Below are 57,509 nucleotides of genomic sequence, written 5' to 3'. Positions count from 1 at the left end.
CCAATCATCTAGTCGTTAAGAATCATTATAAATTTCTTTTTTCTTGAAGTAATAATTTGTTTTGCTTTTTTTGGTAACTTTTTAAAAAATAAAAATAAAAATGTTCTCAAATATACAATTTGTTTTCGGGCAGATCAACTGTTAAATAAGCCAATTTGATATTTATTTACGTTATTTATTTATACTCTATTATTTATATTAGTATTGATACTACACACAACCTTTTGTAATTTTTTTTATTCTTAACTAGTTTTGAAAATTTTCTAGAAAGTTATTTAAAAGTTGTAGAAACTATTTCTTTGCAACATGTCTTTTTATTCTAAAGGTCTAAATTTTTAGTTACTCAATTTTTGGAAAGTCCTAAACTTTAAGATTTGTAACTTGATTATTTTTCTTATTATACATATATCTCTTATATTACAACCACTAGTTTTAATAAATTAAAGCACAACCTTTCAACTAAAATAAATATTTTTTTATTTAAATTTTAGATTTGTAGATAGTAAAAAAATACATAATTCGTTTTGATACTATATTAAATAAAATAATAAGATACTATAGAATACAATAAAATTTTAGCTTCTAAATAATAGTAATAAATTATACTTACTAAAAAATTATTTAGATAAACCATAATTATTTAATTAATAAATCTTAAATGCCTTATTTTATAATACTAAACATAGTTTTTGTAATAAAATAAATTAGAAAATTTTATTATTAATTATAAAGAATATATATATATATATATATATATAATTTTTTAGCTTTAAATAATTTATTAGAAGAACGTATTACTCAAAGCATAAAAATAAAATAAATCCAAAGTTACAAAAAATACATATTTACTTGTGTTTTGTAATTTAATTGGTTAATTCAATTTAAGTTAAAAATATAAAAAAAAAGTATGTAAATGAGTTGAAGAGTGTTCATTTATTACTTATGTATAAAATTATCCCTGCATTTTTTGAATTTTTTTAAGAGAATCAATGCCAACATCTTGTAATTATACAAATATAACTAATTTTACATTTAAAATTAAAGCACAATATTTATTTTAAGACATACAAAATGTATTTTATCTAGAATTTGAGGCATTAATTAAGATTTGAGGAAAGATTTAAGGTAATAAATTTGACGTCCAAGATCTTTAATTGAAATTCTCATATCACATATACAAAACTTTTAGAGAGTTTTTTGTTCTTTCTATGTCATCTAGAATAATCAATTATTTTTACAGATCTGTTTCTATTGTAACATGAAAATCTCCTTATATTATAAGTGTGACCAAATAAGATATCTTCAAACTATAGTAGATAATTCAAATTTATTTATAGAATATTTCTAAAATAACTAAAAAAAATTTAAAAATATTATGATATACTTTGGTTTTTTTATATTTTATTTATTTACCATAGACACATTGTGTTTTGCCAACCACTTCTTTTGTTACAAAAATATACTTAAATATCAACCAATATATGTAAAACAAGAAATCACATTTAAATATTATATTTTTATATTAAATATAATATTGAATGTAAAATTTAAATAGCAATTATTTTTTAATATTTTACCAATAAAAATTTTCTAAAATAATAATTAAAAATATTATATATATGTATATATATGAGAATTTATTTAACGATATTCTAAAAAAATGAATTCATAAAAAATCCATTTCAAATAAACTTTTTTATACTATTGGGATGATAATAACAAAAAGAAATTAAAGAATATATTTAAGTATATTATTAATTATAAAATCCAAATACATATGCTGTATCTTTAAAAATAAGTAATTATAGAATCTTTTATTTTAAATCATATTTTTTAAAGAATATCAAATTAATTCAAGTAAATCTCAAATCAATCCAAATTTGATCTTACTATCATGTACTACATCATATAGTCGTCACTAATTTAAAGAAAGATCATCCTTGGATCATAATAAATTAGCCTTCAATGTCTACTAAATAGATTTTTGAAGTCATTCTTATATTAAAACATTCAAGTAATTCTATTCAATTATTGTAATAAGTTGAATACCTACAAAGTCATTAGTTGCTTATCAACATTTGTAAATGATAAAAAGAACTCTAGAAAAACAAAATTAAGAGATTGGTGAGAAATAATGATCTTTTTTAGATTTGTGAAGAATGTATGATATAATATAGGTATTATGGACATATACATTTGCTCCAATTAGGTAGAAGTAAGTAAACATAGATTAATTTCATAAAGTCTTCTAGAAAAGCTTCCTAGAAGTTTTATAGACACGGTTTTGACTTTAGATGTGTTAGTAGGTTAGAAACTTGGCCAACAAGTTAACCACGTATTGGTAGCTTGTGAAATAAGTTAACTCTGTGTAGTAGCTTGTGAAACAAACTAACTTTATGGAGCATACATTGATAACGTGCCTTATAAGTTAAGACATAAGGCTAGCAAAGTCAGCATATATTAGAGGTTTTTTAGAATATTGCTATGTAGCTCCTAGTTAGAGAGTATACATAGAGGTAAGAGTAAAGCCTTCTTCACTATTGTCAATATCTTTTTAATCATTAGTCTTGTTTCAAGACTTTTTAATCTTCTTGTTTTTCATAATAACTATTTTAGTTCAATATTATATCATCTTTGAGTGACTTTCTAGTACCTTTCAATGATACAAGAGTGTGTTGAGGATTTTCTTTCTTTGAGATTCATGTCCTTGACAATTTGACAAAAGTACTAACATATTTTTTCTATCTTATTTTAGAAGTGAATGGATTATCCCACTTCTATTGTTGTATTTTGAAGGTTGAAGACTATCCACCTTTAAATAAAAAATCTTATTTTCTAACATTGATCTTTTTCTTAAAGAACATGGATTACTTCTCTTTGTGGAAGTTTTTATTAGAGGTTGCATATTACCCTCTTCTAATTTAACTTTTTGGATTTTTTTGAGTTGTCTATGGAAGGAAAAATTATGGATGCTACTCTTAGCGGAAGTAAGAATAGATTTGCAACTATTGCAAATCTTCATAAGCTTATTAATTCTCTAAGAGTGGAAATCTCACATATTTTCAACATAAATAATGAAAGTACTATGCCTATAGAAGAAATTCAAAGTCTGTTATAAGAAGTTGTGCAATTGAAGCAAGCAAGTAGATCGACCTCATAATCAAATTTAGAGGATTTTGTTTCTACAAATATGATGGAAACAAGAATTAATATGCCTAAGAAGTTTAATAGAATAAGATCAAAATTTTGAGGATTTTTGCAACAAGTCAAGCTTTATCTAAAGTTGAATCCTTTCTAATATTTTAATGGATTTACTCAAGTTAGATTTATAAGTGCACTTCTATCAGGAAGTACTCTCTCTTAGTTTGTATCTTTAATAGAAAAAGATTTGTAATTTATTTATGATTTGAATTCATTTCTATAAGTATTTATAGCCACATTTGGAGAAAGTAATGAAGAAAGAGTTGTATATACTAAGCTCTTATTTTTACAATAAGAATCACAATGAGCCACCATATATGTTGCTAAATTCTGAAACCTTACTTAAAATTGTAGACTAGAATGACAAAGCCCTTATTAATTAATCTTGATATGGATTGAAAGATAATGTCAAAGACTTATTACTAACAATGCCAAAGACTTATTATTGACAATTTCAAAGACAAAATCTTTGGAACAATTTATTGCTTAAGCCATTGCATGAAAGAATTAATTATTTGAAAGATATCAAGAATAGAGATATGGCTGGAGAGGAACAAATCAAATAATGACGATAGCTATTAAGTATTTAGAAACTTATTTATCAAAGTCAAAAGCAATACAAATTGATATGGTATGTTTTAAATCCTTCACAGAGCAGGAAAAGAATTGACAGCATCAAGAGCTTATACTTATATTGTAGAGAACCTAAACATTTTACTCAATATTATCCAAAGAAACAATACAATTACAAAATGAGAAGCTCGATTGCCAAAAAAGACAATGTGTCAAAAAATGAGTTGTTCTAGCTACAATAGGGACCGTATGGCTGGAATTATATGCAACATCTAGTAAAGGTCCTATTTTTACCTAAGATCTCTCATCTTGTTTTACAATAGAAGTTTGTTTAAGATCAAAAAATCACAAAGTCTTAGTTTTATTAGATTTGGGAGCCTTAGCCTGTTTTATAGATGAAGACTTTGCCAAAAAATAAAATTTATTTTTAATTAAGAAAATTGAATCTGTACATGTAGAAGTAATATATAGATATTAATTTTCTTTTAGAAATGTTATATATGAAACTATTCCTATAGAAGTAATAATTAATATTTAGAATAGTTTAGTAATATTTGATATGATTAAAATACTTTCTAATTTAATTATTTTATGATTATCATGGTTAAAAAGATATAATCTTCAAATAGACTGGATTGGTTGCAATCTTGATTTTTTCCATAGTTTAGCCCAAGGTCTTGCTAGTCAAGTAGAAATCCATAAGTCTAATACATCCAAATTCTTATTGGTAGGTGTGAAAGCTTTCATGCATGCTACAAATGAAGGGCCATCTTTTGCTATATATGCCATGTCCATTGTTGATGGTGAGAAGAAATCAAGTGGTATTCATAGCCAATATCAAGATTTCTACAACGCTTTTTAAAAAAAGAATGCAAATATTCTTCTGGAGCATTGTCCTTATGATTGTTCCATCAATCTTCAAAAAGGACTCAACCACTATTTGGACCAATCTATATCCTATCACAAAATGAGTTAATTGCATTCAAAGAGTATATTAATAAAAACTTGGCTAAAAACTTTATACGCCATTTTGAATCTCTAACTAGAGCTCTTATCTTATTTTTGAAGAAAAAAGACAGATCTCTGTAGATGTGTGTGGACTATTATGGACTTAAAAAGATGACCACCAAAAATAGATATCTTCTAGTTTTTATTTCAAGATTTTTTGATCAATTAAATTAAACAAAGATATATACAAAAATAAATCTACGAGGAGCATATAATTAAGTCTGCATCAAAGAAGGAGATGAATGGAAGACTACTTTTCAAACTAAGTATAGATATTTTGAATATAATATCATATCTTTTAGATTCACAAACACACAAGCTGTTTTTTAACATCCCTAATGAATGATGTCTTTTGTCAGTTTCTTGATGATTTTGTCATCTGTTATTTAGACGGCATTCTAATTTATTTTAAGAACAAAGAATAACATGAAATTCAGGTTCGTCATGTGTTACAAAAACCAAGAGATGTAAGATTATATACAAAGATGGAAAAGTGTATATGCCTCAATATTCAAGTTGATTTTTTTATATACATCATTTCCAATAAAGGTCTTATGATGGATTCAAAGAAGGTCCAAACTATCATAGATTGGAAGATCTCAAGAACAATAAGAGATGTGCAGTGTTTTTTCGACTTTGCCAATTGTTATCAAATCTTTATTAAGAATTTTTTTCAAATTATAGCTCCACTTACATGTTTGACTTGTAAAGACAAACATGAGAGGAATAAAGAAGCTAAAGCATTGTTTGTTGCTTTGAAGAAGAAATTTACTTCTATACCAACTTTGTATCATGTCCACTTTTCTAAGGCATTCTTTATGATAATAGATGCATCAAACTTTGCCTTTGGTGTAGTATTGTCACAAATGGGAACAGATGACAAATTCCATTTAGTAGCTTTTTATTCCAAGAAATTTTCAATAGCCAAGATTAACTATAAAATCCATGACAAAAAACTTCTTGCAATTGTAGATTCATTTCAAGAATGACATCATTATCTTGAAGATGCTTCAAATCTAGTCTAAATATACACAGATCACAAGAACCTCAAGTATTTCATGTTAGCACATGTTTTCAATCATTGCCAAGTTTGTTGGAGCATGTCATTATCAAGATTTCATTTCAAGATCACATATCGACTTGGAAAATAATAAGGTTTATCATATGCTCTTTCTAGACACGCTTGTCTTATACCAAAAAAAAGAGACGTATCTTTTGATCAACAAAGAACAATCCTCTTGAAGCTAGAGTATTTTCATCTTCAAGCAATGAAATCAACATTGACTGTTGATTTGACCTTTATCAAATAAATTCAATCAAATATGTCCTTTGATCCTCTTGTTCATGATATCAAGAATCTTTCTTCTAAGTCTCATAATATTTCAAAGTTTGAATTTAAGAACAACCTACTCTATTTTGAAGGATGCTTATATGTTCCAGAGAGAGAAGCACGTTTACGTATTCTTCAAGTATGTCACAACTTTCTAATAGGAAGACATTTTGGATATAATAAGACTTTACATTTATCCCAATAGTCACTTATATGATTAGATAGAACTAGGTAAATATAGATTAATTTCATAAAGTCTTCTAAAGAAAATTTCTAGAAGTTTTATAGATGGGATTTTGACTTTAGATGTGTTTGTAGGTTAGAAAGTTAACCAATAAGTTAACTTCATGTAGTTTTTTATATATTTATACTTAAATATAATATATAATAAAAAGTAGTATGAAAAATATAATAATATATATATATATATATATATATATATATATATATAATAATATATATATCTATATTACTATGAGACAACTAACATATAATTACAGTTGTTTCAAAAGTAATATCAAATTATAAATATTTTCTTATTTGAAAACTTTATTTTCTTATTTAGAATTTAGTACATTTTTTTATAATAATATTATTTTATTATAATCTAAATTATATTTTATATTAATGTCTTAGATGGTAATATTTCATATAACTAAAGAGATACATACATAATTACATCAAGTATATTTTTGAAATGATCTAACAAGATTCAATAGCTAAGTTCCAATAAGATCCATTTATCCAAGAATTATAGATTATTTATTCAAATTTTGAATAATTTTAGCACACTTAAAAAAAATTAATATTTATAGTACAACATCTAATATGTATTGTTCCATAAAATTCTAGTTTGAATACTTGAATTATCAAAAAGCTAGAAAAAAAAATATCTTGAAGTGTAGTATTTTTTAAATGAACTTGATAGGTTATTTTATTTTAAATACTACTTGAATTTTTAGAATATGTATTTTTAATCTTTTAAAGACCACTTCATATATATATATATATATATGAAAGAAAAATTAATGCATTGATTAAAAAAATTACTACAAAATCTTTATGAGTCTTTAAAATTCATTTTAAATCACTTTTTTTTCTTGTTATCATACTATTTTTTCAATAACCTGAGCAAAAAATTTAAAATAATAGTAAATTCTAAAAATACTTTTTTATTTTTAGAATATTTTATGAGTATATTTTTATATTTTATTATGAATTAATATAATCTATTAAATATTTAAATAATAATAATAATAATGATAAAAATTTAAAATTTAATTTTTGATTCAATAATATTAAAAATATTTCAAAAGACATTTTTAGATAAATTCTTTATACTATAATGAGAATAAAATATGAATATATATATATATATATATACATATGAGAATGTGTAAATAGATCCATGTTTTACTAAATCAACCATACATGATGAAGAATATGGTAATCATGATGAATATGGTTGGTTTTTGTTGGTTTTGGATCCAATAGTGGAGAAATGAATCTAGAAGTAATTTTTTTATTTTATGAAGGTTAGGGAGGGTGGGTCAATTTAGTAAAAGCCTAGGTCTATTCAGCATTCCCATATGTGTATGTATGGATATATATATATATATATATATATGTTAAAAAAAATTGAACCTCATGTATACTTAGGTCCATTATTGATTAGAGAAACCAAGTAGAAAACACAATTTGGACCTAATTCAAAAAAGGATGAACGATGGACGACGCATAGACGAGCAACGAATGAACACCCCGTAAACGGATGAAGAAAGGAAGATGAAAGTAGACAGACGCGAGAGACGGATGAATGAACCACGGCTAACGCGGTCATGAGGTGAAACCGAGGATTCGGGGGGTGGGGGGAAACACAGACCCATAACCCCACTTGCTCGCAGACAGTGGGAGTGGGGGAAGGTGGGATCCCGTTTGGCTTTTGTTGCTTTGGTTGGCTCGTCGTCCTCCTCCTCCTCCTCCACATTCAGATCTGTTGTATGCCCATCGCCCTCCTCTTCTTCATCTCCCTTGCCTCGCAGGGCCTCTTCTCTTCGCTTCTTCTGGTTCTCCATATCTCCAACTGAAAGGTAGAGAGAGAGAGAGAGAGAGAGAGAGAGAGAGCATTGAGCCGTTTTATTACACACCCTGTGGTGCCGTTGCTGTTTCGGATTCCTCACACTAACGTGCTTCGCACATGAGAGAGCAACTGGTAAAGAGCTGCACCATGTGTTAGACTAGGTGGGAAATAGTGAAGCATGAGAAAATGGGGTATTTCGATCGTTTGTGATTATGCCCTGAGGATGGATGTTCGGTCACTCTCTCCCTTTTTGACTGATGCGTGTATCGAGGTCTGCGGTTACCGATCTGGGTTGTGCTGTGGGTTGATGATAGAATAGGTTTTTGAACAGTGGGTGGTGGTTGTAAATTAGAATGTGTAGCTCCGGAACATGTTTATTCCTTCGGAGGATGTTAGGTCTTACTTTAGGTTTGTGTTTGTGGTGCCTGAGCTATGCAGGAAACGGGGAAGCGTTTTCGTAGTTCAGAATTGCTTCGTAGTGTGTTCAGGGTGTGTGGTTTCGGGTTTGTGTATGAGATTCTTCAGGGTGGTGCGAAAACGTTAATTTGTGCATGTTCTGTGGCTGATGATAATTAACAACAGTAGATTTGTTAGGAGTACCTCATGATTTGCATTCTTGGTGGCATGTGAACAAGTGGAGGCGAGGAAGTTGATATTTTTTTGTTTGACCTGCAGTGATCAGGAATTTTGGGTTCCATAGCGGGCTTGTCTAATCTTCTAGGCCTAGATCATGGCGTCTTCCGTCATGGCTCTCCTGCCGATCTGCACGCTCTTGCTGCTTGCCCTTTCCTACCCCGCCGCGGCTTTCTACCTGCCTGGCGTCGCTCCCCAGGACTTCGAGGAGGTTTGATCTTTTAACGTTTCATCCTTCTGTTATAAACTTTCTTACATTGGGTATTTTGAAATCGTATGTCTATAAGCTCTCTACACCACGAACTGTAAATTCATGTTCTTAAGTTCGCTTCCCACCCATTTTAGTACTTCAGTATTTCCTTTGAAGACTGATATTATTTGGAGGGTAGAATATTTGTATCTGACTCTGAATCAACTGTTCAGAGATCGTGTAGAGTGCTAAACTACCGCACATATTATGCATGCTATCATCAGCTGATTCTCCCGGAAGTTAGATTTGGGTGCTAGCTTCTGTAAACGAATGGCATCGTGTTATTTTTCTCTCTTGTTTTCTTTTTTCTTTTTTCTTTCTCTTGAGAAGATGGAGGCATGAGTTCTTTAGGCGGGTTGCATGCGATTTGTAAACATTTGCCAGTTAGATTGTCTTCTTTGAGGTGTATCGATTTTAGTTATTTCCTGTTACTTTGGTTACTGATCTCATGCATCACATGTATGTGTAACTTGCAGAATGATCCTGTTACAGTAAAAGTGAACAAGCTTACATCGACCAAGACGCAGCTGCCATACAATTATTATTCGCTCGATTATTGCAAACCTCCTAAGATTAAGGACTTCGCTGAAAATTTGGGAGAGGTGCTTAGAGGCGATCGTATCGAGAATTCGCCGTATCAGGTGTGTTAAAAGTATCACTTTCAGTGTAACTGGAAATTCTTTTATGTCCATTTTAATATATGTCGTGTAGTTGAATAAAATTATTTTATACTTGTTTAGTATTGGCACTAATGGTTGGAATTTTGGGGTAGTTTGAAATGAGAAATGATCAGCTGTGCAAGATTCTCTGCAAGAAAACGTTCTCTGCGGAAGCGCTCAACAACTTCAAGGATAAAATTGAAAACGAATACCGTGCCAACATGTGGGTGATCTAAAGATTTCGCAGGAACTCAGTATATGAAGGGTTAAAGTCTTATAATACATTGTTATATTTGTATGTTCGAATTTTTTTATTTATTATTATTTTTCTCCCATCTTATTTTGAAATATTTATTCGTCTTTACAACCCGGATCGCACGACGCCAGTTTGCGTTACCTGGTGTAGTTCACATATTGTTTTTTGAATCATTTCATCTTTAAATCAGCCTGGAAAAGACTAGGATTTTGTTTTTGAAAATAAAATGAATCAATTGTAACAGTATGTCTGTCAAATATCAGGATTTTAGACAACCTGCCTGTAGCTGAACCGAAGCAAAAGCATGACAATGGGCAAGCTATTAAGCTGTACGATAAGGGATTTCTTGTTGGGTTTAAATATCAGGTGTGTTACAGCTCTTGTTCTCTAGTGTACTTTATTTAAAGTTCGGAATATCTAAGATCTAAGATTCATTTTTCCATAAGATTGGGATATAAAATGCGCATGGTAATTATTTTCTTCAGGATAGCAAAAAGTTCTACATCAACAATCATCTTGCCTTTACTGTGCTGTTTCATCCTATCGGTGATGGCAATGCCCGTATTGTGGGCTTTGAAGTGAAAGCATACAGGTGTGTATACTCTCATGGTATTCATGTAATGTGGATGGTATCAAAATTAGGTTGGGATATGATGCGCGGTGTATGCTTTGCACTGCTACTATTTTTTGGTTTTCAGTTTCAGGTTCTGCAGAGAACATTCCATTGGTGTAATGTGGGAGATTAAATGTGGTCTAATTTGGGAGATCTAACGTAGTCTTATTTGTAGATGTTTGGCAGCTTTCTGGTATATATATTCGAATTGACCTGAGAACTTAATTCATTATTTATCAACAATCTTTAAACGAAATAGTATATCTTACTGACATTCACTTTTTAATTTTCTCCCGTTTGTGTTAGCGTAAAGCACAAATATGATCGTTGGGAGGATCAGAAGACGAAATTGTCTACCTGCAACCCCAACACCAGGACTTATGTGACATATGGTCAGGACCCCCAGGAGTTAGTTGAAGGCCATGAAGTGGTTTTCACTTATGATGTGTCGTTTCAGGTGGGTGATTACTTCAGTACTTCCTTTTGCTATTACACAACTTCGACAATCACTTGAATTGTTATTTGCCTCTCGTTTCGGGATTTAAGTCGTTTGAAGATTTTTTGTAGAATGTCAGCTACTAGTCAAGTGTATCAAGATCATTCTAGCTTCTCCAACCCAAGCACTTGGCTTGCTTTGTGCTGTGCAGGAAAGTGACATCAAGTGGGCATCTCGCTGGGATACATATTTGTTGATGACAGATGATCAAATTCATTGGTTCTCCATTGTTAACTCCCTCATGATTGTCCTATTCCTCTCCGGTATGGTGGCGATGATCATGATGCGTACTCTCCATCGTGATATCTCCAAATACAACCAACTCGATGAAGAGGATCTTCAGGAAGAAACTGGATGGAAACTTGTGCATGGAGATGTATTCAGACCACCAAATTATGCTGGTCTCCTCTGTGTGTACGTAGGCACAGGGGTGCAATTTCTTGGAATGGCCGTGGTCACTATGATTTTTGCACTTTTTGGTTTCCTTTCCCCCGCTAATCGCGGTGGATTGATGACTGCCATGTTGCTATTATGGGTATTCATGGGGCTGTTCGCTGGGTATGCCTCATCACGATTGTACAAGACGTTTAAGGGCACCGACTGGAAGGCTAACACTCTAAGAACAGCACTAATTTTTCCTGGAAGCATTTTTGTCATTTTTTTCATCCTCAACGCGCTTATCTGGGGCCAGAAGTCATCAGGGGCTATACCTTTTGGAACAATGTTCGTTCTTATGTTCCTCTGGTTCGGTATTTCTGTCCCCCTTATCTTCGTTGGTAGCTATTTTGGCTTCAAGAAGCCAGCTGTCGATGACCCTGTGAGGACAAACAAAATTCCTCGACAAATTCCTGAGCAGGCTTGGTATATGGCACCCATATTCTCCATCCTCATTGGTGGAATTCTTCCCTTCGGAGCCGTCTTCATTGAGCTCTTCTTCATCTTGACATCAATTTGGCTCAACCAGTTCTACTACATTTTCGGGTTCTTGTTCATTGTCTTCTTGATACTCATCGTCACTTGCGCGGAGATCACCATTGTACTTTGCTACTTCCAGCTGTGCAGTGAGGACTACCATTGGTGGTGGAGGGCTTATCTCACTTCAGGCTCCTCGGCTATTTACCTGTTCCTGTATGCCACTTTTTACTTCTTCACAAAGCTCGATATCACGAAGGCCGTTTCTGGCGCTCTTTACTTCGGATACATGGTGATTATTGCCTACTCTTTCTTCGTCCTCACAGGAACAATGGGGTTCTATGCTTGCTACTGGTTTGTGCGGATGATTTATGCATCAGTGAAGATCGATTAAGCTTCAGATTCCCATCTGAGTTATCGTCAAGCGGAGAGTACCTAGAAGAGCGCCTGTAGACCAAGACTAGGCAATATTTCTTAAATTTTTGGTCACAGGAGTGCACATCTTGTCAACTTAACACTGGTCTTAGCAGATTTCCTCGGCCATTACCAATCTTGCTTTCTCCATAGCCTGTGGCGACATGGATGGCTGAGTGTGGACTGACAGAGAGTGGGCATTAGGGCTCAGATTAGCAGAGCAGCACTGAAATAAGTAGCAACCATATTCTTAGTCCACATTGACATGGAGGTTGTCCTTGTCTTTTGACAAATGCTTCACCCCTTCAAAATGTCGATCCCTAAGGTCTGATTAGTTTTTCAAGATTTTTTCAAATTTAATGATAGATTTAAAAATCCTCCTTCCCTCTCCCTCCAGCATGCATCTCACTTTCTTTGGTCAAGGCCAGCAATTGCTAAATACTTTTCATGCGTTTGTACTGATACACGGCAAAGTTCTAGTAAATTTTCATCAGAATCTGATGAGATGATAAGAAGGATATTCTTTCACACCATGATCAAAACGGGGTAATTCAATTGGATGACATGAAATCAATAGGCTACGACTAAGGCTGCAACTTTTCTGTGCAACATTAACCTGAGAAAGTCTAATCAATTATTTCAGTTTGGACGGTGTCTCTAAGCCTGGATACATCAATTCAAGATTCTGACAAACCAAAAGTTGTATTATTTGACAACGTCATGAGAATGATTCTGACACAACGTGTCGGCACACTCATGGAATGAGGTAGTTTTTGCTTACAAGCGGACAAGCAATGTTCGATATCAGAACCATAATGCAATCTCTATTGCCAAAAAAATTCAGAGGATGTGAAACGGGAAGTCTTTCCAGAAGGCCATCCTTCCCGCAACAATCCACTTGCCGACTTGCTTTCCGAAACCCACGTGCTTTGCACCATCCTTTTTCTGCGGTAGGTTGTGCAACGATTGTTACCTCTATCATTAAAGCTAAGCAGCTATGATGTTGTCACCTGAACCTCGGCAAAAGCTGAGGCTCAATCCGGTAGGAACATGGGCAAGGCTGTCTACCGAAATGGGTGAATATAATGGTGTAGCTGCAGTTATGGGAGTTTGACTCATATAGTTGAAGCAGAAGAGTATGCAAGCTCAGTTTTTGACCGTATCCAGAGACTGGATAGCCATGAGCGAAGTTCAGCAAATGCAATCAGAAATTGCATAGGAGACTGCACTCCTTGTATCCGGCATATGCCCTGGTGATACTCGGGCCCTCCCGGACAGTGAAGTGGTGGTTGGCGATTGCACTGGATATACCCTGGTGATACTCATACTTGTGAGGCTCCTCGGTTTAGCCGGATATCAATATCAAAATCAGAACTAGCAAACAATTAGAGACAGGAAAGATGGACATTTAAATTTACATACATGACCAATTATTATTATTCAGTGTTAGTATATTTTTAAATATATCATAAATTAAGAACTTAAAAGTATTGTTAGTTAGAAATCCTCTTTTTATGTATAAATATGTAAATATGGGAGGCCATTTGAAATAATTACTGCACTTAGTGGAAATTAATCTAATATTAGTAATTTATTCATCTTCCTCGGCTTCTGTAAATCACCGAAAAGGGACACTCTAATTTCTAAGATAGGCAAAATGGAAGCGAACGAGGGATATGCTACAAGAGGGGGGGAGGGGGGAAGACGGGCCCGGTGAAGACCAACACAGGCGGACGAGCTCACGCTTCTAAACCCCAAACCCGGGCGGGGCAAGCGCTCTACCCGCGCCGCTTCGTCTTGCTCCGTCTCCCGTCCCTCCCAGTCTAGCCCTGTCCGAAGCTTTGATGTCCGTAGCCATAGCCATCCACAGAACTCTCTAGCACATTGCCGCTCGCTTACATCGTCTTTCGCGTACTCGATTCCTCCTTCCGCATCTAGATCATTACTTTTCTTTTTCTCCAAAGTGCAGCAGCTTTTATCTTGCACTTTTAGCGGCGGGAGAGAACTTGTTTTGGAGGCGGGAGGCATTGTTTTTTTCGTTTTTTTCTGGAGTGATTTGCATTTCGTCCTGGTTTAGATCACGGAATTGTGAAAGAGATGAGATATAGCTAGCCTCCGAAACGTGAGATTTGAAGAGGAGTTGTAGTTCTGTAAGAGTGAAGCTCTGAAGTTATTGGACTGCATCAGAGTGTAGATGGAGGAAATGGAGGATTGAGATTCGAGGCTGTGAAGCACATCTCAGACTGTTCTTTTGTTCATATTCGACGAACTGGCAATGCTGGTGGTAGCGTGCATGCCTTGGTCGTAGAAGTTGGACGCTAGTTCTTTCTGGACGGGCGTGTGCAGGGGTTTAGTGCTGGCGGCGTCTCTCCTGTAGACGGAGGGTTGGACTTGGGATCATATTAGCGAGATGCTTCATTCTTCATCTAGTCGTCGTTGCTGAAACCCGCACCGCTGAGGAGGTTCGTTTGTTGGAAACTTCAGATTAGATGACTTAAAAATGTTTCTTAAGCCGCATTGCCTCATTTGACTTGACTTAGAGTTAAATCATTTGGAATTGGACTAGCTTGCACAGTAACTCTTCTAGTACAGCCGAAGACTTTTGGTAGGCCTCAGGACGAAGTTTGTGTCATATTTATTTGCTGCATAAAGTAGGGCTCTGGCTCCTACTTTGGGCATGTGAGCCAAATGTCAAGAATGCGAGGCTCCTGTGTTTACGATCCGAAGCTGGACTCTTCTTGCTCCGGTCTTTACCCATTAATTTAATCGGTCGTTCTTTGCTCTTAGTTTGAAAGCAGTTTTTGCTTCAACACCGTGCTCCGCCTATCTGTACTCTATGTGTATGCTAGTATGCAGTTCATGTTAAGCGCTAACCATCTATCGTGACTGTAGGGGGATGATGGATGGTACTATTAGGCTGAAACTTCCATCATTGGAGTTCTAGCTTTTTGTTCTGAAGACAACATGGTCTCAATTTGGGAGACCGAAAGGCCTCCATCGGTGCAAGACTACTATTTAGTGTGCTACTTCGCTCTTGCTTTTCCTGTAGCTCGATTTTTACTGGATTGCTTCCTCTATCAGGTACTGGTTGCATTTTGCTTACATATTATGTTTTTCGAAATGAAATGTCGATCTGAGACTGTCGGGATGATTCATAGGTAGTTCCTTCAGTTTCAGTATGTTTTCACTGAATTATCCTGTGGATGCACATTCTTTAGTTCAAGCTGCTTGTCATCGAAGTTGAAAGCCAGCACATTAGGCACCTTTAGGAATATTTATGCTTCTTTGCCGAAGTTTCGTGCTATAGTGGCTTGTTGCACAGAGTAAGTTGGTGAACGTTGCTATTAATGCCATTATATTAATTTTGGTAGTCTAGAAGGCCCTAGGACTTGTGAATCTTGACGTGATTTTGGATTTCAGAAACTCGCAAGATGGTGTATTTTTCCGCATGGAGTAAAAGGCTTGAAGAATGGTGCGAGGGAAGCTGGAGAGAAGAAGATCCCCAAATTTACTGAGTCCGCTTGGAAACTTACATACTACCTCGCTACGGAAGTGTTTGTTATCTTCATTACCTACAAAGAGGCATGGTTCGGCAACACCTCTGCGTTTTGGCACGGATGGCCGTATCAAACTGTGAAGTACGTCGCATTTTAGCTGTGTGCTTCACCATTTCATCAACATGTGCATGTACTTTGATTTTCAAATACGTGTATCCGGATTGTTTTCACTCATGACTAGTGACAATTTCTCTTTAGTGAATAATGGTCTTTGCTGCATTACCTGTCATCCACCGTTCTGTCTATGGCTCTTGCTGAAATTTTCACAACCCTCATTGAGGTAGCCAGCAAGTTCAAGTACTCCAGTTCATGCTTTTAAAATAAAAGCATTCTTTCTTAGACGAACATTGCTAACACGTGAATATATGGATATAGTATTTCTATTTATCGTAAATTCTATCAGAATAATGTAGAATCTCAAAGTTTGACAGGATGGATACATTGTCTTGGGCGCAGGTTTCAGCTGACGTTGTTCTACACCTTTCAATGTGGCTTCTACATATATAGTGTGGCGGCATTGTTATTCTGGGAAACTCGAAGGAAGGATTTTGATGTTATGATGACTCATCATATTGTGACAATTGGACTCATCGCTTATTCTTATATCACCGGGTATTCACTTCCAAGCAAATTCTTGCATTGGATGTTTTGTTTTGTTTAAAGATTTATCCCCTCTTTTCTGTGACCTAATAGATTCTCATTGAATTGACTGTCATTTCAGATCAATCATGCCCTTTTTACATCCTGAGAATTCTACGGAGATGTAGAGAGAGGGATGAAATGGAACTTGTAATCATGTCCTTGGTTAACTATACGGTTCAACGTTTAGTACGTTAAGTTCTCCACTGAATTCTCGTGAGTTGCAGGTCCTTTCGTGCAGGTTCCATTGTGCTTGCCCTTCATGATGTAAGTGATGTTTTCATGGAAGCTGCGAAGCTCTGCAAATACAGTGGTAGCGAGGTGGGGGCCAGCGTCTCCTTTGGCCTATTTGTACTATCGTGGGTGCTTTTGCGGCTGATCTACTTTCCTTTCTGGATTATCTGGAGCACCAGGTTCGTTGCTGTTTGTCATTACCATGAAAACTTCACATAGCAGATCGTCCCCTTAGATAATCCCTCTATAATGAAACCGTTGAATCCTCGCTCAACCTATATTTGGATGCCGAGTATGACATAAATTCAAGTCTTATTCTAATTTTGAATGGGGGGTTTGCATGGTTGGCAGCTACGAGGTCATTAATTATGTGGATCTCTCTCAGTTCTATGTATCGTTTCAATACTACGTTTTCAATATGCTGCTCATCACACTGTTGGTGATACACTGTTACTGGTGGGTGCTGATATTGAGAATGGTTATTAAGCAATTACGAAATTCCGGAAAAGTTGGAGAGGACGTTCGCTCAGGTCCTTCTCACATCCACATTATGTTTCTACTGTCGAAGCAACTGTAAATGCCTTTCTGTCTTTCAGCTCAATTAGCTCTATATACTGTTAGCATACTCATCTATAGAGCCTGTAAGGCCGTATGCACATCTTTCTCTTTCTCTTTCCTCTCCTGGATATTTGCCTTCATTGCGTACATACTGACGTTGGAGTTCTTTCGTGTTTTGCAGACTCTGAAGATGGGTAGGAGCACTTGCTGTGGAGGTTTTTGGAATGTTCCTGAGCCAATAGATGACATAGCACAACATATCTTGCAAAAGCATATGATTTCTTCACTTACAGTAGATTGTTTGGTAAACACGATATGCGGTTCAGCATTTTGTGGTGTTTCATCAGACTTGTATGGTTATCAACTTAGGGTGCAATCCACTTGTAGGTTTGAGTTGTGTGGTGGCATATCGTCACTGCTGTAAGGTCTAATGACTCAGTATGATATGATTGGTCACTGTGCGAGCTCAAGCAATGTTTGAGTCCAACCTTGTGACCAGTTTTAAACTGAGTTATATGAGTTTCGAATTGGCTGGGTCCATGTGTCCTGGCTTACGTCACCATTGAGTTTTAGACGCTTTTGTAGATCGCAACAGAATCTCAGTTTGTATAGAGGTTATGCAGGTTTTGCGCTCATAGGTCTGGCCACATGCCTCAAGCTATATTGACCTTGCTTCTCAGGAGTTATGAAATCTTTGAACATGAGTGGTACGTGCTACGCTGGAGTAACTGGATAACTGGAGCATAGCACGTACTCATGACAATGTCCAACGTCGTGATTCTAGCGTCAGTAGTGTGCGAATTTCTCGCTTTACTATCTCTCTGATAAGTATTCATTGGTGTGGCCTATGGTTTTCACGTTTCATTCCTCCTGATAGTTTCACTCATTGATTCATCAAAAATTTAGATAGCACTTAAAAGATCCATGCTGTTGATTTGTCAAGCCGCATCAGATGCCAGAACACGCTTCCTGTTAGTAGTAAGGAAGTGCTTCACATGATGATATGACGTGTGAACTCTCTCATGATAGTTGCAGGTCGCTCCTCTGCCAGTTACATGGTGGATTACCTGTTTGGTCTCTCACATCTTATAATCTTTTTCCCCCCTGCGTCTTCTTCAGCAGTCACAGTCCCGTGATGCTCTGAATTTAATTTCCTTCTCTCTTTATGTTGATGAAGTATTTCGAACAGTGCCAGGTTCTAAATGTTTATCTGCCAAGAGGGTGCACTAAATGACCAGAATAGGTCAAACAAAGTAGGTGCATTAATATTCATATTTGATACTTGGAATGTTGCAGTGCTGGAACAACGTATAAATCCCACAGTCCCAAAGGGTATGTGCTTTGCACAAACTGTTTTTATATAAAGGATAGTAAAGAGTTGGGTTTCAGTTTGGAAGCTGAATAATTACCATATTACAGTCCAGTACTTTTGTGGTATCGAATGTGAAGAGGTTGTTGAAGGGTAGATGTTATCAATCAACTATCTAATCAAACTTGCTATTGATAGATTAGAAATTGTTTTAGTTGTTTCCTAAACGCTGATACACAAATCAAATTGTACTTCGAATCTTGAATTACATTACATTACATATTGTAATTTCAATGTATACAAATAATACGTTTTACAGAAATTCACAGTTTTGATATATGTGTGTGTGAAAAAAGAAAACATATATATATATATATATATATATATATATTTGTAAATAAAAAAGAAAAAAAATTACACCCAACAGTCAAAATTAAGTTTTGCTCCATGTGTAGTCCAAAATTTTGTGCAACATTATCTTTGTCATATATTACTGTGAATAATTATTGGTGTTGAACTTATAGTTAGTTGTTGTGATCCTTACTTACACTTTCACAAAAATTACTTGGCACCAATTCTTAGCACCAACCTTACACATATCTCACACTTGTAGAAGTATCATATATTTCTAGACTTTGTTCAAACCTCAACCAAGACATCTGCTTTCTAAGTCAACCAATTAACTTTGTTAAGATTGTAGACAAAACTTTGCCATAGAAATTCTCCATTGCAAGGAGTTATATATTTTTTGATGTGGCACTAAGTACCTTGTTTTATAGCTTCTGTAGAAGTACACTTCTTTTTTAATTACTCCATATACTTAGGAAAAGAAAACAGTATGATGTTTATAATGTCCTATTCAATTGTCAAAATATTCAATAAATGATGGAAGATGTTTACTATGTATGTAAGTTTCAAAAAAATGACATTGTATTTAAATTTTTCTTCCTCTATCAAAAAGTAAATTTATGTATTTTTTTCTTTCATAATATGCACTGAAATGTAGGATCCTCATAGACTTAATAATATTGAAACAACGTCTTAATATTGATGATTATTTTAACGTTATGTCACTGTAAAAGGTACTAGTATATCATGATATTTTGAAATTAAAATATAATCCTTAATTTTTTTTTTCTGTTAAGTGTAATTTTTAATTGAATAAGTTTTTTTCAATTCTGCACATTTTTCATGGTCAATTGCATAATCATAAAGCTAGTACTCATGCATTTTATTTTTACATATTTTTAAAATTTTCTCCATTTTTCAAAAAAAATCCCTATTCATTTTTAATTTTTTTTGAGTTGTTTCAAAAGTTCATATAGTAGAGGTACAAAAACATGTGTGGCATACACTGCAGAAATTGAATCCTTCACATTTGCGCTATTTGTAAGTGTTCTTGCTCTGCTAAACAAAAACACTTTCAAGTTTTGATGTCTCAATGAATTTTCTAGAAATACTAAAAATCACAAAACCTCCAATTTATGTGTGGAATATGATTTTGGAATACAACAAATGAGTGCACGCAAAAAGTTTTCCGATTGGATTTTCGTTATCTTTCGAAAACTTTCGTCCATAAATTCGACGATTCGTTAACGAAATCCGAACTTTCGTCGAAACGGGCACCAGTGACCACGGAGTGAGCTCGCCAGCCCGCCAAAATTTGCATTGCGAGGACTCGTTGCAGTGTAGAATTTGCAGTGTAGAATTTGCAGTGAAGTAGGAAACTTTTTCGCGCAGAATCTGTTTCGGTGACATGGGTTTCGTGTATTGATGTTCGATCTTGGAGTTAGTCTACAAGCTGCAGACGAGAACAATGCCCAGGTTGGATTCCCCGGGGTTGTTTTCCCTAACCCCAAAAATTCTTGCCGATTTTGCAGCCGAAGGCATCCTGTCAGGTAATGTGCCATCTTCTTATGTCGTTTTCGTGTTCGGAAAGATTTTTTTGCAGGCGCTTACAACGAAAGATGGGGATACAACTTTGAGAATTGAAAGTTTACAAAAAAATGGAAAACTGAAAAATCTTACGGATGTGATTGTTCGCTACGTTCTTTTTTATTCGTCCCGGGATCTGTCACGATTGTGTTCATGGGGTGTTCAGTTTTTTCTGATTCTGTTTTTTTGGTCAATCCTTGAGACGGCTCCGTAAGAATTTAAACGCTCTTGGTTCATTAGAGGTGATAAACTCGTGTTTGCTATGAAGGATGTCATGTAATGCATAAGTAACAAGTGAGAATTCTCTTTTGAATTTTTGCTCGTGTAGTTGAAGATTTTCTTCTGGCGCACAACCCAAATTTGGACGAATCTAGAACTGAAGCTCGGAAGCAGGTGAGTCTTGCCGGAATGTAACTATCCCTGCGGCTATGAATTGATTGATACTTATGACCTCTTCACATACGTCAGAAGAATTGTCCTCCCGATAAAACGTTTTCGGTGCTTATATAAGATATATTTCTCTTACGTGAGTAGCCCATTGCTCCAATCCTTGATCCTTGATTCAATTGCCTTCAAGTGATGTACTTAAATTAAAGTTGAACATAGTTTTTAGCTCCTTGTAATCTTTCTGTTGCTTCTTGCAGGCAGTGGTAGATATTTTGGGGTATATCGACCGGCAGTCATGCGGTTTTCGAACGAGTGCAAGAATGCTTCAGGAAATAGAGGCTCGTGGAGAACGATATCTTCCCACCGGTTGCGAGAGGTGCAGTAAGCACCATCACCTTAAATGGATCACATGCATCCGCCAGTTTCTTCGGAATCAACTTAGCTTTCTTTTAGGGTGTAATACTTTGGGGTGTACCTGATGTTTTAAAGGGTTGTGAATGTTAAAAACTGAGGCAGCAAACATATAGTGTTGGAAACATCTACATGTGCAGGCTTATTTTTGACAAGTGAGTTGTTCATAGCAATTCACCTTTTTCTAGCATAGAACAATAGTAAGTTTTACTAGTGGTGCGGTTACATGGTTAGCTGTTAAAGCACTTCTTGTTTTGTTCTTCTGCATAGTAACTCTGTCACGGAATCATGCAGCCTAGATAAGCTCCTTGAGGGAGGTCTTCGAGAGGGGACTGTGACTGAACTGGTGGGCGGCTCGTCTTCAGGCAAAACGCAGGTGAGGGTCGAAAATGCACAAGTTCGCAATCCTTCGTCTTTATAATCAACTTCACTCGTATATTGAGGTGGGTTTTGAATGACTTTCATTTGTCCAGGTATGCATGCAAGTGGCAGCGAGTGTTGCATATCGGTGCCGAGCAATGGTCGGCTTTGTAGATACATGTCATTCTTTCTCAGCAACCCGTCTTTCTCATATGTTGGGCGGCCTTGTAGGAGGTCGAGATGCCGTTCAAGTACGTTTTACACTCATCCATGCTATAACTCAATCTTTTGTACGAATTACGTGCTCAGTTTATCTCAAATTACACATGCCTCTCTGGTCGAGGTGCTCACAGTGCCAGAGGCTTGAGTAGGGTACTGAGTTTTGAATTGGGTCATTTGGTTAGCGGCGGGTTGGAGCTGCTGATGAAATAGGAGACGCTATGAAAAGCATCATGCACTACAGTATTTTCGATATCTTCCCCATGCTTTCTTTTCTAAATCAGCTCCACACCACCCTGAGCGTCCAAGTTCAGGTATATACTCACAAAGATGCTATGAAAAGAATATGACGAACTTGGTATTCACTGCTTGACCTCTATGAACATGAAAGAAAGGAACTAAGAGAGCCATGACTGTCATGTATGTTTATATCCATTACTATAGCTTATCATTTGACTTGTTGCCCGCGCTAGCATTCCTTAAATAGCTGCAAGAGATAGAACCTACTTAACAGCAATGGAAGAATTTTGAGCTCAAGCATGGTTATTCTTGGTGGAATTACTTTGTAAAATAAAGCTATCAAATCACTTGTAAATCCGAAGTCATAGGCTTAATCAAGTGTTTTGGTTTAGCTGGTGCATCGCAGAGTCAGAATTTGGAATCTGGAGGTGAATAATTTATACTTACAACCGCTATGCATGTAGAGTATGGAAGAAAAGGTTATGCGTCTTTTGATCGTAGACTGTGCATCATCTGTTATCTCACCAATCCTCGGTGGGATTCCAGGCACGTTATCAAACCCCATGCTAGTTCCTTTGACTATATATATATATATATATGTGTGTGTGTGTGTGTATGTGTAAAATTCAACAGAAAAATAACCAAAATATTTGTTATGTGTTATTCCTAAAAACACTTGTGCACTTTTTCTCACCAGGCTTTCGCCAGTACGAAGACCATACTGTCATGTTCACTTCAGTCTCCAAGTTTTTGGCAGGTCCTTAGTTTACACCTTAAGCAAGCTGAATATTCACCAGAATTGTTGCCCTTTTCAATTTTCTCTCTGTACAGGGCACGCACTCATGGTGAGTATGGGGATTATTTTGAAGAAGCTTGCACTTGAGAACCATCTTGCTGTTCTTGTGAGTCTCTGCCTCCGTTTCTTGTTGTTTTATTTATCACCATCTTTATTCCTCCCAACCAGTCCTGTCTATGCTTTAGCACCGTTCGTTCTGGAACATATATGCTGATGTAATCTAAATACATCATTGTGAATGAATTTCAAAACTAAGTCTGTTCCTGTGGTCTTTTCATTCATTCATGACGAGGTGTGAAAGCAAGAGATTAGGTTCTTGATATATGGAAATTCGTAGTTTATTTTATTTATTTTATATTTTTAACATGAACAAGAGTGAAGGGGAAAATGTCCAGTTTTTTCCCGAATTATTAGTAGTTTGTGTAATCTTAACTTATATTTATAGCATGCTACTAGATCACAAATCATACAGTTGGTGGAGAAGGAGGCCATCCTAAGCCTGCTCTTGGAGAGACTTGGAAAGCCATGCCTAGTGTTCGCTTGCTTCTCGCACGAGACTTCAGCAGCAATCTTTGTCATGCTACCGTTATGAAACATACATCTATGGTACGGCACTGAACATCTGGTAATGCAGTCAACACGCTGTCAATGTACTTTCACAACTCTCTGCAAAGTAGAGATGGGTTCAAACTCCACACGACAGGCTCACAGTTTGGTTCTGTGCAGGCTTGTAACAGGCATGCAGCTTTTCAAATTACCAGAACAGGGTTGAGGCCCGTCTTTTGAACCAGTAGTTGATGTTTGCATCGACGTAGGTATTGACATGGAGTCAGGTTTTTCTGGATTCCTCAAGTTCTCATGAATAGAGGAGGTGAAAATCTCAACCATTTACTATTTCCCTGTCAATGGTCGTATCAATGAACTGGAGTTGTGGGCGGTTCTCAACTACAAATGGATCGTCTCAGAAGGAGCCCCTGAGGATCAAGTCTAATGCAAGCGCACTGTCGATTTTACCTTATATTGCATGGCAGGTGGTCTCGAATTGATTGCTTGTCTTGCATGAAATTATTGAAACCACCCTTGATTCTTTTCAAATATTTCTGTAGGAACATATTTCAATCAAATTCCATAGCAGAACACTTTAGTAAATTACAAGATTGTCCGAAAAGTCAATGTGCTTATCATACGTACGGGAGGGGATGCACTGGACTGTGCATGTGCCCTCTGAATTGTGCTTTCTAAGGTTTCCATTCTCTTTTTTACGAAGTTGGTCGTTTATTCCATCCCATTATGTTTATTCCACGCATTCACCACACTAGACCTCGGAATGCCTCTCTCCTTGGTAATTTTCTTTCCCGCCCATTTCTTTCTATATTAACTTGGTCGTTAAATTCATAATTAAAGCTCTTAATACACCAATTTGATTAAGCGATCCAACAATTGTTGAGTTGGGGCCAGTTTCCTTTTACACTGACGCCATTTTAATACAGTTTATTCGAATCTTCACCTCTACAACCTCTTACATATTCAATCATAAAGCTACTCTGTTTGTTTGTTTGATTGTCTGTTTGTCTTGTTTGTTTGTTTGTTTTCAATTTTTGTCCTACACATATATACACACACATTTACACACACATATGTATATATATGTGTACAACCATTCAATCCTCCTATCAGAGTTTTTGATGACTTTTTTCTTCCATATCTCCCTCTGGCTGGTGGAACATCAGATATGTAGTTCTCTTTGAGGTAGTCTAACACTAGCTTCTAATGGACTCTCTGAGAACTGCATTATTTCTCAAGGCTTGTTCTACTTTGGATATATGGAATATATGTGTGAAATATAGAGGAAAAGTGTTGTTTTCAAAAGACCTGACCTATCTACTTCCAAAGCTATTCTGACTTCTTCATTGATCTCCTTGTTACATTGGTGCTTCATAATAGCATGCAATACTGTATTAAGAAATGGCATAAAGAATAGAATTTTCTCATGCTAAACTGGTCCTTCATAGTATTTAATTTTTTTGTTGAATCTGTTTCATCCAGAAAAATACTTTCAAAATGGTTCTACTTTATGATATTTTTGATGTAATATGACAACTCCAAAATAGGTTGTGGATGTAACAACACATATATTTCTCTCAATTAAGCATGTTCTATGTTAATTAAATTTAGCTTTTGATGGAAGGAAAAACATTTCTAGAACTGAGTTTCCTTCAAGAAATGGTCACGATCACCGTTCCGCTGCACAGATGCCCAAAATTCACCAGATTCGTTAAAGATGTAAGTGAATTTGGATGTACAAAATCTACGTCAAACACTAAAGTATACAAGCCGTGCCGAACACCCAATACATTATGGAGGATGAACGCCATGAGGGCAAGAATACTATTGCCCTCCAAAAAGCATAGTGCTAAATAAGAAAATAAATAAATCTCCCATGACGACCATAGGATTTCGAAGATGTTGAAAAGTGTCACTGAAAATACATCTTTAATGTAGCTGTCAAAGTACAACTCAATCATTGATGCAGAAACTCAATGAGTCAAATCTAGTGAAAGATTTTCCAAAACTGGGTGAAACCTTCTGAAAACCTAGGTTTCTGAAAATTCTCATTTGAAGAAAATATTGGTTTGTAATATACATAATGGAAGGGATGCTGTTTCTGGCTTTCAGTTGAGCCTTCAAAATATCTAATTACCGCCATTCCGTTCGACTGGAGAGAATTTAACTCACCAGTTAACTAAGCAAACTGGATCACAGAAAAATGATAAAGATCACTGCTTTAGTGACTACAAACGTCTGGGATCATTGCCCCCGCTGTAGTAAGGTGTTCTCTTAGGCATGTTTTTACTATTTTGGTTAGCACAAACTTGAGGCTGGCGCACTATGTAAATTTGATCACCCACGACCTCGTCATAGTGGTCTTGGTTTCGATGCCACGTCCATAGCAAGTGTGTGCTATTTTTCACCTGTGCAGAGAATAGAGGCATGAGATCAACTGCCTGGAACGTGGCTTTCAAATCATATTTTCCAAAACCTTTATGAACCCCCTTTAAATGATTAACCCAAAATTGCTGGAAATCTGCACTTGCTGCTACAACCCCCATGACACTAATTGTTTTTAAAACAAAGATTCCTCTTGAAGGAATACTGTCAGGATAAGCATCTAATATTTGGGTAGCCCAACACACAAGCAACAAGAACCACTAAGGAGATTTAAGATGCAAGAACTGAAGGATTCAATGCTTACCTCTATGATTCCGTGTCCAAAGCTGCTATCACGGAAAGCACTCCAGGCAGGTTGCTTGTCCCAGCAGAACTTGCCGTTGGTAAAGTTGAAGCCACAATAACCACTTAAATTTGCAAAATTCTTGTCTAGAGATTTCATTGGATCAGGACATCCATCCTCGTCATCTGCATGCAATAGAGCCAACCTCTCAGCGTTGCCACCATCTCCAACTGAGATGTACAGTGGGCCACATGGGTCATACTTGTAATCGTATACACGGTTGATTCGTTCGTAAGCATGCACCTGCAGCATGACAGGAAACATAAGATTATCATTGATTGACTTTGGTAGTCATGAACTGTAATAGAAATATGAAAGAAATACCTCAGGTTGTATTTAATTTTTCAGTGGGAGACACTAAAATGATGTAGTGCGGAGTTAGAAAAGTTTCAGTTGTGCGCACATGACCGTGAAGCATGACATCCACCCCATGTATGTACAACAAATCTTCCATAGATTGTCGCATACATTCAGCCTCTCGATAGTGTGATCTGTAGCTATTATACCACGGAGGGTGGGTTGTTGCAATAACCCATGGTGTAACACTCCGATCCACCTTCATTAGATCTTCCCCTAGCCACCGATATTGCTCACCTAGTATTTTGCACATAGCATTGATGACATTTAATACTCGAGAATGAACAAAGTATCCAAACATAATATCCCCACTCCAGGAAAAAAGACATGAAAGTGCACGAAGATCTTCAAATTAGTCGAACTCAGAAACGCAGCCTCACACTTTCTCATTCTGAATTCCAAAAGTATGATTCCAGGAAATGAAGGAACACTCACTGCTTCTGTTGTAATCAACATAGGCTCCGAGCATGACGAAATGGATGCCACCTGCATCAAAAGAGTAGTACATACTGGTACCCGATTTACTCTCTTCTTGAGGAACCGCAAACCTCGCTTTGTAGGACACAAAGCTTTCGTTGTTGATTTGTAATTCATACTCATGGTTACCTTCTATGACCATGAAAGGAACAGCCGAAGTTACGGGCTCAATCATTCTGCTCAAATACAAAAAAAAAGTTACAAATCAGCATTTATAATTGAACTTTCTCTGAAGTAGATACAACTTAGAAACCAAAAGAATATGATACAATGGATACCATCATGTCAGATTTTTACATGCAAAAAACACATGCGCACCTCTGCCACATATCCCAACGAGGTTGATAAGTCTCATGTATGGGAGTGATTTTCCCAAAGGTTTGGCCGTAGTCATTAGTGCCTGTTCCGTTGGTGATGTACAAGTTTGCATATGACAGGTCTCCAATCAGGAGAACAAGATCAGGATTGTTTGCCCGCATATGATCAACAGTTGACGTGGAGTTGTACGTTAGACCGAGGTCTCCAATTATGGCAATTCGAGTTGGGTAACTAGAAGGTCCTGGTGCTGGCAGAGTCTTAAATGAATGTTCACCACTCATGGCAGACAACGTTGGATCACCACATTTGTAGTAGTATGTCGTTTCAGGTTTCAATCCTGTTGCACAAACATCCAGACACTTAGGCCAGACTGACTGAACTCCTGTTCTGATTCTCTTTATAGATCGTTTTCAAAATGCCTCCTAACTCATACTTTGTCAAGGGAACTTCATACCAATCCTGTGAAAGGAGAGAGGCTGAAATTACCAGTAATGCGGACATGATGAATGATGCCGGAAGTATAATTGAGTAGACCTCCAAATGGGTATATTTGGCTGTATACTTCAGACGTTCCAGTCGCGGACTGGGTGTAACGTCCAGATCTAGTACCAAACTCTACAACACTCTTCACAGTGGTCGGGTCCAGTGGCGACACTTTCGGGCCCATCTGCCAATCCCCTGCAACATCAATCACCGGAATCAACATAAGCAAGATCTCACTGTGCACAAAGAGTGTATTCTTGTGCTTCCAAAGCAAGCTTCGAACTTCCAAACCTTCAAAAATAGTTTGGGTACTTGGAATTCTCAACAAAGCAAAGAATAGCACACTCAGACAAAATAAACTAGCAATAAATCCTTAATTCTGATCCAAGTATGTGACCCCAAGCTGAGACGACAGAAGATTCTTGCTTGTTACACTGCTGTACGCAACGAATCAATCCCCTGCGGCAACTACTCTCAGTTTCTCTCCATATGCCGTAACAAGTCATCCCTTTCTAATCAATAATCCGACCAAAATAAGGTCAAAAACAAAGTGCGCCCAATCTTATTGTCATACAACCCAATCGCCCTAAGACTCAAGAGCAGTGTCGCAGAGTTGATGCCACGGAGTAATGAAAATATACGCGGCTGAGTCATTCCACCTCCGAAAAATCCACCCACAACGAAATAACTCGCTCCGAAATTCAGTCCAGGCATTTAACATGACCGCCATTACTTCCAGAATCTCCAATGAACATGACAAAGCGCAATTACACGACACACATAACGATCGAACAAAATACCAGCACAGTATATCTGCACGGAGAGGGAGGTGCAGGGACAATGGTTATACCAGAGATCCAAGAGACCCACATAGCATCGGGTGTAGACAAAGCCAGAGTGATCTGCTCAGGGTAAATGGCGGGCACGCGCTTGACAACCCGTGGATCGTACATGGGCAAATCATCGCTTCCAGACCGCAAACTGGGATCAAATTTCTTCGTCTGGGGCTTGAACGGCCCTTCTAATGTGGTTGGAATGCATTTCCGCTCAACAGCGGACGCCCCAAGGCTGACGACCAAAAGCACCCACATTGGTGCCAATGCAACCGTCTCCCATCTCATGAACCTCATTGCAGACGACTCTCCTTCCAAAACATTCACATGCTCTTCTTCCAATGCCTTCCGCCTCCACGACCCTGCTTAGCAACTAACAGTGTGCCTCTCCAATACTGCTTTGTCTATTTCAAACCATCAGAGCAAAAGTTACAAAATACAGCAGCACAGCACAGCACGTTCCTGCACAACTACAACCCGTGAAGAGTTTCCCAACTGCAGACCCACAGGCACGGCCTCAGTTCTGCCAACTCCAGAGTCCTAAACACGAGAACTCTTCCTTAATATCCAACACTAAAAATTCGCTGACGCTCATCACCAGAGAATCCAAAAATCGACCGTTGTCATGGTCATCCTCCCGCGAGCTGACAATCACCAAACAACAACAACAACAACAACGGAGTGAGCGAGCAAGAGAGAGAGAAAGAGAGTATCGTGCAGGCATCTATGCCGCACGCAGGACTGAAAAGATTTCCACCTCGGTCACGCTGCTGATGCTGCAGCAACAAATCCAGCCCCACTAACCTCCCCAAAACGGATATGCTAAAGGCATAATCCGGCCCCTGTTCCTGATTCCACGTTACCCCCAACTGCTGGAGAAATTGTTCCTTCAAAACCCATAACCCGATCAACCGCATGGCGCAGCTTTCATCGAGTTGCGATTGCGGTTTCATGCTCTTTCCTCGTCGATGAGACGGCACCGCTCCCTCCCCGCCGTTGTTGCCGTCACAGATGCCGCCGCCGCCGCCAGGTCGAGATTGGCCCCGCGGTGCCACAAGTCCACGTCTGCATGCCGCTTTGACTTGTTTGCTTGTTTAGTTTGGTGGTTTGCTTGTAAGTCGGGATCTGTTCTGTGCTGGGTTCATTAGTTAGTGTGGCCTCGTGTTTTAATGCTCGCAATCTTCCTTTTTCTGCTGCGAGGGTTTTCTATCACTGGGATGATGAAACCGTTGAGTTTGAATGCCTGTGAATGTCAGAAACCTCTTCTTCTTTTTCATTGTTATTTATATATTATTTTTTCTTGAATACAAATGATTATTGTTTTGATGGTTCAGGGATATGGTGCAAAGACACAGAGAAGTGATCAAATCAATATTTAGGATTGACAACATGCATATATATATATATATATATACATACATACATACTAGCAGAAATTTGTGCTGTGAGGCAAAAAAAACAAATATGTATGTTAATTTTTTCATGATGTAAAAATATATGTTAATTTTCACATATGTGGCCCTTTCTCTTTACATGTTGGCCAATCAGAAGACATTTTTATTCTGACCAATGAGAAGACTTCTTTGTCTTAGCCAATGAAAAGGCTTTACTTTTTATATTTGTATAAATAATTCTGATTCATTTATTTATTTTAATGAAATTTAATAAAAGTTGTCAAGATTGGGTAATAGGGATTGATTTTTGACTACTGGTTTTGCACAATATCATTGATGCATATGATTTTACACGGGTCTGGCTGCAAATTTGTGAACACATTTGAAAGTTGTAAGTATAGATATTTGTTGTAACTTTTGCTAATGTTGTGTGTAAAATATAGAGATTTTTCCTTGTCAATAAATTTGCACATATTATACATATCACTTGATTCCATTGACCATTATACAAAGAAATGTGAGACTCCAAACTTCAATTACTACCAAATAATTTATTTGTAGTTAGATGTGAATCATCACTTTTGTAAAACTTTCAATGACAATAGTACCACATCTTAACAATTTAATTCATGTGGTAGTATTATCACCCCAACATTTAATGTCAGTAATGATTATATAAGTAAACATGATGATTTTGAAGTCAACCATGATGTTGAAACAATGCAATAAAAACATGTATTCATTTTGCATTATTTATTGCTAATTGTGTCAATAAATACATCCATGTGAGCATGTGCATCCTTGGTTGTAAAGCCCCAATGCTATATCTCCACCTCTTTATAATATCTTTTCGTACGTGTAACAATGAAGAAGGAAGAAAATTCTTCTTACATTACTTTTATTAATAGCGTCTTTGTATAATACTCTAATATTTAGTATTATAAGTTTAAACATTTTTGAGGATGTAAGTCATGTTTTCTATTTTTTTATCTTTAAAATAAAATAAAAAATAAAAAAAATGTACTTATTCATTTCCAAATGCATAGATACTTAGTTTAATTTGATTGCGAATAAACATATAAAAAAAATTATCCAAATACCAATCATATTATCCAATCTCAACAACTCTATTGCATTCTAATATTTTTTAATTAGAAAATAGTAAAATATATATATATATATATATATATATATATTTGATTGAAAATAAAAATTATAATATTTTTTTGTATTCTAGCCATATAGTGTTTTATTTATGTGATTTAAATCCGATAAAATAAAAACGTAATTATTTTGTATTTGCAATTTCAATATATTTTATGTATTTATACATACTTATCTTAATTTTTTAATATTTAAAAGCAGCGTTTAAAATTACAACATGAGCTAAGAAATATAATATTTTAGAATCATGAAACTTCTTGTATTCAATTTTTTTTCGAAATCTTCTTGATATCTTTTTTTTTACATTTCTTAACGTTGATAAATTCTCAATACATTTCTAATTATGATTATAAAAATCATATCATGTTTTACTCACACTCAAAGTTTGGTAAAGAAATCATTCCACTTGTTTGTGTGTGTGTGTATGTGTATATATATATATATACAAAAATATAATCTGAAATTACTATTTATTTTTTCATATTAGACATTTATAGTCTACGGTTTTTGTATTTTTTTCATTAAAGTAGTACAACTCTTAAGATTATAACTTGGATAATTTATTATTTAAAACTTGAGATATATTTAATTCTATTAATAATTTATTTACGTAACTAAACAAATATTACAGTAGAAGTAAATTTGGTTGTTATACTGATAATTGTTTTTTGGAAACAACTATATACATTGAAGCTCAAAATTTGTAAGAAAGATTAACATAGGTGTATAGTAATTTAAAGTTGATTAAGAAAAGTTGCTAAAAGCTGAGCAGCCATGGAATTTGTTTTTAATCTTAGCTTATAGACTTTCTAAAATAAAACAATATATGTCTATTAATGTATTATTAATAAGTGAGTTCCAAGATACATAGCAAAAGAATTATGTTTAGCTATTTTATTTAATTATATATATATATATATATATATACACACACACACACTCATATATCCAAAAAACAAATACCCACTCAACATCTTCACATTACTAACAACTGTTAAAGAATAATGTACAACCACATCTTGTTATCAACACATTGAACAGAGAAATATGCTGAACCAATACTAAAGTACTGCTCACAAATTTCCAGCTATGTTTTCAAATAATAAGATTAATTTACTTTCATGTGTGAAATATCATGCAAAGAAAAAAGAAGTAAAATTGAACAAGATATAGATAGCAATGCCTAACACAATAGTACAAAATTTTAAACTCATTGTTACAAAATGAATTTTACGTGTCATTTTAAAATAATAGGGTGTTTTATTTTGGTGTGCATCCATCCAACAAGTTATTTTAATCAATTGTGAATGTTACAAAATCACATGCCATGAGGCAAAGAAGACTTTGATGTGCATTATAAATCTAAACAAATATGTCAATACTTGTCAAACAAGAGAGCACCTCATGGACATGGTGGTGTGTAAGGAATGACTTCCTTTAGAAGATTCACAAAAATGCAGCCAAAGAGGGAGTTGCTTCACCTCCACACACAAAACTTGGTCATATTCTACTGCATATCCTATGCTCACATGTTTGTACATTGTATTATATATATATATATATATATATATATAATAAAATAAAAAAAAAACTACTTTTGTGCAAAGCCACTTGTGTAAGTATGTGTGCATGATTCACTCATTTATAAAACTAATGGATGGGATATTCTTCCATTCAGAAAGCTATTTGGCTTTGACCCTCATGGTATGAATTCAACCCAATTGTAAAGGATGTTCTCTTAAGAAAAATGTTTGCTTTTTAGGATGTTGCTCAACGTTAAACATGGTGCATTGTTTAAGAAAACATTAAGTTTTTATCTTATATATTTAAAAATGTGAACATGTATACATGTATGTATATAAAAAGAAAGTCATGTGATCATTGGATTAGAGCTTAGCCAGTAGAACACATTTTTAATCCTGCTGATCAATTAGCAGGGATGGCATGCTAAATCTACAGAATTGATGTTGTTGGTTCATCTAAACAAAGCATGTATTCATTGGATTCAATAATTAAATACTCATGGTTGTACCACACAAGACTAAGTCAATCTTCTTATTTGCTACTTTTTTATATTTTTAGGTAAGGTTCAAAAGTATGCTGCAAGAATAGAGCTCAAACAACAAACTTGGTGCAGTCTTCGCTCACATCCTTTGTTGTACTTTCATTGTTTTAGCACCTACAGTGTCTTATGTTATATAATAAATAAAATCTCAAATAAGTTTCTTGTACTTCCAATATAAGACAACAAAAGAATTATCCTCTGCCCTAGATTTCGCATGTTAACTTCATGGTTTTGCACATCTGTAAGAATAGCTGCTTTTCCTTGATGTACATCTGCACGTAATCTATCTTGATTCATACTCAAACATCTCAACTGATTTTGCTCTGATGCTGCCCAAGCATCCACAATAAATTCTTGTAATAACTTTCCACCCTGTAACACAGTTGAGTACTCGTTATTTTCACAAACATTTGATAATTGTGTTCTCTGTTTAAATAGAATTCTTATTTTCCAAATTCTGTGCACTACATTACATTTAGCAGATTCTATTGTTGTTAAAATGATTGTCATCATTTAATTCATCATATCAAATCATTGAGTGTTGTAAAGTATCAATATACATTATTTGCTTAAGTGCATGCATATTTTAACTATTTTTGCAAGCTATCAATAGTTTCAAAAATAAATAAATATTCAGTCAATTTTATAACTACAACTTCTGAAGATATAATGGATTTTTTTTTTTTTTTTTTTTTTTTTGTTTTTTTTTTTTTATGTTTTATGTTTTGTTTTGTTTTGTTTTTTATTTATTTTCATGAGTACCTATTTCATGTAAATCTCAAATCAAAATACAAGTATTTAATGTAATTTAGATGTATTAGATTGATGTATCTTATAAGCATAATTATAATTTTAAAATAATTTTATAAAAATTTATATTCTATTAATAAAATTCAGACATTCAAAAAAAATTGAATTAAAAAATTAAAATAAAATTAAACAAAATGATTGAAAGAAAATTTCAAATTTTTAATTTATTTTATTTGACTTCTAAATGACTTTTATAAAATAAATGTATAGGTGAGTGCATGCTCATAACCATAAACTCATTTGTGCACATTATGAAAGTTATTAAAAATGAAGAAGATACAAGTTTATGATTTTCAATTTGCAAATTGACTGTTTGTACAATTCAACACATAAATTTAAATAAATGTTAAGAAGTTTATATTTTTAATTTGGTTATTTTATGAGTAATTTTTTGTTTAATATTATTAATTAAAAAAATAACTTCAAGAGAAATATTTTAAATTAAAATGAAGTATGATATTTTAATCATCAAATTCACAATAGGCTTTTCTAAGAGTAGCAACATGTAAAATAGTTATATATAGTATTAATTACTATAATTATTTTAATATCCCATAAATTAAATAATTTTTTTAATATGTACATTTTTTTCTTAAATAAATAATTATGATAATTTAAATTGTTAAAGAATACATATACACATGATTTGGATTTTCGATAAAAAAAGTTTCAATAAGCATGTAAATTATTGATAATGGATTGAAATCAAGTAGCAAAGACATTGGAGATATAACTTTATTTTGTTGAATATAAAATTTAATTTAGGTGGTTAAATCTAAGTTATTTATTCTAAATTTTTGAGATATTTGGTTACAACCAAGCATTTTTTTCAAACACAAGAGTGGACATACAAGGAGAAGCTAAATTTTCATGAGCGGTATGTTCTTCCAAGCAGGAAAGTGTGGAATTAATTATCAACATAATTAATTAATTAACTTTAATTATCAGCATATGGAACCTCCCTGGGGACAGAAATATTGTTGAGATTTAAATCTACATGAACATAATTTCCAAATGATAATCTGCATGCTGCTAAATAAAGTTAATGCTGTTATTTCAAGCACTGGTGTGCAGATGATCATCAAATACCAGTGCAGAATCTATTTTGCTTGGGTCAAATTATATTCTGCAACTATCAATTTTTGTAATTGTGCTTCACATATTTGTGTGAACAATGACTAAATATGTGTATGTGTGTGTTGAACATAGTTATAGATTAAAAATAGGATTAAAGTTCTATGTGATTGTCATAGCATTTGTTTTACAGTGATTGAGTTTTTTTTCTTTATTATTATTACTTCATACTACGTTTTTGAAGTGTAGAGCATACTGAAATGTATGCTCTACACAATAGAGTATCAAAATATAGAGCACACACAACGAGTGTCTTTTAATCTCACTGATTAAAATGAATTGGTTTAATTCCATGTGAAGGAGGTTCATAAATTGTGTCAAAGTTTTGTACAAAAAAAAATCACTGAAATTAATATATAACTTATTGAAAATAGATGGTTGATTTTGAACAACTTGAGTATCAAATGTATCATACACATAAAATAAAAATAATATTTAATTATAGGAATTTAGAATTAAAATACTAGAAACAATTAATGAAATTACAGAGTTTTTTAAAATAATTGATAATTAAGATGTTTTTTTTAAATAATAATAATAATAATAATAATAATAACATAAAAATTAACGGAATCAAAATCAAATACTCTATTGTACAAATAATGCATTAATACATGTGATTTGAATTGCCAATCTTAAAGTTGGTTCTATTTAGAGATGTGACTCATTTTTTTTAAAGCAATTTGTGCATCTATTCATATTGGATAAAGCAATATATATACATATATATATATATATATATATATTTGTATAGCACCAACTCACATATTGAAATCTTTTTTTAGAGTACTAGATGTGCTAAGAAAGACAGTTCTTATAGACTCCCTTGATTCCTCTTTAAAACATTTCTTCAAATTAAACTTTTACACCTTTTTCTGTGACCAACAACATGGATTTCCACTAGATTTCAAAGAGCTCAATTTCAAAGTTTAGTAGAATGGATGGTTTGGCAGAACTTTGAAGTGAAGAGACTAAATGATGAGAGGAAAGCAGCGCTAGTTGTAGTGTTCTTTATTTGGACTTCTCATGCATTTTTCTTTGCTATAAAATGGAACTTCCATCTGACAGGATTATGTCGCTACTGTAATCAAATGTAAAACAGATGCATTTTTATGATTTTTAATTTATAATTAGAAATTATATGTAATGTCATTAAGAATACCTTACAAATTAAATTAATTATTTATGTAGGGTGGACAATCACATGTACATGCATGTGACAATTGATTTATGATATAGTTGTTGAAACTACACAAATTGACAGAATCTATATGTCAATTCTTATGTATTCACAATCTTTTCAATTGTAGAATTCATAATGAATTTATTCATGAAACTTTTGAAGCTATTTTTTGTTTTTTATTTTTTGAATTAGTTGTGGTTTTCAAATATGCACCTGATTTTTTGATGTCACAAAACTAAATTGTTTGCAATGTTCTTTGTGTTATTTAAAATGCTCAATCCTTGATTTTACAGAGATCTATTCAAATACTTAGCTGTATTTCTAGACAAACGTGCAAACAGTATCAGTTGGTTCTTTAACACAATATCAACATTATGTTTACTATTATATCTTATTTAGTTTTAACTCTTAGAAAAACATTGTATAAAATAAATACAACTCTAAGTCCACAAATTTTTATTTTAGTTTAAAGTCTTTCATGGTGTGCTAAAAATGGTATATATATGTCTTCTTCTAATCAATTGTGAATTTTGAAAAAAAAAAAAAAACAAAAAAACAAAAAAAACATCACAAAATTTGAAAGTTTTGCACAGAAAATTCTTGAATGGCTTGACACATTTTGCATTCTTATCATTAAACTTTACAAGTAGTTCCTTGAACAAAATTAACTGATTTTTTGCATATTTTCCGTGGCCAATGGCATGGGGTTGTACTAGTATGTATATATGTATGTGTATACATATACATGTATTTTTTAAATTGACCCAACTTGGTTTTCTTGGAGAGATGTTCCCCCATCATTTGACCCACATTTGACGCCCATAAATTTTTGGCTTTGCCAAGACCCATCTGGTGATTTGAGCCACGCAAGCAGGGGCACATTCCAGTGCCTCCTCCTCTAGCACCAGAAACAAGCAGTGGTGCTTCGTCCTCCTCTGTCGCGTTGTTTTGTGAAAGCAAACACAGAGCTGAGTCTCAGTGGTAGAAAGTTCCATTTGAAGCACAGTTGCATCTATGGATGTGAGTTGATACTCACAGGAAGAGGAGACAATGGAGAGCAGACATGCCTCGCCTTTGAAGCTCCAGTTAAGGTATGACTCTCGAGTTTGCTAGTCAGTTGAGTTGGGGTCTTGAAATTGGGCAACAGAATTAGGAATTGTGTTGCAGTTGGCAAACTCAATCTCTCCCCTGCCATAGCTGCATTGCTTACCACACGGGATCTCTGCAAGAGAATACGACTCGTCTACCTTCTTTGCCCTTCTTTCCGTGGACTGATGATTCTGCAGTTTTTGTGGTATGATTCTCATTCTCATTTGTGGGTTTCAGTTTTTTTTCCTCTGGAATTGTGCGCTGCGGGGTGGCCAATAGTTGTGAGGGTTCTGCGCAGGCAATTTGGTGGTCATTTCTCTTTTGTAAGTGGATCCAACCAAGTTTAGGTACTCTTGTGTTGGGAATTGCGAATGTCCTTGGTTAATAATGAATGCGTCAGTGCAGTTCACCAGATTCCTAGAGGTTGATGATGTCAACTCTCAACCTCGGTTTTATTGTCAGGGGACTATCAAACGTATGAGATCATTCATGGGAATTCTCAAGAGTTGGAGAATGAGGAAGAGGAGGAGATCAAAGTATCTGCACGTAGTTTTTCCTTCCAGAAGTGACTAGTAAATTCCAGAATATTTTTGTCAGTGTCATAAGCTGTGTACGAATGTTCACAGAAATGTCCCAGTACATTTTTAGAGACTCGTAGTAATTGTACTCTCTTTGATGGGTCATGTGATTCGCTGATTGTTTCAGAGCAGAGCAGGCACGATTTTTAAAAGTTAGGTTTAGGTCACACTTTCGGAATATGATGAACCATGTGATGATATTTTGTACGAGAGCGTGATTAGTAACCATCGCATAATATTTGAAGAGCTAAAGATGTATGAGCAGGGATGGGGAAATAAACTGTTCTTTTTTCTTTTCTTCTAAGGCTGGTTGGACATGTGCATAGAGGATGTAATTAACTCTCTTGGGTTCCAATAGATACTCCGTCAAGACTTCCTCTAATATCATTCTGTCAAGTTTCTAAACTTACCGGCACTCCGAATCTGCCTTGCCCTCTTTCTCCCACTCATCCACTACTTCTCACATTCTGTTGAATTCTATTGCCATGACTTGTCATGACAGTTATAACCCTCATTTTAGCATCTACAACAGTGTGAAGATTTTCTTGAGTGGCTTTCGGGTGAGTTAGGATTTCGTGAAAGTTTTGTTTTGAATGTAGCGCTTCATACGACATTTGCGCACTCGGATGAAGTTTTGAGCACATTATGAATAAATCTCCGGTTGAAAAGAATATCGGAAGTTCACTGATGTTTGTTCCATGGACATCTTCGGTTTGGATCTATTATGTATTTTAAGTACATACGAAAAAACATTTTTTTCTGAAATGGATGCTTGCTGTGATTGTTTTGCAGCTTTAGCAGATTTCTTCCTACTTTACAGGATATGTTTACCATGCTGTGTGTCATAACTTGTCGCAAACGTAATTGCATGGAATAGCTTTTCAACAGCCATTTTTTTCCAGAACGTTTGGTTCCTTCTCATTACGATAGTTTAGGTGTGGCATCGTCATTTGCAGGTTAAGCATGCGTTTTGTTACAAGCGGAACTTCTATCCTATGAAGGACCAGACTGCAAGGAGGCTGTAGGTTTTGCACACCCAGTTGACAGTAATGGAGAATTTGGGCGGGAAAATGGTAGCTTTGGGTGAAGAGGTGGAGGAATTCTTCACCGACATAAGTCAGAAGGAGACTAAAGCGAAGATTGACAACAAGATGGAATATTTGGATAGACTTCAAATGTTACGGTTAGCCCAGGGAGAAGGCGAACCCTTGCTCAGGAAAGACAATTCACCAGGAACAGATTTATCAGTAGACCAACAGTCGCTCGCAGAAGAGCCCGCTGTTTTTTCTTCGACTACGGAGGGGAAGGATGAAGCCTTCAAACACGAGGCAGAGAACTTTCAAATTACGAAGCAGATAGTGAGAACAGCTCACATCAGCCAGGATGAGGGAGAATTGGAGGAGCATGTGGCTGCCATTGATCATGATCGGAAACCGAAAATCCTGATAGCAAACGAGCAGGACATGGGTACAAAAATTCGAGAGAAGCAGATGGGTGTGAATGAAGAAAGTGTAGAGTTCAAACCGGCACTCGTGAAGAAGGCGGTTAGCGAGCTTCATGGCTTGACAGAGCGGCAGCAAAAATTTCTCCAGGATTTTCATGTCAAGTTTGTGCTGAGGGGGTTAGAGGCGGCGGAGGACGACCAAGCCAGGGCAAGGCAGCATTCCTCACATCGTGTCGACTTGAAGATTCATGCGGACTATGGTTTTGGTGAGGCTTCTGACATCGACATCACTGTCAAAGGCCAGATTGACGCCAAACCAAGTTATGTGACACCGAGAACCTTAGCGACAACGCAGACTTCGGAGCCTGAACGGGCCCCTCAAATAAGGGTTATCATGGATGATGTGATCGACAACCTTGCAGATGTTACAATTTGCAATTTAGATCCAAGCGCAGGCTGTGATTCGAAGCCAACCCCAGATTTTGGAAATGCCATGAAAGATCTGGTTGATGACGACGAACTATCGGAGCTTCAAGGGTTCACAGATCGTGAAGGAAGGGTGGGAGAGTGCCAGGTATAGTGCTTGCGCAAATAATGCTTTTGCAATAGACCTTAGTTCTTAAGTTATCGTGCCTGTAAGTGAATGGCTCTGAGTTGAGAATTATGTCTTTTATTTATGTATTCTTTTCTTGTCTCTTGGTTTTGAACGCAGTGTTACGGAAAAGCAGGAAAGCAAATGGATGAGAAAGACGAAAGTGATGTGCAAATTACAAATGCCTCATATTCAGTGCTCAATGTCGTCTGCCCTGTCAGCGGGGTGCCCGTGGTTGGTCTTAAAGACCCAGTTCGCAGGTTACCCTTTTGCACTTCATTCAAATTATTCACTCACTTTTAGTTGCCTACGCAGCAAACATGGTAAGTGTCAATTCTGCTGGATGAGGATCAATCTGCGACTTCGATCACCTAGTCGCTCCCCAAAACAAGGTAGAACCTGGCAAGAGCACAAAATTCGGTCTTTGCTTGAGGGTTAGATGGGCTATCTATAGGGCCTTTCCAGTCTAAATGAGCTCGTTTGACGTCAAATGATGCAGTGAGGGATGTGAACATGTCTATGATCGAGCGTCCGCTCTCAACTACATATCAAGCATGGAAAAAGATGGCTTCTGCCCCTGCGCAGTTGCAGGTACTCGGTTTCCGATTAATGATGCTTTACTCTTGCGTGATATGTGTGCTGCAACTTAGACCGAAACTCAACCCTCAATCATCAGTATAGTGCCAGTCATTTTCAAACCCCAGAGACAATTAAGTGATGGTATCGTGATATTGTGCAGGTTGTCGTGCTCTACTAGCGGAAAAGAAACTGGTTGCTGACAGTCGCCTTTGGCAAGACATTGAAGAACTCCGCCAGATCAAAGCAGCCTTGTGGGAGAGCCACATGTTGCAGAACTTCGTGAACATCGAAGACAGTGATGAGGATTAAGTTCAAGCACAATGACAACCTGCTGATTGGGATCGACAATTCCCTGACATTCCTAACAGCGCAATTATAATTCTGGCAGCAGCCGAAGCACAGAAACTCTCGTGCTTATATCGAAATGATTAATGCATGGGTTTGAAGAGTAGAGCTTTCATTTCAGGTCCGACCAATGAAAACACCCCTATACAGTTATGGACAGTAGCTTTGGTGATGCTGTGAGGAATACAATGAACTAAATTTAGAGCAAGTTAGCTTCTGTTCAGCTGGCCTTGAATCTTATCAATCAATGCAGTGCAGGGAGCTGAATGTAGTTCCAGTTGCATTTGGTGTGTGTACAGGGCTCTAAGCATGGTTGAACAGAATGCCAGATGTTGCCATGTGTATGTAATGAAATGATCATCGCTTTTGAATGGTAAGCGACCTGGGCGTACACTCTCCCCACACACAGTTGTAGGATTGTTCAGGATTTCTTATTCTGAAAAGAACATTCTCACAAGAATTCCACCTTCTCCTATTATCTAGAAATCATCACGTCTTGGAACCATGTGAACTGGAGATAGGAGATTGAAGGTCTCGGTTTTGTTGGTTTCCAGGTATCGAAGTCCTTGCCATCTTCCAAGATGCACCGTTCGATTGATAAAGTTCCGACAAACAAATGCGGTAAATACCAGATCAATATGCAGTTCTTGTTGTACTTTTGCTGCATTTTCCGCGTTTGAAGGGGTACTGGTTCGAAGGCTCTCCACGTACATTCTCAGGTTGCGGACGATATCAGCTGCATGACACCACGAGTTGAATGAAAACAGTGAACTCGTAAAGGTACAATGCGTGGCACTCTGTCACATTTCACGTCAACTTTAGTATTCTTTTCCAACTAAGCCTTGGAGTTTTCAGCCAGCTTGGAGTTGGAACACATGATTGTTCCAAATTCAAACAACTGGGGTCTCCTGAACAACTGACCGAATCCTTTGTCCATTTCGTTATGAAATTCCATTCGGAACATGGCACCTGTGATTCTCTCAAAGCAGGAACGTGGTCGCTTTGGTTATAACTTTAAACCTAGGGTTTTCATATATGACGTAGTCATTGGCCCTTCCAATCATCGGTGGAGCGTTGGTTAGGTAGTAAAAATCATCATGTTCTCTTCTGTTCAGTTTTGATTTCATGAAGCACACGTTGATCTCATTGTACATGTATTTTTCAATTTTTTAAAATCTGTTTGTTGATTGTGATTTGTGAGATGAAAGTTAGAACTATGAGACAAACTGAGTAAATAGACTGAGACAAACTAAAAAAATAGGTTATAAATTTAGAAAAAGAAAATGGACATGAATCACAGCAGAAAACTTGAAATGTCCCTGACAAGGGTTGGTTGAGACCTTCAAAATGATTCGGAGCTAGTCAGAATACACCTCAAGAAGAATTGTTTGTTCAGTGTGATCAAAGCATTGATGAAAGTATCATCATATAAAGTTCTGAGAGCATATTCTTCGTCGAAATACTCACACCTTAAATGTTCTCGTCACTCTGCGGGACTACATATATACACAGAAACCCCGGGTTTGAAAGTCGAGATGAAGGTGAGCTGGTACCTCGACATCTTGTGGTGCACTAGAGTCACATTCTTTCCTGTTCATCCAGCGGTGCATCAAACTTTGGAGATATGCGCCAATTCTTCCTTTCATGCACTTTAGAAACTGTTTTTCGCGTTTGCACAGCATTCTCAGCTAAACATTGCATGTTCCTTTCAATTCATTAGGGCTCATCAGCTTCATCGAAATCCACACATTTAAGCAACAGACATGATCGGTTCCAAGATTGTGGAGTGTCATAAGAGGTTTTACATCATAATACTGAGTGGCAGATCCTGTAGCCAGTACTATGTACATAGCCAATTCATGCTCACGTAAACCCTAATATGCGGATTCTGTGAACTTGCAATCCTTGGTGAAATTCTACCACTTGTGTCTGGTATAAAAAATAAAAAATAAAAAAAAAAGTATATGCTAGTTTCTAGGGTCTCAGGACACAAAATATCCTTAGTCGTGAGTCTCCTGCAGGAAATCACCCACAAACAAGGCTACGTTCTTCTGGTGCTCGTGTTTCGACCTGCTTGACAGAAATGTCATCTATATTTACTCTTATGGACATAGGGCTCCAATATTTACATCACTACTTCCACAATCGCACAGGGAACACAGATACCTTCATTCCGACACCTTCCAAAAATCGCACCACAACCAGCTATATTGAGACTTCAACTTCTTACGTGGGCTTGGGATTGCGAATGGCCGTGTGTTCGCTGCATATGGAAGCGTGAATTCCATATACTGTCCTCTTAAGCCCTTGCGCTGCTGATGATGTCGAGTAAGGCCAGTCGACTGGCAATCAGCACTCTAAAAAGCTCATTCACCTGAGCTTCCAATGGCGTCAATCCCTGTTCAAGGTCTGACGAATGAATTCGCAAAGCTTCAACCGCTTGAGCCAGTTCCCGCGCTTGTTTTCGCGATAATGGGAAGGCTCTCTCGCTCAAGTGTTGATCCAAAACATCATGCAAACGCCGCACCGAAGCGTCCACATTGTCGAGCTCGCGCAGCAACGCAATCGATCCCTTGTTTTTCCTTTTGTCCGTCTCCTCCTTCACCCGCTGCTGCAAGGAGATTAAGGAAGGTGACCACTTGTAGTGGCTTGCCACACTCAAAGTTGCCAAAGGCCGCTTCGGTTTACACGCAAGGGCCGTGACGAGCAATCCACACAAGAAAATTGTTGTCACTTTCGCTCCATATATCGCATTCAGAAAGCCGTTACCCTTATAGGCTTCTTGCCCCTTAGGATTCACGAGTTTCTCTCCGATGGTTCTCAACATAGAGCTGCAATTTTCCAACTTCGATTTTGGGAATCCTTGCCTGTACTCAGTATCCTTCCTCACAATGGCTTCCTTGCACTCAGCCAAAGCGTTTCGCGCTCGCGAATGCTTCAACTCGCCGTAAATTTCCTTGTTATCAAGCGTGTGCAAAGCAAGCTGCACCAACATTTGGTAATGCTCCACCTCGGAGATCCCCTCCTTCAAAACATTGCAAACATCCAGTAACTTCGCGCTATCATCGAGATATTCGTCCACCCACTTGTCGTCCCGGGAAAGAGATAAAGACAATTGCGACTCGGGAATGAGGACCTCAACGTTGGCGTGGGTGGCGAGCACAATGGACATAGCTTGGAGCAACCAATCGACGCTCAAGAAGCCCTTCTCCTCACCAGCAGGCTTTAACGCGTCCAAGCGCTCCTTCAACCGGGTTTCAAATTCATGCAACACAGGGCATTGCTCCGCCGAAGCACTCACGGTGTGACTGCTACGATGCAGCGAGAAGTGAAAATTCAACACCGCACCAAGACTCGCGAGTATAGACGATCCTTCTTTGAGCGTCATCTTTCAAACCCAACAACCAAGAACCCACAATCCAAACCTTGCAAAGACAGGACAAGAACAACGAAAACTCCCAAAACACACTCGGGTTCATACAATAGCACAGCGATGTGGTAGGCATGCCTCTAAACCAAGGAAAAATAAATAAATAAATAAAAATAAACGCAACGCAACGCAACGCGCTTAACAACCAAACCACCCTCACCCGAAACTCCACTAAAATTCACTGGAATAACAGAATGCTGCACGAATTTCACCGCGGCAACTCCAGAAAAAAGCAAGTACCCAAGTGAAACAAAGCAGAAAGGGTATGAAGAAAAGCTACAAGCCACCTAGTCATGCACAGACTAGCTCAGCATACGGCCAGATTCTGGAATTATAGGGGCTTCTGCTTGTGCTGCTGCTGCAGCACGCGAGGCGTAATGAGGAAGTCGAAGCAGAAGCGCATGAGAGAGCGTGGCAACGCGGGGTACCCCATTGGAGGGGGATTGTTGTTGTCACTCTGCAGCATCAGCAGTCTCGATTTCTGGGCTCCAACTCGTTTAAAGTCGCCGAAGGCAACGCTTTTTTGCGGAATCAAATGGCGACTTAGCTTCGGATCTCGTGTTGCCTCGCCTCGCCTCACCATGCGGGTCCCTGTCCCACTCTGGATCCTATTCACACAGGCGCCTTCTTACTTCCTCCTGACCCTGTTCACACGACCAACTACGGAGTCTTTCATGATTGCGAATCCCAGGGGGTTCTGTTCACACGAAAGCTTTTTAGCTTTTTTTCCCGAAATGACGTGTTTGGGTTCTGTTCACACTTTGGGCCATGGGCTCTGCTCACGCGCGTGCCACTTGGCTTGATCAGGGAACTGCTTGTGATGGTTCTGTTCACACAGGTGCCGTTTGGCTCCGTTTCCAAAGTTGGGTCATTGCGACTACCCCACCATCAGTTTACAGACACAATATTTTAAATTTCGTTTTTGAAATATCTAAATTATAGCATAATTTGTCAGGCAAGTTACTCTGTTTTTCTCTCTGTTATTTCCTTCTACAATTTTATTTTTTTCTTATCTTTTATTTTTATTTTTATTTTTTCTCTAGCATCCATGTTTATTGACACACATGGATGTAAGACAGATGAAGTAAAAAGATTAGAGTACAAGCTAGGTACCTATTTTGCAAAATCAATTTGTATGTATGTATAATATCCAACATGCATATGTAGACATGTTTCATAAAGAACATTAGGGACACTTTATATATACAAGCCTACTTTCAAAGGCCATAGTTTAAAAGCCTGCTTAAGGTCCCTTCCTTTGTAAAGAAAAGCCCTTCTTACCTATCCCCTATATATAAAGTGTCTCTTAAATTTTTGTTCATAGGTTTTAAAAACCAACTTTTAATATGCATGTATGAATACATTTATAAAAAAAAACACTCTTGTTGGTTTACAATTTTGATATAAGATCTTTATGCATGGTCTTTGGAATCTTTACATCCTATTACAGTGCAAATATTAAAGAGGTACAGATCAATAATATATATATATATATATCAATAAATATTTTTTAGTTTTATTATGTGAAGTTTAAATTACCAAATTTTCTCATAGTTTTTTTAACTTATATGCAGAATTTGCATTATTTACTTTTTAGTTACTTTATAATTCAAACTATACTACAAATATCATACAACTTGCTACAATAAACTCAACCATTGGAAAAAAAGATGAAGAAATATTGTATTTTATTGCTTTCATTGGTATTTTTTTTCAATGGTTGAATTTATTTGTAATCATAACTAAAAGCAATAAAATAAAAAAATGAAAAAATGAATATATATATATAATAAATAAATATGATGTTTGGAATCAAAAATAGTATTAAAAATGTTAATTTTAACTGTTGAAAATTCAATGAAATGAATTCACTCAAAAGAAGAACTCAAATAATGTCAATTGAGCTAGAAGATAATGATCACATCTATCAACTTCTCAAAATCTTTACAAGCTACAATGTTGAAACAAAGATACATCTGTAGACAGATTAGGGAGACATTGAACATTCTTGATGAAGCCCCTATAGAGCTTGCCCAGCCCATAATCCCATAATCCATAATCCACAATACCCATGTGATCCATAGGATGGATTGGTTCCATGAAGACTTAATGAGATAAGTTTAGGAGCCAGCAATTGAAAATAATATGTGCTGAATAAAAATTGAATAAGGTTGCATCATTCCACGATGACCACATTTAAGCTTGGGCACCAGTGTCCTTTCCTTCCTTGATGAGGTTTAATGAATCACTTCGTGAGTCAGGAGACCTTGGTACCTCTCCAGAATTTACACCCTGAAGGGTTTCCAAAGGGATTTTCTATGAATTTCTTGTCCAACTTGAAATGATAGCCATAGTAGTTAATTGGTGTGGGTCGCCTTCATCTCCATGGAGCACCCTCGTTGGAGTTTCTCAGGGTTTAGGGTTTAGGGGAACTGGTTCTGGATTTAGGGCTAGGGTTCTGATCTTCGCAATTCTATTTCGCATTGTGCTTAGCAGGTAGTCTGGAGGAAGCCCGTGCCTGGTCTAAACAACTTTTTTTTATAGATGCCCCTCTCAGAATTTGATTATTTTTTTTATAGATGCCCCTCTCAGAATTTGATCAAATCGACGTTGAAATTTTTTCTATAGAATAAAAATAATAATGAAAATAAAAAAAATCAAAACAAAGAACCGCTACAAAGGATGAAAATATTGCACAAAGAAAAGCGGCTCTTGTTTGCAAGGTCACTAATGCGTCAGTATGATGGCCTGCCGCCGTTTGGTATTTGGGTTTCAAATGATTAGAATGTCTCCCTGACGACGATCCTAGTTTTTTCGCTTGACTGAGGCATTCCATTTTAGGCGTCAACTCGGACCATGGGTCGATACTTACCAAGACAAACTAGGCAGATTATCGTTTCATTAGTAGTAGCCACATGAAGACTCTTGACACCTAAATTGGTTGCAGGCTCTGTCAGCTGTAATGTAAACTGTTTGCGGAAAATGGCTCCTATACACTACGAACTGGAATTATACACATAGGATGATTGAGGTAGGGAAGGTTTACAACTAGTGTGAGCGTAGCAACTCTGATGGGTTCACAATTAAGGTAGCGCCGCGAATTGGCAGCAGTCGTCTTCCCCATCGAAATAATTAGTGTTCGAAGTCATTACGTATGAATAAAATATGTAATTCCTGTATATAGACGTTATTGCCCAGCCCTTAAGTGATTTGCATAGGAATATTATTGCACTGGCTCTGAACTGGAATGATCGGAAGACATACTTGTCTCACTCTGAGACCTGGAGTAGAACCGCCTGAAAGTCGACGTGGGTAAACTTCTGGACTCCACGTTCGTCCTCTCAACATTCAGCGTTGGCGTGGAGTTGTCATTTGCTGATGCTTTCACGGTGGAGGGCGACCCACGAATGGTTCGAACACTTCGCAGCACACGTGTTGGTGTTGAAAATGTGGGAGATGGTACTGTTTCTGGAACAGAGGGGTCAACTGGCAGTTCAATGCTTAAGTTCATCAATGGCCCATCTGTAATGGTGTTGCCATTCTTGTATGACCCTGAACCGTTGTTGTTTGACCGGTAATGGAGTCCTGGGAAGGAAGGACGTGGTGATGATCTAGAACTCCAGGTGAGACTTGTCCGTGGAGATGCTGCTGACGGAGCAGTTGCATCACTCGAAGAGTCTGCTTGCGAGCGGAGAAACTCCATTGTTTGCGTCATTTTTTCAATAGAATCCGGGGAGGCAGGAGTACCCAAAGATATCTCAGTCGGCTCCTGCAACCCTAGTACCTTCAACTGTTTTCCAAGAGCTAAGATGGTGCGTTGACACTCCGCTAAAGCAGCTGCTGCTATCTCTTTCTCCTGAAAATTAGAAGTGGCATGTAAGTTATGATATAAGCGTCAAAGCGAGATTTAACATCACAAGCGGCCAGTATTTGTTGAAATATTGTGCGAGGCAGTATTATACCTTCCGTGCACTTTTGGTGGCGTCGTCCTGCACTAATGTCAGTTGCAACTGCTCGCCTTCCTTGAAATTTGACCGTTCCGGTGAATTGTCCATTCGTCCAACTCCCCTGATACATGGTTGACCACTTCCCTCAGCCAGTATGCTTGATGTGAAGTTCAAAATTTAGAGATATCTAAGTGAATGCGCATGGGAGCGAGTATCAGGAGTGTAACAAAAACTTACCTATCTATTTGTTCCTGCAGATCTTCGAGCTTTGCAACAACCTCCTGGTGCCGACGCCGCTCACCATGAAGCTCAACTTCCAAAGCCGCCACTTTGTCATGCAGTTGATGCATTTCAGCATCAGCAGCTCGCATGCTGGACGCTAGGCCTAGAGTTGGGAACGAAAGCTCCAGCAATTCTTGTTCTATCAAATCCTCTTCCTTCTCAGTTTCATTTGCAGCCTACACAGGTCAAGCATCTAGGAATTTATAAGTCGAATTATTAACATCTGCCGTCACAGAAATATGGCACAGAAAGATAACAAAAGCAATGAATTCTCACCGTTCCTGTTGAGCCAGAGTTAAGATCAAGGTCATACCTGCCGTGTTTGTAATTCTGTAACAAGAGACTCGGTTTCACTCAGCCGTACCCTCAGTTCTTCCACTCGCTCGTTGGCTTCGACTAAATGTTGATCTACTTCTAACAATTTTTTCTCAAGTTCAGTTTTATCTACCCTCAGTTGAATGATTTCAGATTCGACTGGAGGAAACCGATCCATTTCCTTCTGCATCTTCCTTTCCACATCTGCACCATCTGCTCGAATTCTGCACAGCTCCTCTTCCAGCTGAGATATGTGAACCCGAGCAGATTCTAATTCCATAGATATGACCAGTCGCTCCCTAGCTGATTGGTCACGATCTTTCCGCAACTCCTCAAATGCAGTAATGTGCACAATCAGGATGCAGTCCAGGGTGGTCGTGAGCTCCACCACAAACTTCAGAACATCTGATCCATTCTCAAGAAACCCAGTGGCAGCTTCTATCAGGCTGCTCATGGAATTCTTCAATGTCGAACCTTTCCAATGCAAGGACAACTCAATGGAATTGCTAGTGTCGTGATGCTCTGCTTTAGTGGAGGCAGATTCCGTTCCGCCCTCTAGAGCAAGGGCTTCAGTAATGTGCACCAATTTCTGAATAGCCACAGCTAGCTCGCCGTCACCTACAGCACTCTCTCTTTTCTGCTCTTGATTCTCCAGTAAAGAGTCCAATTGGACTTGCAAATCCACGACCAGCTGCTTGTGAGTAGCATCCCTAGTTTGCAAGATTTCGAGCTGTTCTTCGACCGCAGCAAGCTTTGTTCTGAGCTCGTGACACATTTGGTTTGCAGCCTCTAGGTCCTTGTCCTTAATTGCCAGTGGCTCTTCAAGGCCAGCAATTCGAAGCGTAATGTTAGGATCGTCCGCAGCGCTGAAGTCAACAGCAGCCTCTACTGTTTGCTCCGAGCCTGACACTGAATGACATCGAGACTGTGAATTCGCCAACCGTTCCATTTCTTCGAAATCGTCCATAAGGTCGAAGTTCAGGGAGTCTCGTTTGGAACTTCGCGCTTTCATGGACGACTCACTGATTATTGATGGGCCTGATGTCCATTTCTCAGATAACGATACTTTCTCCACTTCTGCAGCAGATTTCGAAGCTGTAAGATGCACAGGAAGTCATCGTGGCCATCAGGTCAGTTAGATTTAGCAACGGAAATCCATGGTACGGTTTAAAGCCAACTAAGGAATATACCTAATCTCAAAGCCTCGACTTCCTCCTCCACAGCTGATAGCCGGCTGGCAGTTTTCGCACACATGATCCGAGCGCCTTGTAACTCTTCGTCTCGCTTAGCTAGAGATTCCTTGAGCACACGGGTCTCCTCTTCCAGATTTACAATCTTCTCGGCTGAAATATTAACCTCCATTAGCAAATGTTCCTCTTGTGCAGATACGTGGTCGGCTCCGGTTTGACCTCTTCCCAAAGGTCGTCTGCGAGGGCTTCTCCCGGCGTCTCTTCCTGGCGAATGCACATCTTGCCTCACCCGCGCCACTGCTGAGTTACCTGTACGCAAAAACCATGTGATGAGCTTGATATGATTGAAAAGCACAATACTTAAAAATCATAATGAGAACAAAGTTTCAGGGTAGAAGCTCTACTTGGAGGCTTTTTGCGGTTCAAGGTACGAAGCCGAGTACACTCTTCGTCAAGCTTGGTGATCTTCTTCAAAGCTTCTGCGTGTTGTTTAGACAATACCTCTGTCGCTTTCCTCCCCTGCTCAAGTTCCGATTGTCGGGCCTCAAGTTCTTTCTTTACGAGTTGAATATCGTGCTTAAGGGTCAAATTTTCTTTTTCCATTCCCTCCAGCCGCACCTACACGAGTTCCAGAAGGAAACTGAGATTTCTTCAATATTTCATCATTAAAGCATCCTCCGACCACGTTCAAATTCGACACGAGGTTTCAGGCCTAGGCACGATTTTATACCTGAAGTACTTTGACGTTGTTCTCTGCACGTGCCCTAAAATTAGAAGCTTCTGCTACAGCATTCGACCGATTCTGCATTCAAATTATCAAAAGAGACTGTCAACCAAGATAACGAGATAGCCGAACTTAGTCGGTTGTGACAGTATTGCGCCAAAGATGAAGCTCGAAATAGCGACGAGGAGATTATGCAAACTTGGCACCTGCAAGGCAAGCGAGAGAGCTTTATTTTCAGCTCGAGATTCGAGCAGCTCAGCTCGCGTTTGAGCAACGACATGAGATGCTTCAGCCAATTTGGCCTCCATCTCTGCTCGGAGTTTATCGTTCTCTTGTGTCTTCTTAACGATGGTTTCGTGGATACGCTGTTCTTGCTCTTCGCGTCCACTGCGAAGCTGCTTCATGACCTCCTTAAGAGCCCCATCCAAGTGTTGTACGCGGTCCTCCGTGGCCAGCTTTTGTTGCGTGGCAACATCAAGCTCCTGTTTAAATGCCACTGCCTCATTCTCGGCTCTCTCCCAGCCTGAAGTGAAGATCGCCAGACTCCTGCGGTTATAACCCCGATCATAACATACACACCGATCTACGTTCAGTGAGAAATAAATCAGTTGGATACAGGGTAAAAGAAGTCGAGCTTACCGATTACAGCCTCTTCGGCTACTTTAATGTGTTGCTTGACAAGTTCATCTTTGACAGTAATCTCTGCAAGGGCAGCCGTGAGTTTCTTGTTCACGGCGTCCAGTTTCTCGTTGAACGACTTCTCTTTATCGCAATACTTCTCATTAGCTTCACGAAGGGTGCATCCCATTTGCTCTTGCTGGATTCGGACTTGGTCCTCGAGTATTCTGGCAACTTCCTGTAAATGGCAAAAAACATGAGCTGCATAAGCAAGAAGGTTCTTAATGACTTATGAGGTGCTATGTTCCAATTACAGAAGATTGTAACAAATGCAAGGGCCTGCGGAATAGCCAACTCGGAATAAAAAAGCACATTGAGATTGAGACCTGTTCATCGAAAAGCTTCACCGGAGTAGGAGACGATCCTCCCTCCGAAAGTCCATTCTTCTTCTTCCATGGCCAGGACCGCCGTTTCTCTAATTCTTTATCCATTCTAGCTCACTTTGCCTTCTGATTCTGAATAACGTTAACCCCTACCTGTTCCACCTTCAGGATAGAAAACATTCAATAGTGCTGAGGAACCTGATCCAACGAAAATGCTAGGTGTAAGCATTTTGAAACCCAGCACTCAGCCACTGGAACATTTTGACTAAGGAACTATTTTCATACAAAACCTGGGCCACTCCTCCATGGCCTATGCTGTTGAATGTACAACAATAAATCATTAAATCATGAAATAAATGTAAATTCCACTCTTGAGACGGCAAGGACTGCCACTGGAAATTAATCAATCGAAGCTGCGTATGAATTCTTATCTACAGTACTCACGATATTTTGACAGTTAACTATGACTTTGAGGGTGTGCACGGCTCTTGTTTGCCAGCCCTTTATCGTCAAGCCCAATGCATCCTGCCCTGACGCCCTCTGATGAGCTTCGCACGTTGGTGTGCAAAGGTGTACAAGTTGTGAGCACCTTACGCAAAAAGATCATTGCAATCTCCGCGCCACTGAATTCTAAACTGCATGAGCTTGTGGCCGGATCGACACTAGGCCCTACACCAACTCATCAAGGCCTGGAGCTCTATTTCTCCTACTCCACCGACCAACTCTCAATCCGTCATATTCATCACCCACGTAAATCGATTGGGAGGTCTCAGCCGCCACGAGATTTCTTCCTCGCTCTCCGCAGCATGATCCTGCCTCAACAAATCGATCACACCTCGCCTCGGCGCACTACACCTGTGCAAGTCACAATTTAAAGGAATACAGATTCTCTTCCTACGCTGTGATGATGCAGCATTCATCTAGAATTCACAATCTGGATTCTAGTAAGACCTCTCTGTCTCTACATTCACCAACACCATTCCTGCGCCAGAAAGCTACAAACTAGAAACCTAAGAACGCTCTCATAGCAGCCAATACAACCTCCGCAACGCATAAACCTGGCGACTGCAGCACGAATCCTAACACTGCCACTCCAACTCAACGCTGCAAACACAATAACTTCGTCTTTACAAACGGAACTCACTCCCCTCAACACAGCCAGCTCAATTCACAGCTCATAATTCACCACACGCTAAAAGCACAAGAGTTCCCTCTATGCCATCCGGAATAATTACCACTAAAGAAGCTTGGCAAGCAATCAAGTGACTCAGTCCAACTCGCACAACACCTAAGCTCACCCTCACTCCCCCCTCTGTAACGCTCCGATCCAACTTTAGAATCCAATCCCCTTCTCTTCCCCACACACGAACAAAATCACTCGCCCCTCATGAAGCCTGACGCCAATGATGACAACCATACGCAACATGTGACCGAGAACATGTCCCAAATGCTAACAATCCAAGACTGTAGTGGAAATGATCACCGCCGTAATGATCACGTGCTCCTCCTACTTCGAAGCCAAACAAACGTCGATTATTCGTGCAGAAATCCACCGCAGCAGCTACCAAACAAACAGTGCTCTGGCAATCCCAGTATGACAAAAGCAACACCAACTAAGATCCACCCACAATCTCTCTCTCTCTCTCTCTCTCTCTCTCATACTTCTTCCGATTGATCCAATGCTTCTTACCTCTGGCAAAGCAGATTCCGGCTTTTAATTCATCTCGGCATGCTCTGTGCCTGCCTCCTATCAGTGAGATGCTGAGATTCGGAGGGGACCGGAAGTTCATGCCAAGTGACAGAGAGCGAGGGAGGAAGTGAGGGAAGATCAAGAGAGTAATTGCCTCTATCCATGAATCGAATGATGAAGTCGTATCGTCTCGGGTACGCTGGCAAGCATAGTGTGTGCAGGAGGGAAAAAGAGAGGCAGAGTGAGTAAGAGGCGCGGGCAGGCGGGAGGGAGGGAATTGACAGGCAAAGCAAACTAGTTGGTGCGTTTAGTTAGTTGAGAGTTGCGATGGTGGTGAGGAGCCCACACAGTGTATTTCTTCGCCACTGCATGGTCACACCATCCAAGAGTCTATTGCTTCCCCTCTTACCCCAAGGCCATGTCACACCTCTCAATCAACTCATTTTATAGGCATGCGTTCAATCACATTGCCAATTCCGATTGTTCAAAATTGAATTGGAATCTCATAGTTCGTTAGAGACATGGCTGTAGAATTGAGGTGTTTGCAGAGCACTAGTTTTGCAGAAAAAAAAGCAGCACTTGGAAGACAAGATACATGTAATAATTATCTCAAGTTAGTGATGGCATTAACAAAAGCCATGACTGTTTTAGTGGGAAAACAAACAAGTAGATAAATCGAAAATTCTCTGTACTTTTTTTTACATTTTAAGGATTAAATTAAGAGTCAAAGATGCTCCAGTTGTATTAATCCTTGTGCAGAACTTGCTCTTACAATAATAGTAATAACAACGGATGAAGAAATCTATTATTCATCTGATAATCTTTTTCAGCTTGGATTCTAGGAGTCCAAAGCATCCTTTCTTTATTCCATAAAACAAGGGGGGCATCACATGGCCCACATGACATGTAAGCTCCACTTGTTCTTTCCTTTGACCTCTCTCAAGATGTGAGATACAAAAAACTATTTTCCTAATGTTGAGGTAAGAAGGGGCAAGCGCCTAAGACTGTGGCAATGTTCTCTTCCACTTGGGGTGCCACACAACCAATCATTGTACGCCCACTTCCACACAAGTCATTCCCACAACATTAGGTTTTAGACATCCCCAGGAACAAGGTGGAAAAAAGCAAGTGCAAATCCAGTATTTCATTCAAAAGTCAGTCTGAGAAATGACATGCTGGGAAACTGTTGTTAAAATAGGGGTCACAGTGACTCCCTGATCACACTGAGAGCCTAGACTAGTCAACCACAGCCCTTGCAAAAAAGCCTGCCTTGGTACAGCTCTTGCTCCAGATTTGTGGCTTCATGTGCAATTTTTCCCAATGTAGCGGAAGCAAGTGAGGTGGACCCATGTAGATGTGCAGTCATCCATATGGACAGAAAAAAAAAAAAAAAAAAAAAAAAAAACACATGTGTGGCACATGAGCATCTGCTTCTGTAGACAGAAAACACACACATATACACACTGGCTGGCTATGGTCAAAGGGCCCTCTTCTTTGAGCATGAAATTACAACCACCCGGTGGATTGCAGGTGAAAGAAAGAGATCCAAAAGCCAACCTTTGCTCACATCCATGATGTGTACACTCCCCAATTGTTTTGACCCCTTTTATTTTACTTCCACTCAACCCATTGTTTCATATGAATCTATTGTAGATCTTTTGGATTTGCTGTCCTGTAGGGGTCAATCTAACTCCCTGGCTTGGGGAGGATGTGACATGGCCCAAGTAGATGGATGATGAGAGAAATCATCGTTTTCATCCATCCATGGATGTGGCACCTGTGTTTGATTGTACAGGAGGTCAAGCTCTCTGTCAAAGAGATCCCTCCCTGCAACTATTGGGTTTGGAATTTTTGGAAGAAGGTGTGTCTTTGTGGACAAAGGCTTTCTCTAACTGCTGGAGAGGGTGAACAACAGCCCCCCAAAAGGCTCCCTCAGGGCACCTCGCATTATTGCCCCTGTTCTTTGACTGGCCTCTCAGACACTCTAAATCTAGGTGCATTATTTTGTAATGGATATGGGGGACTGGGCATATGAGCAGTTGAGTTGGGTTGTAGCAAAAGGAGTGTCCATTTGCATTCTTTGGAGTAAAATAAATAAATAAATAAATAAATAAAAATGGCATCTAAGTTGGAGGATTCTAAAGAAATTCTATTTTAACTTCTTGTGTAACCACTTGGCGTTTCACTGTTAGTTGTCTTTTTTTTTTCAGAAATTATTGATGTTTTTTCATGGAAAGAATTTCAAACAGAAAAGCTTCATCAAATGGGTGTGTAATTTTATGGAATTCATAAATATGGAGAATTTTGATTCAGGATGCATTGATATTTAAAATAAAAATAAAAATAAATTCTGTAGAAGTTATTGAAATCTTAATATTTTCATATCTTCAGTGAAGTCTGTATGGAAACATTCTTTTTTCTTTATCATGTTTGATTTTAGCAAAATATTTGTTTCAATTCCAAAATGTAACACAAAATATCACTACTGTAAATTTAGTTTTAAAAAGATGGCCTCATAATGAGTAAAATTATGTTTCATGTTTATATGCAACAAAGTGGTGTAATACAATAGAATCATAGAATTTAAAATAAAAGATATGCTTTCTAAGATAACATTCCGAACTTTATGTAAATTTTGAGGCTGTGTTGGTGTAAAGCACAACATTATTTTATTCAAGGTTTTTGAATGAACTTACAATAGTATAAGTTGCAGTAGTAAATCATTCATAAATGATATACATTCAATTCCAAGAAATAATCTTCCTTCATTAATATGACCTGTCAGAACGTTTTTGTGTTTCAAGCTTCCTACATATATATATAGAATTATATACACACACATGCACACAATAATAACAGTGACAATAAGTACCAAATGAGTTGAATGAGTATGTGGGTAGATTCTACTACACCAATAAATCTTTATGGTAATAGGTAGACAGTCACATCTTTCATAAATATATATGCAGTCAACTAATACTTCACATTCTTTATATGAGAAAGTAATTCAAATAAATAAAAGTAAATAAAAATAAATAAACTAAAAAAGGAAAACATATATATTACAGAGCACACCAACAGGAAAGATGGAGATTGATAAACAACTGTTGGTACTTAATTCCTACTTTTTCAATTTTGGACCATGGAAAGTGTGAGTATGTGGGAGCCTTCCCTTACACATACTTGTTGATACCCAAGCTAAAGAGAAATGTGTATATAAGGTAAGGGGATTTGGCTTGGCTTAACTCAGCACTGCATGTACTGAGCAGCTTAAGAGCAGTGCTGATGCAGAACTAATTGGCCTGACCATTTCATATGAAGCTCCTTTATGCAACAATCCTCACCCTTTGAATTACCCCCAGTAGATTGTTTGGTGCTGTGGATGTTCCCCTCTTACCACAAATAGATTGAAAAGAGGTAAAAGAAAAAGAAGAAAAAAGCAAGAAAAAAATAAAAGATGTAAAAGTTGCAAAATCAAGTAGGGAGGGGCCAAAAAGCAACCCCCATTAGATGCATCTTGTGGGGTGTGGTGTGGTGGTAGTAATAGTAGTATACAATCTGGGCTTCAATGATGGACATAGGTCTTTCCAATTAGGGTACAGTCCCATTTTTCAGAGGAGCCTTGTAATACATACATACAGATGGCCACAGATACAGGTACAGAGAGACCCACCACTGAATGTGGGTTCATGGTGGCCTCTCTGTGGCATGGTTCTGCAGTTA

The 57,509-nt window shown here is 37.4% G+C and overlaps 7 protein-coding genes and 1 long non-coding RNA gene across 27 annotated transcripts; 4 read left to right on the top strand and 4 right to left on the bottom strand.

Moving 5' to 3' along the window:
- The first annotated feature begins 8,039 nt into the window (after positions 1-8,039).
- Positions 8,040-12,815, top strand: LOC112275509 (transmembrane 9 superfamily member 7). Its single transcript, XM_024505916.3, has 8 exons — positions 8,040-8,324; positions 8,868-9,036; positions 9,552-9,716; positions 9,848-9,957; positions 10,254-10,356; positions 10,476-10,582; positions 10,910-11,060; positions 11,251-12,815. Exons 2-8 carry the CDS (start codon positions 8,923-8,925, stop codon positions 12,403-12,405), a joined length of 1,905 nt encoding a protein of 634 aa, XP_024361684.1. The 5' UTR covers positions 8,040-8,324; positions 8,868-8,922; the 3' UTR covers positions 12,406-12,815.
- Positions 12,816-14,147: 1,332 nt separating this feature from the next.
- Positions 14,148-18,202, top strand: LOC112275510 (ASC1-like protein 3). The gene is made up of 7 exons (XM_024505917.3): positions 14,148-14,887; positions 15,318-15,506; positions 15,846-16,063; positions 16,439-16,594; positions 16,849-17,034; positions 17,207-17,385; positions 17,595-18,202. Exons 2-7 carry the CDS (start codon positions 15,390-15,392, stop codon positions 17,609-17,611), a joined length of 873 nt encoding a protein of 290 aa, XP_024361685.1. The 5' UTR covers positions 14,148-14,887; positions 15,318-15,389; the 3' UTR covers positions 17,612-18,202.
- A 2,178-nt stretch (positions 18,203-20,380) lies between these two features.
- LOC112275500 (DNA repair protein RAD51 homolog 4) lies at positions 20,381-24,356 on the top strand. Of its 3 annotated transcripts, none has more exons than XM_024505896.3 (10): positions 20,381-20,620; positions 20,986-21,050; positions 21,302-21,425; positions 21,750-21,831; positions 21,929-22,066; positions 22,220-22,348; positions 22,739-22,820; positions 23,106-23,176; positions 23,527-23,676; positions 23,797-24,356. In XM_024505896.3, exons 3-10 carry the CDS (start codon positions 21,340-21,342, stop codon positions 23,854-23,856), a joined length of 798 nt encoding a protein of 265 aa, XP_024361664.1. In that variant the 5' UTR covers positions 20,381-20,620; positions 20,986-21,050; positions 21,302-21,339; the 3' UTR covers positions 23,857-24,356. The 3 variants fall into 3 exon arrangements, with proteins under 3 accessions (XP_024361664.1, XP_024361662.1, XP_024361663.1); XM_024505894.3 differs by having other exon boundaries at positions 20,391-20,620; positions 21,302-21,420; XM_024505895.3 differs by having other exon boundaries at positions 20,391-20,620; positions 21,302-21,420; positions 23,516-23,676.
- A 1,276-nt stretch (positions 24,357-25,632) lies between these two features.
- LOC112275499 (purple acid phosphatase 15) lies at positions 25,633-29,678 on the bottom strand. The gene is made up of 7 exons (XM_024505891.3): positions 28,848-29,678; positions 28,001-28,192; positions 27,515-27,851; positions 27,155-27,372; positions 26,766-26,956; positions 26,324-26,605; positions 25,633-26,042 (listed from the first exon to the last, which is right to left on the bottom strand). Exons 1-7 carry the CDS (start codon positions 29,125-29,127, stop codon positions 25,863-25,865), a joined length of 1,680 nt encoding a protein of 559 aa, XP_024361659.1. The 5' UTR covers positions 29,128-29,678; the 3' UTR covers positions 25,633-25,862.
- Positions 29,336-29,920, bottom strand: LOC149986509 (uncharacterized). The gene is made up of 2 exons (XR_016500258.1): positions 29,635-29,920; positions 29,336-29,474 (listed from the first exon to the last, which is right to left on the bottom strand). It is a non-coding gene; the product is annotated as an uncharacterized LOC149986509 (long non-coding RNA).
- Positions 29,921-37,318: 7,398 nt separating this feature from the next.
- On the top strand, positions 37,319-42,353 carry LOC112275894 (uncharacterized). Of its 15 annotated transcripts, none has more exons than XR_016500220.1 (9): positions 37,319-37,671; positions 37,907-37,992; positions 38,132-38,807; positions 39,204-40,265; positions 40,404-40,675; positions 40,783-40,874; positions 41,023-41,328; positions 41,507-41,580; positions 41,762-42,353. XR_016500220.1 is itself a non-coding variant. In XM_024506628.3 (7 exons), the coding sequence occupies exons 4-7, from the start codon at positions 39,297-39,299 to the stop codon at positions 41,169-41,171; spliced, it is 1,350 nt and encodes a 449-aa protein (XP_024362396.1). In that variant the 5' UTR covers positions 37,400-37,671; positions 37,907-37,992; positions 38,132-38,807; positions 39,204-39,296; the 3' UTR covers positions 41,172-41,584. The 15 variants fall into 15 exon arrangements, 1 of the variants encoding a protein (XP_024362396.1); XR_016500218.1 differs by having other exon boundaries at positions 37,321-37,671; positions 40,404-40,543; positions 40,783-40,870; XR_002967886.3 differs by having other exon boundaries at positions 37,400-37,671; positions 40,404-40,543.
- A 633-nt stretch (positions 42,354-42,986) lies between these two features.
- On the bottom strand, positions 42,987-45,169 carry LOC112275895 (protein BPS1, chloroplastic). Its single transcript, XM_024506629.3, has one exon. The coding sequence runs from the start codon at positions 44,593-44,595 to the stop codon at positions 43,507-43,509; it is 1,089 nt and encodes a 362-aa protein (XP_024362397.1). The 5' UTR covers positions 44,596-45,169; the 3' UTR covers positions 42,987-43,506.
- Positions 45,170-47,328: 2,159 nt separating this feature from the next.
- LOC112275982 (filament-like plant protein 7) lies at positions 47,329-54,098 on the bottom strand. Of its 4 annotated transcripts, none has more exons than XM_024506884.3 (12): positions 53,787-54,098; positions 52,541-52,951; positions 52,100-52,294; positions 51,735-51,951; positions 51,302-51,618; positions 51,102-51,173; positions 50,776-50,989; positions 50,372-50,680; positions 49,180-50,258; positions 48,822-49,042; positions 48,600-48,705; positions 47,329-48,493 (listed from the first exon to the last, which is right to left on the bottom strand). In XM_024506884.3, the coding sequence occupies exons 3-12, from the start codon at positions 52,202-52,204 to the stop codon at positions 47,861-47,863; spliced, it is 3,273 nt and encodes a 1,090-aa protein (XP_024362652.1). In that variant the 5' UTR covers positions 52,205-52,294; positions 52,541-52,951; positions 53,787-54,098; the 3' UTR covers positions 47,329-47,860. The 4 variants fall into 4 exon arrangements, with proteins under 4 accessions (XP_024362652.1, XP_090102583.1, XP_024362649.1 ...); XM_090246457.1 differs by having other exon boundaries at positions 51,302-51,641; positions 53,787-54,053; XM_024506881.3 differs by lacking the exon at positions 52,541-52,951 and having other exon boundaries at positions 49,180-50,276; positions 53,787-54,052.
- Positions 54,099-57,509: the final 3,411 nt, after the last annotated feature.

Source organism: Physcomitrium patens, chromosome 23 (assembly GCF_059467195.1).
Source record: "Physcomitrium patens ecotype Gransden chromosome 23, ASM5946719v1, whole genome shotgun sequence".
NCBI classification, from domain to species: Eukaryota; Viridiplantae; Streptophyta; class Bryopsida; order Funariales; family Funariaceae; genus Physcomitrium; species Physcomitrium patens.
The sequence above is the reverse complement of the archived record's forward strand: the minus strand, read 5'-3'. Positions and strand labels throughout refer to the sequence as shown.

Coding starts and splice junctions, on each gene's coding strand:
- LOC112275509 (XM_024505916.3), top strand. CDS start 8,923: ATGGCGTCTTCCGTCATGGCTCTCCTGCCGATCTGCACGCTCTTGCTG. Junction 9,717..9,847: donor TCGAGAATTCGCCGTATCAG/GTGTGTTAAAAG, acceptor ATTTTGGGGTAG/TTTGAAATGAGAAATGATCA. Junction 10,583..10,909: donor TTTGAAGTGAAAGCATACAG/GTGTGTATACTC, acceptor CGTTTGTGTTAG/CGTAAAGCACAAATATGATC.
- LOC112275510 (XM_024505917.3), top strand. CDS start 15,390: ATGGTCTCAATTTGGGAGACCGAAAGGCCTCCATCGGTGCAAGACTAC. Junction 15,507..15,845: donor TGGATTGCTTCCTCTATCAG/GTACTGGTTGCA, acceptor TTTGGATTTCAG/AAACTCGCAAGATGGTGTAT. Junction 16,064..16,438: donor TGGCCGTATCAAACTGTGAA/GTACGTCGCATT, acceptor TCTTGGGCGCAG/GTTTCAGCTGACGTTGTTCT.
- LOC112275500 (XM_024505894.3), top strand. CDS start 20,539: ATGCCCAGGTTGGATTCCCCGGGGTTGTTTTCCCTAACCCCAAAAATT. Junction 22,067..22,219: donor GAGGTCGAGATGCCGTTCAA/GTACGTTTTACA, acceptor TCATTTGGTTAG/CGGCGGGTTGGAGCTGCTGA. Junction 23,677..23,796: donor TTATGAAACATACATCTATG/GTACGGCACTGA, acceptor GGTTCTGTGCAG/GCTTGTAACAGGCATGCAGC.
- LOC112275499 (XM_024505891.3), bottom strand. CDS start 29,127: ATGAGGTTCATGAGATGGGAGACGGTTGCATTGGCACCAATGTGGGTG. Junction 27,852..28,000: donor TCATCATGTCCGCATTACTG/GTAATTTCAGCC, acceptor TTTGTGCAACAG/GATTGAAACCTGAAACGACA. Junction 26,606..26,765: donor ATGTCATGCTTCACGGTCAT/GTGCGCACAACT, acceptor GTCATGCTGCAG/GTGCATGCTTACGAACGAAT.
- LOC112275894 (XM_024506628.3), top strand. CDS start 39,297: ATGGAGAATTTGGGCGGGAAAATGGTAGCTTTGGGTGAAGAGGTGGAG. Junction 40,266..40,403: donor GAAGGGTGGGAGAGTGCCAG/GTATAGTGCTTG, acceptor TTTTGAACGCAG/TGTTACGGAAAAGCAGGAAA. Junction 40,875..41,022: donor CTGCCCCTGCGCAGTTGCAG/GTACTCGGTTTC, acceptor GATATTGTGCAG/GTTGTCGTGCTCTACTAGCG.
- LOC112275895 (XM_024506629.3), bottom strand. CDS start 44,595: ATGACGCTCAAAGAAGGATCGTCTATACTCGCGAGTCTTGGTGCGGTG.
- LOC112275982 (XM_024506881.3), bottom strand. CDS start 52,204: ATGGATAAAGAATTAGAGAAACGGCGGTCCTGGCCATGGAAGAAGAAG. Junction 50,990..51,101: donor ACAACGTCAAAGTACTTCAG/GTATAAAATCGT, acceptor GAACTCGTGTAG/GTGCGGCTGGAGGGAATGGA. Junction 50,277..50,371: donor AGTCGAGGCTTTGAGATTAG/GTATATTCCTTA, acceptor TGCATCTTACAG/CTTCGAAATCTGCTGCAGAA.